General features: G+C 35.4%; 2 protein-coding genes and 2 long non-coding RNA genes across 4 annotated transcripts; 1 reads left to right on the forward strand and 3 right to left on the reverse strand.

The window, feature by feature from the left end:
• Window positions 1–32,073: 32,073 nt before the first annotated feature.
• On the reverse strand, window positions 32,074–39,658 carry LOC148211213 (uncharacterized). The gene is made up of 2 exons (XR_015790891.1): window positions 38,904–39,658; window positions 32,074–38,813 (listed from the first exon to the last, which is right to left on the reverse strand). It is a non-coding gene; the product is annotated as an uncharacterized LOC148211213 (long non-coding RNA).
• Window positions 39,659–45,525: 5,867 nt separating this feature from the next.
• Window positions 45,526–45,999, forward strand: LOC148211214 (uncharacterized). The gene has a single exon (XM_088123922.1). It carries the CDS (start codon window positions 45,526–45,528, stop codon window positions 45,997–45,999), a length of 474 nt encoding a protein of 157 aa, XP_087980048.1.
• A 6,539-nt stretch (window positions 46,000–52,538) lies between these two features.
• Window positions 52,539–53,480, reverse strand: LOC148211215 (uncharacterized). The gene is made up of 2 exons (XR_015790947.1): window positions 53,291–53,480; window positions 52,539–52,731 (listed from the first exon to the last, which is right to left on the reverse strand). It is a non-coding gene; the product is annotated as an uncharacterized LOC148211215 (long non-coding RNA).
• Window positions 53,481–57,402: 3,922 nt separating this feature from the next.
• LOC111014718 (zinc finger protein CONSTANS-LIKE 14) lies at window positions 57,403–60,654 on the reverse strand. Its single transcript, XM_022289525.2, has 4 exons — window positions 59,493–60,654; window positions 58,681–58,884; window positions 57,820–58,064; window positions 57,403–57,731 (listed from the first exon to the last, which is right to left on the reverse strand). Exons 1-4 carry the CDS (start codon window positions 60,429–60,431, stop codon window positions 57,629–57,631), a joined length of 1,491 nt encoding a protein of 496 aa, XP_022145217.1. The 5' UTR covers window positions 60,432–60,654; the 3' UTR covers window positions 57,403–57,628.
• Window positions 60,655–63,918: the final 3,264 nt, after the last annotated feature.

Genomic DNA, 63,918 nt, shown 5'->3' on the forward strand with positions numbered 1-63,918 from the left:
TCGAGGCTTCAAACATTTGTTGTGTCAAATTCTAAGTAGATTGTCTTGAAGAAAAAAAACATAAAAACACTAAAGGTGATGTTTTTAAAATGAAAAGAAAAAATGATTTTTATTTTTTAAATTTGAGATAAAATTTTAAAATCAAGGTAAACAAATATACTAAAGAAATAAAATAGCAAGGAAGGAAGTAAAAATATACTAAAGAAATAGCAAGGAAGGAAAAATAAAATTAATTATTAAAAGAGACCTAGTGTTTGACATATTTTAAGATAGAGTGTTAAATAATGGCCTAAGACTCATACAAGAGTTTAGTTTCGTAACATATAGCAGTGGTGATTTGACTTCGCCTAACTTTTAGTTGAGATTTGCGATTGAAAAAGAAAAAGAACTCAAATTTCTATATAAATATATATGTTTTAATGCGTTGATGATAAACACATGTTAGAGTAATTCAAAACATTGTTAGAGTAATTCAAAGTAAAAGTGAAGATAACTTACTTCAGATTTACAAAATAATTCAAACTTCCATAATCACATATCAATCTAGAGAGAGATTATTAATGAAGTGAAGAATAATAGTCACCAAGGGATAGTTTGGGTGGCTTGAGACATCAATGAATATTCTTCAAGTCTAAATATAATGTCTAATATGACCCACCTAAAACAATTCTTCTCGAATCCATGAGTGTTGGGGACAGATTCTTGGCCCCCGTCCTGCCCATGAACATTCCATCCATAGTCCAACCCGAAACTAGTTCTTGAACGACATGAATCAAGGATTTCATACAAATTCAGAGTTATTTTATTTTATTGGACGATTTTATAAAATTAAGTTTTCCCCAAAGTTTAAAATTTTGGGAAATATCTGGGTTTGATAAAATTTAAAAAAAAAACACGTAATTACGTAATTTGAAGGATGGATCACGTAATTACGTAATTTTAAAACCTAGTTTGAAGGATGGAATAAAGATGTAATTCAAGACAACTAGTTACTGGAAGATTGATGGATTGTTTTTTCTAATAATACTAATTTTAGAACTTGCTTTCAAAATAATATAATTATCCACTTATTTTAAAAAAATAATGTTCCAAAAATAACTTTTGCCACTACGTTGTTTCTATCTACCAAGGACCTCTGAAATTTGAGTAGTAGATATTAGGGGTGATCATGAGTCGGTCGAGATCGATTTTTTGCCACAACCGATGCTGAACCAACCATGTCGGTTTACCGACAGTTTTATCTTGATTTATTTTATTTTTATTTATAAAAGTGGAATGATGGAAGAAAATAAATAAGAAAAACAATGTTGAAAACACAAAAAAAAAACCTAAAAGATGTGAATAAATCTTAGCTAAAGAAAAAAAAAACAAACAAACCGAAGAGAGGAACACAAAGAAAATCTTACATGCATCTCAACAGAACGAAGTCGAAGAATCAAAGAGAAACATGATAGCAAAAATGAGAAGAGCCAGAATAAGAAATAAGAAAATTGAAGAAATGAGAATTGTAGAAAAATAAACGATTGAGAAAGATAAGGAAAAAAAATAAAAATCATTAAAAATATAAAAACAAAAACATTGAAAACCAACAATCATGATGATCAGTACAGCTGATTTCCAAAGCTACCATACAGACTGTAGCAGCATGCTGCCAAAATGCGTGCACTGCTGGTTTCCAAGGCTGTCATGCAGATTGCAACAGCATGGTGTGCTTACGGCATGCACGATGTTTATATATTTTTTTATTAAAAACTAATAAAAAATTTGCACACCCTTAATAGACATGAAAATGGTATTTGGTCTATCGGCTCCCATTGCATCAGAAAATTATGCTTATTAAAAAAAAAAAACTACAAAATATTCACTCATTTAATACTAAAAAATTTAAAGTTTTTTTATGCACAAAGTCCACCCTCAAATGACTTTATGAAAATTTATAAATTTAAAAGAGAACTTTTAACTTTAATTGTCATTTTTTTCTAAATTCTATCAATGTCAGATCAAATATTTTTTTTTTAATACATTTGATACATGTGAATATACTTTTTCAACCCTTTTATAATATAGGGAAAATTGTAATGAATAGGCACTTTAAAAAGCAAGTATTGATTTCTAGTCACTCTTTAAAAAATTAGGTTTTCTAGGCATTTTTTCCTTCAAAATTACTTTCCTACCCTTCCCTTCTCTCTTACTCCTCTCTTCCTTTCTCTCCTCTCTCTTACTTTTCACTTTTCTCCCTCCTTCATTATTATTTCTCTTTTTCAAAAACCTTCTTTCTCTCTCCTCTTTCTCTTTCTTCTTCTACCCACGCCCCCTTCTCTTTATCCTTCCATATTCTCCACCCCTCTACCCATCGTGATCCATGTCCTTCATCTATGCCTTCATACACGCTCCACCAAGATCGACTGCTGCAGAAGCTTGTCGCCATCAGTACCATTGTCGGATTCCAGTGCGAACAAGCCGACCGAGAGCGAGAGAGCGAGAGATCTAGAGCGAGAGAGTGAGATCTAGAGCGAGAGAGCGGGAGATCTAGAGCGAGAGAGCGGGAGATCAAGAGCAAGAGAGCAAGATCGAGAGGTTTTTCTTTGTCTGCCGACTGAGAGCGAGAGAGTGAGATCGAGAGCGAGAGCGAGAAGTTTTTCTTTGTCTTGTTTTAATTTTGAGGTCCAATAATGGAGTCACAAAGAGGAAGTTGAAGAAATAAAAAAAATCAAGAGATTTTTTTTTAATATTGTTTGAAAAAGTTAATTATTATTGATTTTAAAATTTAAATTTATATAATTATGGTATCTTTATATAAATCTAAAATTATTTATTCATCATTAAAGACTTAAAAATTGAAAAAAATATTACCTCATGACAATAATATTTAACATTTATGTAGATGAAGTAATAATTAACCTCTAAAATTTATAGCATAATAGATATGCATCCCACAAAAATCTATATCTAATGCATCCCACAAAAGAGACGTCGTTGAGTAAGAGTTGATGTTGTCAACGATAGCTCTCGGTGCCTCTAGTGTGTCTCTAGATCTCCAATAGAGTGGAGGTACCATCATATCCCATACATTTTCGTCGTCTATGACTAGCCTCATAACCATACTATAACGATGTGGAACTGATTTGAATCAAAAATCGATACCACGACCATCATCATGTATCTGTCGCCATTATGTTGGAGTTGTCTCACCCATTTGTTTTGCTTTTCCAGTTTCTCCTTTCTACCAAGGAAGGAAAAAAATACGAAGTGATTATACTAATCTATCAATATTTACAAAGAGAAATGCCAAATAATAATAATGATATAATAATCCCATGCATGCATTTAAATAAAAATATGGGTTTGAAAGTCGATCGTCCGCCGGTAATTAAGGCCGCCATTTTCAGACGCACGCAGCGGGGCACTACCAGAACCACCGCAAGAGCCACCGAGGAGGGCGGAGGGCGGTGGTGAATGGCAGTGCAGAGCGGCCGTGCGCCACAAAAGCAACGCCCTTTAATTAACTTTTCGGGCAAGTGAAAAAATGGAGCGTCTGTGAATAAATGTGTATTTTGGGAGCAAAGTCTGTGAGTCTTTATATAGAGGGAGAGGCGGCGGATCCGGCGGAGAGGGTGACGATGGAGGGGGCGGTTGTCTGGTTCATAATGACCTCAAATTACGGCCATCGTTCTCTTTTCGACGTGTGGAATTACCCATTTGGTGAGTGTCCTTCTTTGCTTTCCTGCCCACCATGCAAAATACATATATACCCATCACTTTTCTAGCCCAAAAACAAAGACAACGTTCAAAAGTTCAGATATATCTCTATATAAATTAAATTTATCGAATCCATCAACTCAAGCTTTTGGATTAAGTAGTGGTTTATTCTTCGAGCATGTGCTGTTCAAACCCCTACCTTATTATTATCCTAGCCCACAAATAAGGATAGTTGTTGAGATATCCATATGTGAAGCTTTTGGGTTAGTGATGGTTTATTTATCTTTAATGAAAGTAAAATATGAAATCGATTATATCCATAAAATGAGTGATTTTCTGAAAATGAGAAAAACTCTTGATATACCCTAGCTAGCTAGATATACTTGATGTTAAGATACAATTCATTTTAGGTATACCAGTCGTATACCTAATATGAAGTATATCATTGCTATACTTGATATATTGATGCGAGACCCTCTACAATGTTACTTAAACTAAAATCTTTAACTAATGAATATTTATGAATGATATGCCTATATTAATATGAAGTATATCATTTATATAATTTGTGTGACTATGGATATATACTTCATATTAGGTATGTCAATTATATCAGTGATATACTAATTTGCATCCGGTATATTATTTATATAACTGATATACTTGATATGGTAATAAAAAATATGTGCAATGTATTTAAACCAAAATCATCAACTCAAATAAGTAATATATGTAATATGAAGTATATCATTCATATATTTAGTGTGACTCGTATACTTCGTGATAGGTGATTGCAAGTAAATACATTTCATACTAGATACATCAATTATATTAGTGATATACTTAGTATTTTGTATAACAGTTATATAACTGATATAACCAAAATGAAGTCATTGATATATTATAAATAAGAAACGGACAATATTACTTAAACTAAAACTTTCTAACTTGAAAAATATTTTATAAGTGATATAGTTAGTGTGAGGCATATTATTCATACATTTAATATGATTAATATACTTCATATTTAGATATAATAGTAGTTCTGACATTTTTTTATATAATAAATTTTATCTTTTAAATAATAAATAATACTTCTCTTCTTATCCCCGAGTAGGAATTTTCTCCTTATCCAATTACAAGTTTGACAGCTATTTATTTTTATTTTTTTGAAAAAAAAAATCTCTATTTTTTTTTTCCATTTCTCCTATATTCGCCAAAAACATAAGGAAAGTAAGAATTATTCTTAGATAATTGTTTTAGGGCCGGTTGAGTACTTTATAATTTTTTGTTTCGTTTCTTTCTTTTATTTTCTAATTTTATATCAATATTATAAAATTAATATTTTTTTCAAAAAAAAAAGCTCATTAGCCACCTAACTAATAGAGAAAAAAAATAACCAATAAAAAAAAGTATGATTACCTTAGAAGTAGGTCCCTAATCTACACTTTAATAGATATTAAGTCTTTTAAACTTTTAAAGTTATAATTGATAGATTTTTTAGTTTTAATAAATATGTAATAAATTATCTCTACAAAATTAAAAGTTAAAAAATTTATTAGATAGTTTTTATAATTCAAAAGAGTGTGTTTGAGAGTGATGACAGAATTAAACAATTGATCTTCCAAAGTCATCATCCAAGATTCCCCTGAATTATTATTGTTTTATTTGATTAAATTTATTTTTGATTTAAATGAATTTGATTTTTATCAACTTTTTTTTTTCATATTTGGATTTCAAATCTTTTTTACCAACCTAAAAGATCCCATATTTGTCTCATATCACAACTGATCGTGGATGTCAATAATCAAGTTTGTTGCAAACCCTGCCAATACCCAATGGTGTGAATTTAGTTTTCTTTCAACAAAAAACACTTTTATTTTCGAACTGTATTTTAAGAATTTATTTTAAAAATCAAACTTGTACTATTTTGAAATTTGATATTCATTTTATCTTACAACAAAAATGTACTTTTTTAAAAAATCTTTTAATTTTCTTTATTTTAGAACAAAGTATTATTTCCTTTTAAAACCTTCCGTTACTTTTCTAAATGGAAAAATTACTTTTAAGACTTTCCTTAAAAAGATTTTTTCTTTTTTAAAACTTTACTAATTTAAAGACATTTATTTAAAATTAAAACAAAACCTTTTACCCTTTTTATTTTCTAAAACTTTATTTTAAAACAAATTCTCCTCTTTTAAAACTCAACTTTTATTTACCTTCACTATAAAAAAAATAATAACTCTTTTATTCTTTTAAAACAAATTTTATTTGCAAAATCATTTACTTTATTCTTCAAAAATTTATTTAAACCTTATTAAAAGGTTTCCTCCTTGAAAAAAAATTGGTTTTTTTTACTTTTAAAAAAGAAATACATTTCCTTTTCTTTATTAAAAGAAACTTTATTTTCTTTTCTTAAAAAGAAAAACTTCAAAAAAGCTAACTTTACTCATCAATGGCTGGAATGATGGAGGTTGCCAGAGTTTGAGTAGGACTACTCATAAAACACACCGTCGAGTTCTGCTATTGATGGAGGTCGCCATCAGGTCTTATCGCCACCAACTCGTGAGAAGGTAAGAGAGAGAGGTGAGAAGGTAAGAGAGAGAGGGGAAGACAAATGATGGTGATGGGTTGTGAGAGATGAATTTTCTTTCTCTTTCGCCCTTCACGATTGTTGTTTTTTATTTGATTATAGAAAGTGAAAGTCTATGATCAAAATTCAAGACCCATATGAAATAAGTTTTCCAATCAAAATGATAGCATAAAAAAAAGGCACGTTTTGTTTTAATGGTTTGATAAAAAATGAAAACCCGGATGGAGATTGATGGAATAAAAAAAATAATAATAAAGAAAGTGAAACGATGGAAGAAGCTTTCCTATTGAAACTATGGGGAAAAAAGTGGGTTTTGAGCATATGGCAATGGATGAAGAAGAACTAAGCACTCCCTTTGTATAGGTAAAAGAAAAGGTATTTTTAGGAGGTCCAAAACTAAATTAAGAGATAAAAAGAAGAATTAAACTACCTGTTTAACACTCGACTAAGAAGCTTTCAAAATTGCAAATATTCTGTTAATCAACTTTGACCCACTTAAAAAATAAATAAAGCTCACTTGAAAAGAAGACCTTCCAATTTAAATAAATGCTTACTTTTCTCTAAAAAAACAAAATCAATTTGTTTTTGTGTGATGCTTTTAGTTATTTTCTTTATTTTCTTTAAAAAAATAATTAAAAAACAAATAAAAACTAAAATTGACCTTCTTTTTAATAAAAATAAAAGAAAAAATAATAAAAGTTTAGTCGGACCAAATACGATGTCTACGTCTTGCCTCATTTGTATATTTTTGAACAACTAAAAGGATAGACAAAGACAAAAAGACAAAGTATTGTGAAGACAAAAATTTTATTTAAAGAGGACGAGATAGTGATGGTTTATTCATCTTTAACGAAAGTAAAATATAAAATCAATTATACCCTTAAAATGAATGATTTTCTGAAAATGAGAAAAACCCTGACATTGATATACCTAGTTAGCTAGATATACTTGATGTTAGGATAATATTAGGAATACTAGTAGTATACATAAAATGAAGTATATGTTGGGATTGGTGAAGCCAAAACGACATCGGAACGAGCTAGGAATGAGTCGGGATCAAGCCGGGACACGTCAGGGTCGAAGTGGGGATGACAAACAGAGAAGTCGGATGCTGCAGGCCACTCGGGCCAAGAAGACAGCGCCATGGCAACGTTGCAGGGCGCCACGGCGTTGCAGCGTCGCGGCGCTGTCCTAGTGGGCACGCGGGCGCGTCTTTGCGTCCGTAGCACCATGGTGCCGGGGACATTGCCATGAAGCTGTTTCGAGTTTATAAATATTGTAGTTACGAGTTTTAGGGTATTTTAGACGAACAAGGGGTTTTTAGCGGCCGTTTTTCAGAGGGTTTTGGTAGCTAATCAGTGGCAGCAGCTAGAGCATTGGCAGAGGCTTTAGGGTTGATCAAGATCGTCATACTCGGGGTAATTTATCTTGATTCTTGTGAGTTTTTCATTCATGTACCTAAGAATTAATTGTGTAAAATACTTAGAAGCTATGAGGTTTTTGTGGGACCTCTAGGGGATATTTTGGGAAGAGTTTTGTATACAATCCTTAACAATATTAGTGAATTACCCATATCTGAGTGAAAGACTGGACGTAGCCCTTAGTGGTGAACCAGTATAATTTGCTGCGACGTTTTCTTGCTCTTTATAGTTTATCTTCCTATTTGCGTATTGTGATTGTGTGTGAATATTTTCTGTGGAAGGGGAAATTATACAGGACCTTTAATTTCTCATCAAGTAGTATCAAAGCTGTAAGGTTGCAGTATCATGGGGGGACGAATATCATGCACACCATTACTATGAAGGGGTTCTGAAGTTCACTGGAGAGAATTTTCGTTTTTTGAAGATGCAGGTAAAGGAACTTCTTATGTACAAGAAGATACACAAGACTTTGGGGAAGAGACTAGTGGAGCTAACCGACAAGGATTGGAAAGAGATGGATGAGCAGGCCGTTGTGAACATCAGAATGTCGTTATCAATGAATGATGTTTGTAGTCTGGTGGCGAAAGATACTACAACGAAGGAATTGTTGAAGGCTTTGCATGACAGGTATGAAAAACCTTCTACCAATACAAAAATACTTCTATGGACGAAGTATTTTAATATCCACATGGAGGAGGGAACCTCGATGAATTCCCACATTAATGAGTTCACCGATATCTTGAATAAATTAGAAGGGATAGGTGCCAAGATTGAGGAAGAGGTGAAGGCTATGAGGTTGTTGGCATCTTTGTCTGATAGTTGGGAGACGATGAAGACCGCGGTATCGAATTCGCTAGGGGAAAATAGCTTGAAATTTTCAGCTATTTGTGATGCCGCCTTATCCGAGGAAGCCTGGAGAAAATTAGGGAAAATTTTTTCATCTTCTTCAGGGGCAGAGAACGGAGTTGAATCAGCTTTGGTAGCTCAAAACAAAAGGAAGGCAATGATTAATTACAATGGGAAGCAGTAGCAGAGATATAGCAGGGGTAGTGGGAGTTCCAGTGGGGAAGTGGAGTGTTATTACTGCCATAAGAAGGGACACGTTAAACACTTTTGCAGGAAGTTCAAAGAAGATTTTGAGAAGGGGAACAATACTGCAAATGTTGTAATAGAAGAAGAACGGATTGAAGACTTTCTGGCTTGTGTTTAGAGGAACATGTCTATAGACCAATGGGTAGTGGACACTGCAGCACTAGCCCATGTTGTTTCAGACAGATGTTGGTTATCATCTCTTACTGTAGATGATTATGGCTTAGTAAGGATGAGGGATGAGAGTATCTCCAAGGTGAGAGGAATTGAAGATGTTTGTTTGAAGACAGGCGAATGGGCTGAGTTGGTGCTACGAGGCGTAAGGTATATTCCTAACTTCATATTTAATTTGTTATCCGTAGGGAGCTAGACGACGATGGCTACAACAATGAGTTTGTTAGGGGTTGCTGGAAGCTCAAGAGAGAATCTAGGGTGGTGGCAAGCCACAAGAGATCTTCTATTTGTATGTCTGAGCTTGAGGTTGCTAGGAGATTTGAGCGACAGATGATGTACAGTGTAGCTGCAGATGGTCCAGGGCGAGACTTTAAAGAATCAGCAGCATTAACAGTTAGGACAGATCAGAAGAATCTACCATCAGTTCAAGTACTACAGTTAGGAAGTAGAAGAATGGGAAAGGGGAACAGCTCAGTGAGGTGTTCAATAGACTGTCGGGATAATACCCCGTTGTCAGACGGATGAGCAAGTTGATGAAGTCGCATAGGCGAGATAGTGCATTGAGGGGAAGACTACAATTGGTGCTGAAGTCAAAAGTAATGTCTGCAGAAAGGCAACAGACTTGGGTGGGAGTGCCAAGTCATCAAGGGAATCTTCCTTCAGGGGTCGTTGGGTTCGATCAAGAAAGGAAGCAACGAGGACCACTTAGATCGAGTGGGAGCATGTGACTGTGCCTCTAATGTCTAGAACACAAGACCACGTAGGATTGCTCAGTCTCGGGGCAATCACAAACAAAGCTTGGGTAGGGCCAAGCAATTTGGATCAGTTCGTTGATAGAGTAGTTAGAACTCTGCCTTGGCAAAGCGTGTCAAGAAGTTGATGGGACACTGTTGATGCAGTGAGGGTAGAGAATTGTCACTTTGTCTCCAAGTGGGAGATTGTCGGATTGGTGAAGCCAAAACGACGTCAGAATGAGCTAGAAATGAGTCGGAACAACCCGGGACGCGTCGAGGTCAAAGCGAGGATGAAAAACAGGGAAGCGAGACGCTGCATGATACTCAGGCCAAAAAGACAGCGCCGCGGTGGGACAGCGTCGCAGCGTTGTTCTGGTGAGGGCGCGAGCATGTCTTTGCGTCCATAACTTGACGCTGTTTCGAGTTTATAAATACTGCAGTTACGTGTTTTAGGGTTTCTTAGCCGAATAAGAGATTTTTAGCAACCGTTTTTCAGAGGGTTTTGCTAATTAGTGGTAGCGGCTCGAGCATTGGCAGAGGCTTTGGGGTTGATCAAGATCATCATTATCGGGGTAATTGTATCTTGATTCTTGTGGGGTTTTCATTCCTATACCTAAGTATTAATTATGTAAAATACTTAAAAGTTAGGGGGCTTTTGTTGGGACCTCTAGGGGATTTTTTTTTTTGGAGAGTTTTATATTCAATCCTTAACAATATTAGTGAATTACCCACATCTTGCGCAAGCAAGCAAAGTCGAAGCTTTGCTAGAAGCAAGACGAGGAAGCAGAGCTGTCGTATAAACGGTAGCTTCCCCCGCCCTACTTTGATTCAAAAGAAAGGCGAAGGAAGGGTTTTTTGGCAACAAGTAAACGACTTTCTATCATAGTTGCAAGGGTTCCAAACCTTAACTACAACATGTTGTACCAAAGGCTTCTTTCGGTTGGTTGAATAAGGGGGCTATTCAATCTAAGACAACGCTATCTTAGATTGAACGTGAAGGGATGTGATTCCCGGAGAGGAAGCGGATCTTCGTTGCTGATTTTCGGGATACAAAATCGAAATTTAAAGAAGAAAAATACAGAGGAAATTCAATACCTTTGAAGAACGTTTCTTCAACAAATTTCCGACGAACACCACCACCGAGCCTTCCTCGCTATCCTCTGGGTACGAGATCGTTCTTGTGGGAGAATTTCTTTGGAACGAGAGGGAGAGATGGAGAGAACTCTTGAGAGAATTGGTGGGAGTTTTCCTTGGTACTGTTTTGTTCTGTAACCAGATGTTCTTCTCCTTCTCCAACACTTGGAGAAGAAGAAAAAGGGTGACGTGGGGTAACTCCCCACGTCACAACACCTCCCACTCCCAGTTAATATTAATAATAATAATAATATTAATATATATATATATAATATATATATAATAATAATAATTAAAAAAATATATAATAATAATTAATATATATATAAAATTAATTAATCAAATTAATTAATATAATTAATTATTAATCCAATTAATAATTAATAAATAAATATATATATATATATATATATATATATAAATAATTAACACTTAATTATTTATTACAAAATTAGAATCATATTCTAAAACATTTATCTCGTATAACCTATAGTTTTAATGCACATCTTATGCACATTATTTTTAACATATAGTTTTAATATGAATCTCATTCATATTAATTTTATTTGAATCTCATTCAAATAATATCTCTCATAATATATAGTTTTTCCAAAAATTTGATCCTCGTTTTACCCGTTATGAGCTAGCAAGGGGACCTAACGGACCTACAGATTCGAAGCTCCAACGATGCAAGATTAATCGGTCAAACTCATTGACCGAGTTAATCTAGATTCGTTAACTACGGGTCATTCCACTAAAGACCCGCAGTTGCACTCTTCTCACTGCAGAATGTTTTCGTGTCCATAGATATACGATCATTAATGACGAGTCAATCCTTCACGAGTGTTCGTAACTCAAGTTGGGTCAAATTACCGTTTTACCCCTGAGTTACATCTTACTCCTTAAACACCACTGCTCCTCTAATGAACAACCCGGTTATGGTCCAACCAATAACCGGAAGTCCCTCTCGGCCAGTGAGAGGGTGGGGCTCCTTGTTCAAGTCCCGGAGTCAGCATTTAAGGGAACACTTACCTACTCCCCTAAAGTCGGGGAGGAGTGAATTCCATCTTGTGAAGTTATGTTCCGAGCTCCCCACTCGGTCTCGTCCCCAAAATGGTAGAAATGTTGAGTCGGCGACTCGGGCCACTCTCACCCATACAGATCAAAGGACGAGCCATCACGGGCAGGAGTCCATAACTCACTCAGGATTGAGAATGAGTTGCCTGGTCATTCTAAGAAATGGCAATCTATTAGTTAACGGTGTTACATCTAAAGATTGCCTATTTCGCGGTCCGGTCTTATACAAACTCATTGTATAGGATACCCCCACTCGCATGTCTCCACACGAACGACTTGGATCGAGTCGTCTGTAACCTTTACAGAGTGGGCCGTATCCATAGTGTTGCCAGGATAAGGTACCCAGCCTTATCCATATACTATAGACCCTTTAGGTTATTCACGGGACATTATCCATTCATATATCAGGGGTATATCAAATATATACCCCATATATCAACTATATACCCAGTATATATACTGTCCCGATTACATCATAAATAACCTTGGATGTTTAGTTTATTGGATTTTGGCAAATGCAAAGCTATGATTCAACAAAAAATTTATTGAATAAAACTTTATTAAATAGACATATGTTTTTACAAAATACAAACTATGAGACACACCCAACAGAACGGCAATAAGATAAGTCGACGTTCAATCTCTAAGGCGGGTTTCCGCTGAGAACGGAATAGTGTTCGTGTCCAAAGGTTAATAAAGCCATAGCTTCTAGAGTTCGCTGCTTTTCCCAGGCCGGAAAAGGGCTTATACTGATCGCCTTTGTTTGATATGTTCATTCAGTACCAATACAAACTACAACTACACTAAAGTGGAAGGGCTACTATAGAAGCTAGAAGTAGCCTCTCGTAAAGTAAGTAGTCGGCCTAATCAAAGCGTCACGACAACAAAAAATTATTCTGATGAATCGAATGGAATCTTAATTCAATAGGGGGCCGCCTACCAATCAAAGAGGCTGGAAGACTTTCCACTTCATTGAAAAAGGGAAGGGGAGAGGGAAGCGAAGCTTAGAGAGCTTTCTGCCGGCCGACCACTACATAAGACGCTGGTGTCGAGCTTTCTCTGCCAGCTTCCTTTCACTCGCTTCGCGGGAGCCGCACAGCACATAGCCGGAAGTCAGAGGGCCCATACTACCTGCCTAACCCCTCGCTTCGAGGGACCGTAGATCGGAAAGCGCCTTCTTAATCACCTCATTCATCCAAAAGAGAAGGGGCCTATGTATTTGCATGACCCCTGCAGATTTGACTCTATCTACACTCGGAGCCAATCCCCTATCGGTCCTGCCACCACGCCGCAGAACGGGAGCTCGTGTGGAACCTTTGCTTTCTGGCGTAACTACGGTGAAACGTAACAAAATCTTACGGTCGCGTAATAGAAGGGCCGGAGGTACGGTAAACTCGGCCAAAATATGACACCCGAAAGGCCCGACGTGCACAATCCTATCCTTTTGTGGAAGGGGAAATTAATAGGACCGTTAGTTTCCCATCAGTATATCATTGCTATACTTGATATATTGACGAGAGACCTCTACAATATTACTTAAACTAAAATCTTAAACTTAATGAATATTTATGAGTGATAGGCCTATATTAATATGAAGTATATATATCATTTATATAATTTGTGTGACTATGGATATATACTTCATTATAGGTATGTCAGATATATCTGCGATATACTAATTAGCATTTGGTATATGATTTATATAACTGGTATGTCGCAACGTCAACGCGACGCGGAGCGGCCGACGTCATCCCCTGAAGGGTCTCTTTCGAGATAAGGGTTTGGAGTCACCACCAATCATCTACGAGGTGTGATTGGTCATCTATTTTAAAAACTTGGTCTATGAAAAAGAAACAGATTTTGGTTCAGGAGTCGACTGAGCGTAGGGAAGGTGTTAGCACCCTACGACACCCGTTCGAAAACGGTACCACATTTTATCATAAATTATCCTAAAAAATTTTATTTTAAGGCACATTGAGACTTGAGTTTGTAACTTGAGTGTTGTCATTTAAACATCTCATCAATGTGCTAACACATTGGAATATAAACTATCACCCCTTTTAAAATACAATGTTTGTATTTTTGAATTTTGTTTAAAAAAAAAACTCTAAATGAAATCTTTTATTTAAAATAATTATTTATTAAAAACAACGAGGCATTCAAAGACTCGAACTTAGGTCATGTACATTAAAAATCAAATATCTTACCACTATGCCAACATCTTAAGTTGTAAATATTGTATTCTTTTACACAAACAAAAGTTTTAATTTATTTTTTTAAACTAAAAAAAAACTACGAATTTTGTTAAATTAAAGCAAATTTTTTTTTATTTTGAAATTAACAAGATTATTTAAAAGAAAGAAAAACTTTTATTTAAAAGCAAAGTCAAATTTACTTTAACAAAACTTATTTGCTAAAAAAACTGAATTTTTTTTTAAAATTCCTTTCAAACCATAACCACCAAACCATTACAAGAAATTTAAATGAGATTTTATTCTAAAATACCATGTTTTTATCCTCCTTTAAAATCCTGCAGCAGAAGATTTTTTTTTAATTAAAAAAATAAAACAAAGGTAATACAAAAAAATAAACCATGTAAAAAAAATCATTTTAAATAAAAATTATCTCTTAAACTTTGAATCCAAATTTAAAAGAATCCAAATTTTTTTAAACAAGATTTATTTTATAAAACTCCTATTTTTTTCAACGTATTTTAACCAAAATTTTAAAGTAAAATATTTTATTAAAATAAAATTAAGTTTATATTTATTTCATTTAAAAAACTCTTCTTTATTAGAAAAAGAAAACCTTTTATTTTAAAACAAATTTTAAAATATCAAAATCCTTATTTTATTTTCAAAAACTTATTTAAAATTAATTTAGAAGATTTTTTTTATCTTAAAAAAAATGTTTCTGACTAAAAATATTTTCTTTAAAAAAAAGTAAAAAAAAAAAACTCTTTCTTAAAAAAAACATTTTTTTCTAAAAAAAAAACAAAAAAAAATCTTTTGATGGAAACAAAAGAATCTGTTTCAAATTAAAAGCATGATTTCCAAAGCCTTTGTCAACTTTTGGAAAATGATAGACCATTCGTGCTAAGATTGATGTTATTTCAAAATTACCACCTCCCACAAATGTTAAAGGAATAAGAATTTTTTTAGGTCATGGGGGTTTCTATAGGCGTTTTATAAAAGATTTTGCAAAGATTTCAAAACCCCTTTGTCAACTTTTGGAAAATGATAGACCATTCGTATTTGATAATGCTTGCGTGACAGCTTTTGAAACTTTAAAAACTGCTTTGAGCTCGGCTCCAATAATTATAGAACCTAACTGGGAGTTACCCTTTGAACTTATGTGCGATTCTAGTGATTATGCTTTAGGGGTCATGTTAGGTCAAACAAGGAATAAGTTTTTACATCCAGTATATTATGCCAGTAAGACTTTAACGGGGCACAACTAAACTACACCACTACTGAAAAAGAATTGTTAGCAGTTGTGTTTGCCTTTGATAAGTTTAGGTCTTACTTGATAGGGACAAAAATAATTGTTTATACTGATCATTCTGCTCTAAAGTATTTATTTGCAAAGAAGGATGCAAACCCACGTTTGATACGATGGATTTTGCTACTTCAAGAGTTTGATATAGAAGTAAGGGACCGTAAAGGAACGGAGAACCAAGTAGCCGACCACTTGTCTAGGCTCGAGTCCCCACTTTAGGAAGGTCAAGCAGAGATTCGAGAACAATTCGTTGATGAGCAATTACTTCGCATTGAAAATGTCCCTTGGTATGCTGACATTGCAAATTACTTAGTAAGTCGTATTATTCCTCATGAATTCAGTCGGCAGCAGGTAAAAAGTTTCTTCATGATGTGAGATATTATAGGTGGGATGAGCCTTTTTTGTATAAACTTGGTCCTGACGGAATCCTTCGCAGGTGTGTAGCGGAGGAAGAGCAAAAAGCAATTTTGGAGGCTTGTCATATGTCTCCATATGGAGGGCATTTCGCTGGACAAAAGACCGCAGCGAAGGTATTACAAAGCAGGTTCTTCTGGCCCACTCTATTCCGTGATACACATAGCTTCGCTCAGGTTTGTGATAAGTGTCAGAGGACAGGTAATATTTCTAAACTTAATGAGATGCCTTTGAACCCTATTCTGGAAGTTGAAATTTTTGATGTATGGGGTATTGATTTCATGGGTCCGTTCCCTCCTTCGTATGGTAAGAATTATATTTTATTAGCTGTTGATTATGTGTCCAAGTGGATAGAAGCTGTTGCTACCTCTACGAATGATGCTAGGGTAGTTGTTCGATTTTTACAAAAGCATATTTTCACTCGTTATGGAACCTCTCGATGTTTGATAAGTGATGAGGGGACTCATTTTTTGAATAGAGCGATAAGAAGTTTGTTGCTAAGTATAATGTCCGTCACAGGATAGCCACAACTTATCATCCCCAATCCAATGGGTTAGCTGAGGTGTCTAATAGAAAAATCAAATCTATTTTTGAAAAAACTGTCAATTTAAATAGAAAAGATTGGTCTTTAAAACTGGACGATTCTCTATGGGCATATAGGACAGCATACAAGACTCCTCTCGGCATGTCCCCATATAGGTTGATTTTTGGTAAAGCTTGCCATTTACCGTTAGAGTTAGAATATAAAGCTTTTTGGGTGACAAAAAGACTAAACTTTGATTTATTTTCTGCAAGAGAATCAAGGAAGCTCCAACTGATGGAACTTGAGGAGCATAGGAATTTTCCTTACGAAAATGCAAAGATTTTTAAAGAAAAAACTAAGCAATGGCATGATACGAGGCTTAGGCCTAAAGCTTTTCAAGTAGGAGACTTAGTTTTACTTTTCAACTCTCGTTTAAAATTATTTCCGGGAAAACTAAAGTCCGGGTGGTCTGGACCATTTAAAATTTCAAAAATTTTCCCTCACGGTGCCATTGAACTCCAAGATTTTAAAGGTAACATTTTTAAAGTTAATGGCCAACGTGTTAAAAAATATTTTGGAGAAGAAATAGATAGAGGGAAGACCTCTATCCAACTTTCAGGAAGTTAAGAGTTTGAAAAAAAAAATTCCCTTCCTTGTTTAATTGAAAATTTATTTTGAAGGGTTTTGTGTAAATTAGTTAGGAGTAGTTTTCCTTATTTTCTTTTCGAATTTCACTTATTTTTAATTGTAGTTAGGTTGTTTAGGCTGAGATTAAGGTGTCGAAAAATTACTTGAGCGAAATTTTAGAAAATTCGGATTTTTTTAGGCAAGGCGCCTGGCGCCTCGGCCCGATCCAAAAATTCGAAAAATTGTGATTTTAATTTCGGGAGTAGTTTTGACTTGGAATAAAGAAGGGTGCGATCATTTTTCGTTTTTAATCAGGTCTAGGAGGTCTTAAAAGAGAATAGAGAGCTTTCTTAAAAGATTAAAAAAAAAGGTGGGATTTTGAGTTGTTTGAATCTTTGTTGGTCTGTTTTTCTAAATGGGTTTTTGTTTAATTAATCTAAAGTCTTAAACCCTAATTTTTTTCAAAAAGAAAAAAAAAGAGAGATGGGACACATCATCTACTTTGAGACGTGGCCGTTTGATCGATGAGGTTGGTTCTTCATTTGAGGGAAGTTTTATTCTTATACTTGTTATATTATTTTTGAATTAAGTTGCATGTTTAGGTTTTGGCAGAATATTATTGTGAGCTTTTCTGGTTGTTTCTGAGTTTTGTTATGAAAATATGACCATTTAGTTTCTTCTTGTTTCAATCATGGTCTCGTTCTTGGCCTTAGTGACGTATATTTCTTAAACACAACATGCTGCAAATTTAATCTGATTTAGCATATTGGTGTGCCTTTTCTTATTTTTCATGTTGATGATGATTCTTAAGGATTAGATGAACTTTGTTTTCTTTTTGTCCTAAAAAGCCATGAGCCATTTGTGACCGAGTTCTTTTCAATAACATGATTTCTTTGCTTTTCTTCTTTTTGAAACTTAAACTTTTTCAATGTTTTATGAAGTCCTTGTCCTCTTTCATTTTGATTTTTGCATTGCCTCTTCAAAAATCTTTTCCCAGTGAGGACACTGTCTCTCTTAAGTTTGGGGGATAGTCTTTTCCCAGTGAGGACACTGTCTCTCTTAAGTTTGGGGGATAGTCTTTTGCTTTTAGAAAGAAAATGTAATGTTGTTTTTTTTTATTCATGAAAGAACATGCTATTATTTTGCGAAAAAGAGTCACTAGAAAGAAAATGCATATAAAAAGAGTCTTTGCAAGAAAAAGAAAAAGAGTTGAAAAAGAGTCGGAAAAAAAAACAAGTTTGCAAATAAAAGAGTCCTCTTTGCTTGTGAGAAAATAAGAGTGGGGAAAAGATTTCAAAATTGTGAGAGAAAAAGAAGAGAGGTAAGAAAAAAGAGTTGCAAGAAAATGTCTTTATTTTTATCACTGTAGACACTCGTTGTAGCTTAGGTCGACTGGCGTAAGCAGCTTCGAGGGTAGCAATTGGGTCTAGTATAACATCGTGCAACTCACCGTAGATATGTTATGACCGGTTGTTACTTGAAAGGCCTCTACAAAGCTGTGGAGGAAATCCCCACAGAGGCTAGTAGCCATTCCTTCAGTGTTAAAATTTAAGTGAAAAAGGAAGTGTGCAAATTCTAGAGCGTTGTCAAAAAGTTTTCATGTTTTGAAAAAGGAAAGGATTTTAAGAAACTTTTTATTGTTTTGAACTTTGTTGGCTTATGGTAATTTGGCTTTTGAAGATAGGAAGACGATGAGGTTTTGATGATCTTTCCTGAGACACCATATGAAAAGCAAGTCTAGTCTATCCTTGTGTTCGATGTGGCTTATGATTGTTGCATGTGATTTAAGAGATATAAATTGTTAAGTTTGCTTGGGGACAAGCAAAGAACCAAGTTTGGGGGTGTGATTTCCCTTGTTCATAAGGGTAAAAAGAAGCTAAATGTGTGCTGTTTTCTAATGTTTTAAACTCGGAAACCGTATTTTAAGCTTATTATAGTATCCAAAACCTTTCATTTTAAGTTATCTTGGGTTATACATGCACATAAGACGTTTTTACATCATTTAGAGTTTATTTCTAATGAAAATTACACTTTTGTGCAGAAAAATTTCGAGCTAGGCGCCTGGCGCCTTCCCCAATCCCGAGATTGCCCTTAATGTAAAACGCACGTTTTGGTGTGATTTGAAGCCTTCCAAAGCTCTGCCACGTGTCTTCCATACATTAAAGGTTGCCAATTCAACAACTACCAAACCAAAAGATGTTTGCAATGGATGGCTCTCCACAAAGCTCTCAACCTCCTAACCACCTTAAAGTCCCTATAAATTCAGCATTTCATTCTCTTCATTCATCATCCCGGAGTGATCATTTCAGTTTTAGACATTTACTTCTCAGCTTGTTTTCGTTTTCCCTTTAAGTTTTTGAGTTGTTATTGTTTTAACCTTACTTATTTCAAGTTTTCCCTTTATTTTCCAGCTTATTATTCTTCAATTGTAAGTTTTAGTCTTGTTTAATTAAAATTCCAGCAAGTTCTTTGTTACTCTTATCTCTCTTATTCTCATTACGAAGTTGTAATCACACAACCTTGTGGAATTGACTGAGTATTGCTCCCCAATCTTGAAAGAGAACGGGTTAGGGTCATTCAGGTTACAACTCCATAATTTCCAGCTTGTTTTAATTGTACTCATCCTTTAATTATGTCGTCTACTTCCATGAACATTAAGTTTTGTTTTTCCTTTATCATCATGAGCTAAATTTATTTTTCCCAAGCCCAGTTATGGATAGTTAGTTAAAGTTTTTTAAAATCCAACGAGGCAAAAGGCGTTTTTCTCCTATTTTATCACTTAAAGTTGTTTCCATAATTTGGAACTTGATTTGGCCAATTAATGTTTTAACCAAGCATCAATACTAAAAAGGTTGATACGTTTTCCCAACTTTACTGATTTAACTTTAGAGAGGAATACTTTAGACATAAAGATTTCGCTCAGGTAGCCTAGACATAGGACCTCGACCTAAGGTTACGGTTGGTTCTTACTGAATTAAGTTCTTTTTTCTAATAGACATATTAGGAATGGACTTAAACCTTCAAAATCACTTAGACATAAGAAGATGGCGAAGTAAAACCGAAGAAAATTTATGAGAGCCGCCTGGCGCCTAGTTGGAAAAAGTTTGTGTATTGTTAGCTAATTTGAAGTAATTGGGCTGGGTTTATTGCATTGAGTTTTTAAATATCAAAACCAACATTATCCTTATTATTTGTCACCCCAAATTCAATTACAAAGTCTCCGATCATTAACATTTCCTATAAAAAGACTTCATTTGTCCCTGAGGATCGATACTCGGAATACTCGTTCCGTTTTTACTACTTGTGACGGGTATACACTTGCGCTCTCATTTATTTTGAATCCAAAAAACCCAAACATTCGCGTCGTTCCCTTGCGTCGTTGGAGGTCGTGGGTATGCAAGAGAAAAGTGGTGATGGTGGGATAAGAGAGATTGAGAGAAGAAGATACGGTGATGAGGTCATGGGTTTCTAACTCTCTGTATCCTAATTGTTGTGTGCTTCCTCCCCTTAAATACTAAAAAAATAACGGTGATATATGCTAAAATAAGAAAGCCAGAGAAAAGGGAGGAAGGAAGAGGAGGAGGAGATGCCACGTTAGTAGGTTTGACGAGGGAAAAGAGGAAACAAAATCAGTATTTTTATTTAAAAACAAATCAAATTTTATTTATCTATTTTTCTATTTAATAATCAAACAAAATCTAAACAAAACTATTTTTATATTCTTATTAATAAAATCAAAACATTTAAATAAATCTAACATTTTTAATGAGTTAATTTAAATTTTATATTAAAACTAATAATAAAGTAAACCTATGTTATTTTTTTAATTAAAGTAAAACTTAATAAAGTAAAATACAATAAAATTAATTAAAATTAAAAAAAAGTCGGACCAAATACGGTGTCTACATGGTATACTTGATTTAGTAATAAAAAATACGTGCAATGTATTTAAACCAAAATCTTCAACTCGAAGAAGATTTATAAATTATATACCTAATATAAAGTATATCATTCATATATTTAGTGTGACTCATATACTTCATAATAGGTGTATCAATCATACTATCTAGTGAATATACTTCATACAAGGTATATCAATTATATTAATGATATACTTAGTATTTTGTATAACAATTATAAAACTGATCTAACTAAAATGAAGTTATTGATATATATTATAAATAAGAAACTGACAATATTACTTAAACCAAAACTTTCAACTTGAAAAATATTTATGAGTGATATAGTTAGTACGAAGTATGTTATTCATATATTAAACATTTTAATATGATTAATATACTAGATATAATAGTACTTCTAAAATTTTTTTTATATAAAAAATTTTATCTTTTAGGTAATAAATAATACCTCTCTTCTAATCAATAAATAGGAATTTTCTCCGTATCACATTACAAGTTTGACAACTACTTATCTCTAAAAAAATTCCTCTGTAATTTTTTTTCCATTTCTCCTATATTTTTCAAAAACATAAGGAAAGTGAGTATTATTCCTAGATAATTGTTTTAGGTTCGGTTGAGTATTTTCTAATTTTTTGTTTTGTTTCTTTCTTTTATTTTCTAATTTTATATCAATATTATAAAATTAATTTTTTTAAAAAAAAAATGCTCATTGGCCACCTAACTAATAGAGAAAAAAGAACAAATCGAAAAAAGTAGGTGTGTTTATTAGATCTCTACATCATTAGGTGATGCCTAATCACTATTATATTTTTTAATTTTAATAAATATGTTATAAGTTAGAGATATATTAGGTACAAAATTAAAAGTTTAAGAATTTATTAAGGTGTGTTTGAGAGTGATGATGTAATTGAAGGAGTGATTTTGAAAAATGAGATTTAAGAGTAATTGATTTTCCAAAACGACCACCTAAGTGACACCTTAAAATTTCTTAAGTGATTTTATGTTTTCCTAAAATCAATCTTTTTATTTGCCAGTGATTTTGACTAGAGAAAATACAATGGGTAATTTTAGAAACTATATTTCACAAATAGCTTAAGTTTTCAAATTTTTACATATTTGGACTCTCGTATTTTAAATTTTCATTAATACCCAGATTGCCCTCAATTATTATTGTTTTATTCGATAAAATTTGTTTTTTATTTAAATTATTAGATTTGATTTTTAGGAACCTTTTTCCATATTTGGATTAAAAAAAATTTTCTCTTGACCCAACCTAAAAAATCTCATATTTTTCTCATGGATACACATTGCTAAATTTATATTCATATGTATTTGTACCCTCAAACATTAAATCCCGAATCCACTAATGCTAAATACCTCAACGATAGAGGACATGTGCACCAATTAGATTTTTTTTTTTCTTACTTTTTTTAAATGCCGAACAGACGACGTGACAATGTTCATTTGTTTTCCTTTTTTCCAAATTTGTCGTACGGACGACATACCAATGTTTTAATTTTTCTTTTTAAATAAAAATAGACGACATACTCTCGGATTTTTTTAACTTTAAATTATTCTTAATATAAGTGTATTTTGTTTTCTTTTTCAAATTCCATTATCTTTTTACGAATATATTTTAGTTAAATTATTTATTTGCTCGAAAGAGATTTTTTTAATATTGTTTGAAAAAGTTAATTAATTTAAACATTATTGATTATAAAGTCTAAATTTAATTAATTATCATGTTTTTATATAAATCTAAAATTATTTATTCATTATTAAAGACTTAATATTTAGTTAGAAGGTAATATTTGATGTAGATAAAATAATAATTAATGTCTAAAATTTATAGCATATCCGTGTAAGGCATCCAAAAAAAGAAGTCATTGACGTTGTCAACGATGAGCTCTTGATGCTTCTATTGTCTCTCAATGTCCAATAGAATTGAGGCAGGTGTCCATGCTCCCTGCATCCTCATCTATGACCTACCTCATAATCATGTTATAGTGGCATAAGTAGTATGTGAAACTGGCTTGAATTAGAAATCGGTACCATGACGATCATCATCCTACGTCTGTCTTCATTGAAAAAAATGTTAACAGTACAAAATCGACCACACAAAGGGATTATCCTAATCTATAAATATATTTTTGAAAGAAATACAAAACAATAATAATGATATAATAACATTTCAAACTCTCACATAATAATGGATAGATGTTTCAAACATCTGCTGTGTCAAATTCAAGTAGATTGTTCTGCAGTAGAAACAAAAACATAAAATCATTAAGGTTATGTTTTTAAAATAAAAAATATATATTTTAAAAAATTTAAGATAAAAATTCAAATCAAGTTTAAAAAATATACCAAAGAGATAGTGAGGGAGTATTAGTTATTAAAAGAGATTAAGTGTTTGACGTATCTTAAGATAGAGTGTAAATAATAGTCTAAGGTAGATACAATAGTTTATAGTTTCGTAACATAATATATAGTAGTAGAGATTGGGCAAAGACTGATTTTTAGTTGAAATTTACAATTGAAAGAAAAACTCAAACTTCTGTATAAATATATATGTTGTATAAATAAATATGTTTTAAATCCGTTGATGATAAATATTGTTGGAGTAAGTCAAATGTGAAAGTGAAGATAAACTTACAACATAATTCACATGATCGTCATAAATCAATCTAGAGAGTGAGAGATTATTAATGAATTGAAAAATAATAATAAGGAGAAACCACAAAAATTAGAAAAAAGAACCCCATGCATGCGTATTTAAATTAAAATAGGGGTCTTGAAAATCGGTCGTCCGCCGGTGAGGCCGCCATTTTCAGACGCACGTGGCACTACCGCAACCACCACAAGACGCCGTGGAGGGCGGAGACCCAATTCAAACAGAATAAAATCGAGTGATTTTCTGAAAATGATATAATTTATATTAGGTACATCTGACAGATACGATTCATATTAAGTATATCATTGCTATACTTAATATATTGATAAGAGACCTTACTGTATTATTTAAATTAAAATCTTAAATCTAAAGAATATATATGGGTGATATGCCTATATTAATACCTCATGCTACTGAGGTAAAAAAAAAAATCTCATACTACTGTGTATATCAATTACATAATTGATATATTAAATACCAATTCTATTAGTGTTATACTTCATTAGTATTTAGTACATCAATAAGAAATGGTAAATATTACTTAAACTAAAATTTTCAACCGAAAAAGATTTATGAATGATATAACTGGTAAGAAGTATATTATTAATATATTTAATATGATTAATATATTTCATATTAGATATAATAGTATTTTTAATTTTTTCATAATAAATTTTATGTTTTAGATTATAAATAATACTTCACTTCTTATTCTGTAGGAATTTTCTCCTTTATCACACTACAAGTTTGACACCTATTTATTTTCTTGAAAAGAGAAATGTTTCTCACTTCTCTCATATTCGTAAAAAAACATAAGGAAATTGAGTATTATTCATAGACAATTGTTTTAGGGTCGGTTGAATAGTTTCTATTTTTTTATTTTGTTTCTTTTATATATATGTGTGTGTATGTATGTACACATACATACTACTTTTTTATTTTGTTATATATATATATGTATTTTAATTTATACCAATATTATAAAATTATTTCTTTTTTAAAAGTTTGCTCATTAGCCACCTAACTAATAGAGAAAAAATAACAAATAAGAAAAGTATCGTTACACTCAAAGTATGTCCGTTCATTTTTAGGTTGTTTCTATTAAGTCTTAAAACTTCTAAAGTTATGACTAATTGATTTTTGAGTTTTAATAAATATAATAACAAATTAACGACCTATTAGATATGAAACTAAAAGTTCAAGAATTTATTATATAAATTTTGTAATTCAAAAGACACACTACTGTAAATTTAAAAATCTACTTAAATAATAAATAATAAGTTCAAAATTTTATTAAGCTCTCTAAAAGTTTAGAACTAAATAATAATATTAAATTTGTCTATTTATAAAAATTTAAAGACTAAATAGGTATAAAGTTGAAAATTATAATTTAATATACTTCATATATTATCAATAAGAAACTATCAATATTACTTAAACTAAAATTTTCAACACAGAAAAAGATTCATCAATGATATAGCTAGTAAGAAGTATATTATTCATACATTTATCAATGAAAGGTTTTTCTATTGGAATTAATTTAATAATTAATTCATATGTGGGTAACAAATTAAAGAGCAATTATATTTGGGCTATTTAATGGACATACAAATGATCTTAATTATGGGCCCATGACTTCCCATTTAGTGGTATGGCTTGCTGAGTAGAAACCAGCTCATTAATCCTAGTGGATTATGGGAAACCCTAGATTAACCTATGGTCCCCAATATATTATGCTTCTTGAGCCTCCTGTTCCCCATCAAACAGAGAGTATTGTCCATATTTGGTCTGGGTTGCATAGTTGAGAAAGACCATAAACCACAACTTTTTGCAGATCATGATCAATCTATCTAATGGTTTCAGGCAATTCTAATCTCTTTATAGATTTTGGTTTTCTTCCATGCTTAGATTCTTGGCCTTGATTGTTCTAGAATTTTATGGCTTTTATTTTAGAATAATCATGAATTAGGATTTGTTTAAAATTTCCAACAAGTGGTATCAGAGCAAGTTTTGCATGATGATTACTGTATCTTTAAGAGTTAAGTTCATTGTTCTTTTAATAACTTATTTATTTAAACAAAAAGTTATTAAAATTATTTGGATTGATCAGATGTTTGGACAATTTTCACATGATTAAAATTCTTAATTGATTAAAAATTGTTCGAATTTATCCCTGACTAATTTGATAAAGTTTAATTCTTTTTTATTAATAAATTAGTTGTGACGGTGAATCTTTAGTTTTCATTAAAAGAAAAATTAAAGAAATTGCGGCACTCCAATAAGGTGTCGTTTGAAGATAAAGGTTGATGCATAGAGATAATGCCCTAGCACCAACTAATTTTAAATGTTGCAGTGCGCAAACTTACAAGTGTTTTTTTTTGTGGCTATTTATTTAATTTTTAATAATTATTTATTTAGTTATCAATTTATATTCTGTTTTGAATATTCTGGGCGAATTTAAATGTGGAGGTCGATTTAATTTTCGTTTTATGTTGTACTAATTAAAGATTGTTGATTATGATGAATAAATTAACAATTTAATCAATACTCATGCACAATTTTTAAATTTCTATGAATGTTTTGATTTAGAAATATTATTGTTAATTGTTGAAAATAACTTATGTATTTTATTTTCATATGGAAACAATTAATAATAATTAAGTAATAATTTTGTGAGATTTGAGATTGTTGTTTATGCGAATTGTGATCGGCCCAAAGGAAGGTCACAAATTGGCCAAATAACAAATACACTCCCAATTATGGAATTAATTATTGATATTAGATTATTGTGCTGCAATTAGTGCTCCATAGCCCATGTTGAATTGTTGATGAGTTATAATATCAATAATATTCCTTTTGGGAAAATCCAGTTTTTATTTTTTTATTTCTAGATTTAATAAATTGTTTAGAGGACTTTTCCCATTATTAAATTATGCATATAAAGATATTATTATTAATTTTGAAAATAATTTTGGTAGTTTTATTTTCATAAAGATAAAATTAATAATAATTAAAGTTATATATGTTGCATAATTGTCTGATCCTTTTGGTTCGTGTTAATTTGATGAATCATGCTACCAAAGTAGCCTCTGATTTCTGATATTGATATCTTTCAAAATTATCAGATGTTTTTGGATCTGTGTATTTATGCACTCTGTAGTCGGCCCAAAGGAAGACTTCGGTTTGGCCAAATAACAGGTCCACATATAGTTAGATGGTGATAAACATGGATAATATAAAGTTATGTCATGTGAGTGATTGTCGGCCCAAAGGAAGGCTTTCACTTGACATGATTGATTATCAATGTTTGATTACCACATGGAGAGTACCACTTGCAAGTTGATATTGTCGGCCCAAAGGAAGGCTATCAATTTTGTGTTAGGTATCTTGTTGTCTTCATTGAGTTTAATTATAAAGTATTTTTATAAATACTTAAGGTTAATTTCGAGCATGTTTTATTATTGAATTAATTATTGTTAAATATTATTTAATTGCCTTACTGTGTATTTAAGAATAATTTCTATTCAAGTTTACATGAATTTTTGATAAAGAAAGGAAACACTTCAACTTTTGCAAATCAATATCCCTCTAAGGTTTAATTGGGATCTTGAAAAGTCGGATAACCTTAATTACATAAGTATTATGACGGTGTTTTGCAACATTTAAGGGGATTATGTTTAATGAGTAAATAATTAGGAAAGTTCCTTAAGGATTGTTTTGAAAAGTACAAAAGGAATAGACTTTAAATCTTTGTTCACTATTTCTTAATAAAGAATAAAGGAACACTAGTGAGTACACTAAAGGATCTAATGCACAAAATTTAAAATATTCAAGGATTTACTTGTGCATTTGATACCATTTGAGACATTATACATATGTAGTAGGTTATGATACTTATAACTGATGTTTCAAGGAAAATGGGTTAAGTAAGAAAAGATAAAGTTGTACTCATTAATTGTTTATTTCCTCAAAGAAAGAAATTAAAGTTGGTACTAAGGTTTATTTGGAACATATGTTCGCCTAAACCACAAAAGAATCAAGCTTAGGACTTCTCTTGATATTTTTAGGAAATTTGAACATATATAAGAAAAAACAAAAAAAATGTTCCAAATACATTGCCACATGAGGTATAAAGAAAATTTGGCTTCTCACTTAAGGTATTTAACAAGCTAGACTTGCATATGAAAACTTATATTATGTGTTGAATAGACTTTGGTATTTCTATTCGTTGCTTGTTGGTTCTTAAGATTAAATAGACATTCAAGTTTGTATTAGGAATGATCAAAGGGACATAATTGGAATTGTCAAATTAGGTGCTATTGAGAGTTTTAGTATTTTAGAAGATCAATTTATAGCCTATTCAATATGGCTTCTTTAAATGTTTAACAACATTGGTTATAAGAAATTAAATTTACTCTCGTTAAGGGCACCGATATTTGATATAGGAGAGGTCTTTATTCCTGGATATCTTAAAAGTCATCATTTATTAATTCGTAGTGAATGAAATCGTTAGGAAATATGATGGATTGAAAAGATAAGGTCTAAGCCATTTGCTAACTCCTTTAAGGATTTATAGAACTAATAAGTAATATATATTTTCAGGCAAACCTGAGATATATGTTGCTTATAAAATGATTCAAAGCTCAAAAAGGTGTGGTAGGAAATATGACAAATCATTTTTCCTTACCCTCAGTCTATTTGGAGAAAGCACTCAAGTTTGTTATAAAAAAGTTTAAGTGGTGTACCAAATAAAGAAACAACTAAAATCACTTGCAATTCAAGGTTTTACGAGACTTTGACTTAAGGTTTTTAGTTGTCACTCTAGATACACTAGTCTTTCAATATATATATAATTTCTAAAGTTAGTTTCCACTTAAAGTTAATATGGATGAGATCTTAAAGTTTCTTAAGGATGTTGAGTTTGGGGGGAAGATAAAGTAAAGAATGTTGTATTTAAGAGAAATTTAGTTATTTTCTCTTTATAACAATATTAGCAAACAATAAAGATTCTCCTCGTTTTAGTAAAACAAGCTCAACATCGTTAAAAATGTGATTAAAGTAAGTAGAAGAGATACGAGAAATATGATTATAAAGATTAAAGTTTGATAAAAAGAGTATATTCTCTTCAGTTAAACAAAGTCTTATCTTTTAAAAGGAAAAATGAATGTCATAAAGAATGTGTTGAAACAACAAACAACGAATATATTTTACATTTTGTTATATTGCTTTTAAAAGTCAATGTTAACAAATATAAGACTCATCTAGTTGTTATGGTTTCAAATCTTAAGGATGACATTAACTTTTTAGAGATCTTTTCTATGGCTTCTCGAAAACTTATTTCAAGTAAATGACAATACTTATAACTTTTTCAGTTTTGTCAGATGAATATAAAGATTGGTTTCTTAATTGTATAATTTATGAAATCAATAAATTTGTATATTTTTGGAAACTTTTGATCTAGTAACACAAAGTTTCAAAAGGTTTATATTCATCTGTGATCTCAATGAATAATTTTTTATCTGCAATTTCATAATTTTCATTACATATTGATATTATCATATGTAATATCGGAAGGTAATAGGAGTAATAATTATGAATTACAGGTTTAGTGGGAGTAAATTTATTTACCTAGTGTAATATGTCTGCGACATAATAAAGGTCTTGTTAGAGGATGAAAACTTGCATGAACATATCTCTTTTATATTGTGAAATGATATTGTAAGATCAATCTCAAGGAACATTGAGAATTCACAAAAGAACTATGTTGAAAGGTATTGCAAGTTCTCTAGCATAAAGAGTTATAAGGTGTTAAAAAAAAAAGTTGCATGTTCACTCATCATAATCATATTAATTAGAGATCATAAGGCTATTTGATTTTGATAATTTGGGTTGTCATCTAGATCCACCTTTGAGGTTATATTCACTAATATGTTAAAGGATACTACTATCTCATGGTGGAGAGTCACTTTAGTCCGTTTCACCACTAAAGTTTGTGTTTATAGCATTTTGTATGTGGCAACGAACTTAAGAATATGGTTATCAAATTTTGTCATTAGGTTATTTTCACAAAGATTTGTTTTTTTTTTCCATATTACAGCAACAAAAGCTTTTGTATGAATATTTAAGCTTTAGTTGATAAAGAAAATTCAGAGTATTTTTTGTTTAAAGAAATGCAACTCCATCATTGCGGATCCGCTCATTAAGAATTTTCACAAAAGTTTTACGAGCATAATGCTCATATAGATGTGAAAATTATGGTATGTCAGTTGAGTGGGAGTTTGTATTTTCTTAAATTAGACATGTAGTTTTTCTTTTCTGCAGAATAAAGAAGATGATTTATTTTGTTACTCTGAATGATTTTCTTTCTAAATGTAGTTTAACATAAAGCTAGAAAGCATAAATTTGGATCTCTTTAAAGAATAAAGTTGGACCAGTTTAGAATAGACATGTTTAGATCACATTACATGTAATTCTCATGCTGCTCTTCCACACTTGATCCATGTCATTGAGTATATTTGGTGTGGTGATCATTATGAAGGTTGAGTCGTGATTATACATGTGACAACAACCGCTTTGGTTCTTCATCGATATACGAGATGGACCGGATTGTTATTAAAAGGAAGTTTATTTTAATAGCATTGAGATGTGCACTAAAGAACTAAATTAATATAATTGCTAATAAAGAAAATTGTTACCCAAGTGGGAGATTGTTGGAATTAATTTAATAATTAATTCCAACATTTTCGTGCTATACATCACGTTGAGAAAGATCAGCCTCCTATGTACCATACCATTTTTGTACCTCGAAAGGGGGTCCTCCTTGTGATGCTACGGACGGCTGTCCGAAGTGCAAGGGTAAACTCGGACTCAGATAGGATAGGATTGTGCACGCCGGACCCTTCGGGTATTATATTTTGGCCGAGTTTACCGTACCTCCGGCCCTTCTATTACGCGACCGTTAATATTAAATTTCTTTACTTATGAAAATTTAAAGATTCATTTGTTTACTTATGAAAATTTAAAGATTGAATAGGAGTAGAGCTGAAAATTATAATTTAAAAGATAATTTACTTTACAAATTAGGAAGTACTTAAAAAAAAAGATAAAATATTATGTTATATTTTAATCTTGGATATTTATTACGCATTTTTTTATTCAGAAAATAATGCCTATATTTGGATTTCTAATAAACCAAATACATAAAGAAGAAGAATGATAATAATAATATTCCGCACTTAATTACAAATATTTAAATTACATCAACTAAACTATGTTGTCATTTTTCAAAAAAAAAAAAAATGGAAGAAGTAGTAATAATAATAGTATTATAGGTGAATTGAAACATATATCTTATTTTTTCTAAGATTGAAATTAAATCCTCTAAAATCCACGTTTTTTATTAATGTAATTTTAATATAATTTAATAAACCATATATAATTTGAAATGATTATTTAAAAAAAATCGGAAGGAAATTGTGTTTAAATTCAAAATTAACGAAATAAAATAAAATCAGAAAGACAAAAAAAAATTGTTAAAAAAAAGTAAAGATAAAGAAAGCAAACAATATATTTTTCTTAAAAAATAAATTGTATTCCATTTAAGACTTTTAAAATATATTTAAGTGCCAAGTATTAAGTGGATAAGTGCTTGGGAATGAAAGCCACGTGGAAGTGAAACTTATTGAACAAGTAGCTTCTCAACTACATTTGGGCTCTTCAAGAAAATGCGACGTGTAACTGCAATGGGCTCCACCTGGATAGAAAAATTTCTAGTCCTCCCCTAACCTTCATTTAAAATATATCATTTACAAAGTTCTTTTATTATTATATAAATAAAAGGGATTTGCAGACCATTTGGAGATATTAATTACACCTTTAAAAATTATACATTTGTCAACAAATACACCCGTTTAGGATGGAACACATTAGCATTTTACTATTATATCCTCTTTGTTATATATGTGTAATTAATATTAAATTATAAAAAATTTGAATGAAAAAATTGTGGGATTATGTTTTAAATTCCACGATTATAGCTCAACAAAAGGGAGGATATTAACTTCCCTAATCTGAAATGTCTTCATAGTCAACATAACTTTGGGATTATCTTCGAAATTAATTGGTGAATCTTCATTATTGCCTTTTCGCTCCAGGCAGCTGAATAGCTGTTTCGTCTTCTTCATTTCTTTCATCCAACCGAGGGTATTAGCCCTTTCCATTTGACGGCAGCCGGACCGGTAGTCGGTAGCACGAAATTTGGCATATATTTTCTTCCAAATTTGGTATTTCTAACCGTCAGAAGTAAGTATTTTCCTAACATTGGGTATCGTTTATATCTTATATTGGAGTTTTGGGTTAGACATCATGGGTCTCTTCAGAGTTTTTTCCAAAATGGTTTTTGCCATGAGATTAATGAACCATTCGAAGTTGAAGACTGTAGTGATAACCAAAAACAAATACTAACAAATTGAAGAAAGAACAAGCTCGGAGAGAGAATGAAGGAGAAGAAGAAACTCAGAATTATAGTGGTTCGACCGAAGTCTACATCCACTTTCGAATCAGAGAGAGAAGTTCTATTATCAGCTTGAAAGTTTTGAAAAACCCCAAAAAATTACAGAGATTTCACATACCCTTCTCCCTTAAAAGTCCCGTGGGACAAGACAGTAAAGTACCCAAAAATTGCAACTGTTAATCTCAACTAATAACAAATTTTAACAGCTAAACAACTGAGCCTTGGGTCATGAGGGAAGTACTGGCGGCACGTGAGTCATTAACAAAAAGTCAACAAAGACATATATAGATTATACCTTGCTTGTTATCCGCAGGGGACTCGTTTGGGATAAAGCACGATATTAACATCAGATTGAATCAATCTTTTCGAATTTACCGAACATTAGTATCATTCTCTTCAAATGTTGGTACTTATGTATAATATCAGATTGAAATATTTTGGTTTATCAAATTTGGATTAAAACAAAATTCTTCTATTTTTTCTGAAGGTTGTTTGATTTGAATTATTTAATATATAGGTATATAATCGTATATAGTATATATGAGAATTCTTGTGCTGCCTAGCAAATAAAGATTAAAAGAGAGAACTTTTAAAGTTGAATATAGAAGCATAGAGTTTATACTCACATATAAGTTCTAATGAGAATGGATGTTTGTTGAAGTGTTGCCTACTTGACTTGTGCAACATGTTTAATTGAAAGGTTTCTTTTTCTTTGTCCCCTATATTCACCAAGTTGATGTAAATGTTTGACAATTATATTTACTTTGTTGTTTATTTTATTGGGATATAGCCGTATATGTTTTATAATTTCACTTATGAGTTAATATGAGAATGATTGTGGTAAATTCAAATGTTTATATCTTATGTTGGGTTGTGGTAAGATTAATACTTGGCTTAGGTTGAGCATATTATTGACCATCTTATGTGGAGTTATTTCCTTATTGAGTATGTACATGAGCTTTGTTTGTTAATTATGGAAGGATATCATCGTATATACTTTATAATTTATATATAAATTTAAGTAAACTTGATTCTAATTAATCGATTCTTCATAATTAATCGATTCTTCATATTGCACTCAACCGTTATAGTTATAGTTTATAGTCGGATATAGTTTATATCTACATATAAGTGTATGTTATAATGGTGGCTGCTATAATCCTCACTCCAAGAATTATCATACCCAAAATGTTGTACATATTCATATAACAAATTATAATATATAAGTTTTAATAATATATAGTATAAAAGTTATAGCTCATGATAAATAGGTATATACAGTATATTCATTAGATACCTAATAATAATTGATTTTACAAGTACACACAGTACATATGCTATAATAAATTTAGATACCTAATAATAATTGATTTTACAAGTACACACAGTGCATATGCTATAATAATTATTTGTATATAGCATTAACATAAAATGAAGTGTGCATATGCTATAATAATTATTTGTATGTAGCATTAACATAAAATGAAATTAATGAAAAGAATTGATAGACATGCTAAGAAACACACATATATACATATATATACATATAGATATGTAGATAAACTAAAATTAAAATATTGAACATATTAATATAACTAATTATTGTATGTATTCTATAATAATACATGACGAACAAACATGAACATAATTGAATGCATAATAAGAAGAAAAAACACGAACATAATTGAATGCATAATAAGAAAACCTACTAACGTGGTAGGTTTTTTTTCACTCCCTCCTAGGGTGAGTGTACCGTCAGACTTGGTCTGCTCGTTCAGAAACCTAGGTTTCTGCTTATGGTAGGTTTTTTTATTCAGTTTACGGTTTAGATACAATGGAGGCTGATACTTTGGTGGAGGAATGGAGGAAACTGTCTTTAACTAAGGATGAAGAGGAGACTACAGTAGATATGGATGGGCTGGTTGCGTTGGACGTTGAAAAGCGTTTGCAAGTTAGTTTGGTTGGGAAAATTCTTCTAAAACGGAATATTTCCTGCGAGGTTTTAAGGAAGGTTTTAATAAATGTATGGCGTGTTGAGGGAGCATTAGGGATTGATTTGTTGGGCCATAACATTTTTCTATTTTGCTTTGAAAGTGTGGCAGTGCGAAATAGAGTGTACAGAGGGGGTCCATGGTTCTTTGATAAGGCACTAATTGTGCTGGAGATGCCTGTTTCATCGTTCAAATTGTCAGCTTTTAAGTTTAACAGTGCATCGTTTTGGGTCCACTTTTGTGATCTACCTCTAGCTTGTTTAAACGTATCCATGGCTAAACGTTTAGGTAATGCTATTGGTAGATTCGAATATGCTGATAGTTCTGAGGATAGCTTCTGTTGGGGAAGTAGTTTGCGAGTTCGGGTTTCTATTCTTTTAGATAAACCTTTGAGGCGAGGCATCAAAGTTAATATTGAGGGACCTATGGGTGGATGTTGGGTACCAATCAAGTATGAAAGATTACCAGATTTCTGCTATTGTTGTGGTAAGATCGGGCATACTATGGTGGAGTGTGATGAGGCTTATGGGGAAAGTTCATTGATGAAAGGAAACACTCAGTATGGATCTTGGCTTCGTTTTCAGGGTGGCGGTAGAGGTGGGACTTTAGGGAGAAGGTCACAGCTCTTTAAAGACGGACAAGTATAGCAAAAAGAGGGGACGAAGGAGGTTGAGCAATCGGGTGAGAACATCCCAGGACTGATCGAGGCCTCCTTATTAGAGAATCAGGCCTTGGTGCAAATGAGTCGAAAGGGCGGAGAGCCCAGAAAAGAGGGGGCAACTAATAGTGGGGAAGGAAGAGTGGGTTTAGTTCCGACTTTGTTGAAAGCTAGTAGCAATCTGACTAAATGCATCTCACCTATTATTGAGAATATTCTGGAGGAAGTGGGAAAGGTGGATATGTGTATGAATGGTCAGATTAATCTTTCTAATCATAGTACGGAAATAAGTGGGAACGCAGATATGGGAAAATTCAGCAGATGACAAAAAACAATATTAGGGAGAAAACTGTATCGCCTGCAAAGGAGGATGGAGGGAGAGAATCTACAAATGTTCGTGGATGGAAAAGATTGGCTCGGATGGAGAGGAAAGCTTCAGCTGGTGTAGAGAAAATGTGTGGTAAAAGGAAGTTGGAAATTGATCAAAAGGAAAAGGGGGCAGCAGACAAACGAAAGGGAGTTTTGGGACTTGATGATGATGATGGTGTGTCCATCAATAGAAACTTAGTATTGGCAGAGGCTGTTGAACAGCCCTGCCGAAAGCAATGAAAACATTATGTTGGAACGTCCAAGGGTTGGGGAATCCTAGGGCGTTCCGGGCAAAGTGTGACTTTTTGAGTCACAAAAATCCCCAAGTCCTCTTTCTTTCTGAAACAAAGTGTGGTGAAGTTACTACAAGCAAGCTTAAGCGACGTCTGAATTTGGAGGGCTGTTTCACGGTGAGTAGTCGGGGTTTGAGTGGTGGTATTTGTCTGTTGTGGAGCTCAGAAGTGGAAGTATCCATTCGTTCTTATTCTACAAATCATATAGATGCTGGTATTTTATGGAAAGATCGAAGATGGCAGTTTACGAGTTTTTATGGACATCCTAATGCATCTAAACGATGGGAAACATGGAATCTCCTTAAAAGGATCTATAATGAGGATGATTCGGCTTGGATGGTGGGTGGGGACCTGAATGAAATTTTGTGGGAGTTTGAGAAAATGGGAGGAGGGCGGAGGCGTGGATCTCAAATTGCTGAGTTCAGAGAAGTCATGGACACTTGCAAACTCATGGAGATGGATTTCGTGGGGGACCAATTCACTTGGAACAATAGAAGGAAGAAGAATGAGCAGATACAAGGAAGACTTGATCGATTCTTGTGTAATAATGCTTTTGTGGAGTTGTTTTCTGATTATCAAACCAGACATTTAGAATGGTCGAGATCTGATCACAGAGCTATTGAATGTTGTCTCAGCGAGAGGAATGGGTGTCGTGCTAGTATTAGGAAAAGGAGGCAATTTAAATATGAAGAGTTGTGGACAGGATATGAGGAGTGCGGAGAATTGATAGCGGAAGGAGGAAGGTGGGAAGAGGAAGAGATGACTGGTGCGCCATTAAGAGTACATCTTAATGGCACAAAGAGGGCTCTCAGTCACTGGGGTAGTAATCTAAATAAGGAAGTTTTTAAACAAATCAACAAACTGAAATTAGCTCTTGATGAGAAATATAAACGTTCTTTCCCTTTCGATTTTTCCAGAATAAATGCTTTAGAGGCAGAGTTAGATAAGCTTTTGGAAGATGAAGAAATTTTTGGGAAACAACGTTCGAGGGAGAACTGGCTCAGGTGGGGGGATAAGAATACTAAATGGTTCCATAACCAAGCTTCAGAGAGGAAGAAGAGGAATTTTATCCATGGAATCACTACACCTGAGGGAGGCTGGACAGAGGATGAGGGGGAAATTGGTCATTCCTTTATTTCCTATTTCGAGTCGATTTTTAAGTCCGATAATCCGTGTCCTGCTCATATTGACAAAGTGTTGGAAGCTATCACACCTAAGATAACTCCAGCCATGAATACAAGACTGCTGGCCCCGTTTGTTGCTGAGGAAGTAGTACGGGCGGTAAAAGATATGTTTCCAACTAAGGCTCCGGGCCCAGATGGTTTTCCAGCCTTGTTCTATCAAAGGTACTGGTCAATTGTGGGACCGAAGACAGTGGCTTGCTGCTTAGCAATTCTAAATGATAGAAATAGTATTGAAGAGTGGAATGAGACAACTATTGTGCTTATCCCTAAGTGCAAAAATCCTTCCCAGGTAACAGATTTTAGGCCTATAAGTTTGTGTAATGTTTCATATAAAATAGTGACGAAAGTTCTGGCCAATCGTTTAAAAAGTGTGTTAGATGTGGTGATATCTGAATCACAATCAGCATTTATTCCTGAGAGATCTATCACAGATAATATTATAATCGGTCATGAATGTTTACATACTCTGAAGAACTATAAGAACGGGAGGGTTGGTTATGCAGCACTGAAGCTAGACATGAGCAAAGCATATGATCGGGTAGAATGGGTTTTTGTGGAGAAAATAATGATAAAAATGGGATTTGCAAATGAATGGGTTGATCGTATAATGCAGTGTATCTCAACAGTGACTTTTGCAATCAATATTAATGGAGTGTCTGTGGGGCAGATTCATCCATCCAGAGGCCTCAGACAGGGGGACCCTATATCACCCTACTTATTTCTTCTATGTGCGGAAGGGTTATCTGCCTTGATAAAGGAAGCAATGTTAAACTCAAAGATTTCGGGTTTGCCGATTACAGAAACAGGGCCAATCATATCTCATCTTCTTTTTGCTGATGATAGCCTTGTATTTATTCGCGCAGACGCGGTAGAATGTTGTGCTTTTAAAAGAATCCTTCAGCTTTATGAATGCACTTCTGGCCAGGTGATTAATTATGATAAGTCTGTAGTTTGTTTCTCTCCAAATATAGTGAAAGATAGGAAATGTTATCTTCAATCTCTTTTAGAAGTTCGAGTGGTGGATAATTTTGGTCCCTATCTTGGACTGCCATCAGCTTTCTCGAGAAGAAGATCAGAGGATTGGAAATTTTTGAAGGATAGGGTTTGGAGAACTTTACAAGGGTGGCAAAGGCAATTTTTTTCGATGGCTGGGAAGGAAACCCTTATTAAAAGTGTGGGCCAAGCTATTCCTACTTATGCGATGAGTGTTTTTAGAATTCCCAAAGGATGTTGCGATGATCTGTCCAAAATGTTTGCTAAGTTCTGGTGGGGTTCTTCAGAAGTGAAGAGGAAAATACACTGGAGAAGTTGGGATAAGCTATGCTTCCCAAAGGAACTGGGCGGCTTGAATTTTAGGGATTTAGAAGGCTTTAATCAAGCTCTACTTGAGAAACAAGTATGGCGTATGTTATCCTTTCCAGGTCTACTGATGACCAGGGTGATGAAAGCTCGATATTTTGCTGAATCCTCCATCCTGGATGCTGAAATTGGGAAGCACCCATCGTACGTATGGAGGAGCTGTATTTGAGGTCGGGAGCTATTAAACCATGGTCTGAGGAAGAGAGTGGGGAACGGAGAGTCTATTTTTGTTTTCAAGGATAGATGGTTGCCACGGGAAACCACCTTTCAGCCTATTTCTCAGCCTGGCTCTAACAACCATGCAAGGGTGGCAGATTTCATTAATCCAAATGGGGAATGGAATGTTAGTTTGCTTCGTGAGGTTTTTTGCACGGCAGATGTCCAATGCATTTTGAAAATCCCTATTAGCCTATCAGATGTTCAGGATAACTGGGTATGGCATTATGACAAGAAGGGGATATATTCAGTGAAGAGTGGTTACAAGGCATTTGTGAATGCTAAAATTTCTTCATCAGCTTCTAATTCAAACAGCAGGCAGAAGATATGGAAGAAACTATGGAATCTTCAGATTCCACCAAAAATAAAACACTTCATATGGAGGGCTATACATGATATTCTGCCTACTAGATGTAATCTAATTAAGAAGGGAATGGATGTTACCCCATGTTGCCCAGTGTATTTAGGCAAAACTGAGACTGCATCACACATTTTCTTTGAGTGTTCGAGATCCTGTGAAATCTGGAATAAATGTGTACCATCCCTAGATTTCAAATGGGTCGTTTTGCCTCATTTTGAAGACTCATGGTGGCGTTGCTGTGAACTACTATCTAAGGATGATCTAGGAATGGCTGCCACAGTATGTTGGTCTATCTGGAATGATAGAAATAAAAGAATTAAGAATGAGGTATGTGGGAGCTTAATGCTAGATGTGTATGGATCCAAAATTCCATGGAAGCTTACCGGAGAATGCAGAGTCGTCGTTCTGTCCAACAAGCTGTGACATCGCCGATAAATTTGGCCATTCCAAGAGAGGAGCAAGATTGGGTTTGGGTTTTTACGGATGCTGCATGTTCAAAAGAGGCTTCATTGACGGGTCTAGAGGCGATTTATCGATCCAATTTGGGATCGATTACCCAGGCCATGGCGAAATGTTTGGCGGTGGGGCTCTCTTCTCTGCAAGCAGAGCTGTGTGCGATTAGAGAGGCAGTTTCTCAGGCATTAAAGATGAATATCAGGAAATTGAAGGTGTTGTCAGATTGTCTGGAAGCGGTGCAGTTGTTAAGAAGTGGGGAAGACTTACGAAATGATCTTGAAGTTTGGACAAGGGACATATTGAACCTTAGTAGAAATTTTGAAGGTATTCAATTTCACCATGTTGGACGAGTGGAGAACAAGCAAGCAGATGCTATGGCAAGATATGCACTGTCAATGCGTCCTTCTGGGATTTGGGATAGGGCTTTTCCTGTATGGTTGATAAATGGGGAAGATTCATATCCTCAGCAATTGTTACCCATCGTGGTTTTATGATTTATTAAAGATTTCTGGCTTAAAAAAAAAATTGAATGCATAATAAGAAGAAAAAACATGAACATAATTGAATGGATAATAAGAAATATATATTGGTAAACTGTAATTTAAAAACAATAACATTCAAAATTTTATTTGTGAGCAGTAGCCATATGAGCAGCAGCACACTGAAAGAATGGGGAAGGAAGATTTTGGGAACAAATGAAACGTGTAGAAAATCGTGGATAATAAAACTTGCAGAGAATGATGGGTATATTTTCAATTTGAAATCATGGGAAAATGTATGCATTAATTAATTTCGAATTTGAAATCATGATAATCTTTTTGTAATTAATATATGAATGAATAAATTAAGGAATTATGAAAATAATTGGTTTGGGCCCACAATAATTAAAGGTTTAAAAACCAGGGATTTAAATCTTTTACCTTTAAAAAAAACTATAAATACAATAAATAAGTGTAAAATCGATATTATTAAAAAATCTTATAGACATAAATCTAAAAATGTAAAATTGAAAAATTTTAGACATTCGTGAAAATAAATTTTTAAAATAACCTAGAGATATTAACTCTAAATAAAAATATATCTATTTTCTTTGTCGGGTCACACATGGGTGGATCTACCAAGGGATCGGGAGGCGATGCCCCTTGGATTTTGATTAAATATTATTTACTATGTAATTTCAACCGGAAAAATCTTCGTGGTCTGTTGGCTCTCTATCCGTGACACCCTCCCTTCCTAGCTCGACTCCCACTCTATTTTTTCCTTTTTCTTTTTTAGTTTCAGACAAAAAAATTTTTTATTTTGTTTCCTTTTTTTTTATTTCCTGACAAAATGCATTTTAATCCTATCTCAGATAAATCTTACTCTATGCATATTTTGCTTGTTAATTTTTTTTAACTAAAATATGTCTAATTCTTTTAAATAAGTCTTTTTACCAAATATGTCAAATTCTTTTCATTTTTTCCTTTTTCTTTTTTAGTTTCAGACAAAAAAAATTTTTATTTTGTTTCCTTTTTTTTTATTTCCTGACAAAATGCATTTTAATCCTATCTCAGATAAATCTTACTCTATGCATATTTTGCTTGTTAATTTTTTTTAACTAAAATATGTCTAATTCTTTTAAATAAGTCTTTTTACCAAATATGTCAAATTCTTTTCATTTAAAAAAGTAATGTTAAATTCTTTTTACTAAATATATCTAATTAAATTTATATCACGGAAGGTATTTCTTTTAATAAAGGCTAAATTTAGATAAATGTTATAATTTTTATCTCTATTAAGTTTATTCTAATTTGACTCATTAATTTGAAAAATAAACAAAAACTGATCTGAAATTAAGTTTGATTTATGCACAACATCTACGATTTTACCAAAACTTACAAATTTAGAAAAACTATAATGTCTATTTTGTCTAAATTCTATCAATTATTTTCATACCAAAACATGTGTTTTTTTATTCATTTGACACATGAGATTAGTTTTTTCAACAAATTTTCAAATAAAAATCTATCAAATGGTAATTTGTATGACACATTTTAAAATTAAAGTTGAAAATTACAACATTGTCTAATTGTAAGGTGCAAATTCATATCACCAAATTCTAGTATAAAATTGATATTTTTCCATTATGTTTATGTGCAGTTGTAAATCACTCCACGGTATAGGACTTTCTCTCCTATTAATTACTATTATATATAATTATTTATGTTGGAGGTAGATTTCAGTGTACACGTGGCAGGTGACGAGTGGATGCAAAATGTGACACGTGGCTCATAGATGCCGCAGAAAAAACCACCTAAGTATACGCATCTTGGCTCATCCGTGTGACTGAGCCGAATCCCTTCGGTGGCTGAGCCGAACAAGCTTGTTCATGATCGCGTTCTCATGTTTTGGTCGAGCCGATTGGCTTACCTCAGCTTGAACACGCCTCCAACATGCTCACAGTTGCCCCACACTCCTAACCCTACTGAGAGACTAGAGGGAGAGCGTCGGACCTACACTCGAAGGACCTATTCTTATGTGGCAGGGACCTCCAACGACCCCGTTTCGACTCACCAGGCCAGCAAACAACATGCCAACACCGAGCATCCCGCTGCTGGCGGCAGACCGAACGACCCACCTGCTCCTGAAAATCGGGGAGAGTTCTTCTTCTTCCTCCGCGCCCGCCGACCCTCCCGTGGTGGGGGCAAGTTCGAGCTCGTTCAGGCCAGAGCGTGGACCCATCCATTGTCGCCAACACAATTGTTGAGACTGCAGAAGTGAAGGCCTGCCTCTCTTCCATGGAGCGAGCCAAAGGCGAGCCAACGCCTTCGATTGTCCGTGACCCGAGCAAGGGGAAGCGACTAGCTGACCTGAGCCTCATAGACAAGGGGCGAAAATTGGCTGACCATGCCAACAAGGACCAGTCGGCCGACCCCCTCGTTGTCCTGGGGGCATCCGCATCGGCACTCTACTAGTTAGGGCTCGTCGAGGCGGGAAAAGTCTCGCTTACAGGGACAGATCCCATTATCGGACTGACCGCACCGTCCAACTCGGCGTCCAAGGGTTCGGCTCCCTAGGGTCCAACCCGAAGATTCCACAGGTAGCCATGATCTTCGTGGCGTACTCAACTCTGATTGCGAGGCCTTGCACCACAAGAAGAAGGCTCCAGGTGACTTAAGGTACCGCATGGAGCGAAGGACTCGAAGTAGGGAGGTCAACGATCATCGAGGTCAGTCCCTAACGGATTTAAGCATCAGGTCCGAGATGGACCAGATCAGGAAGATGATGCAGAAGGAGATCGAGAACCTCAAGAACAACTATAAGGCTCCGTGCCAAATTGATTTCTCAAAGCGGGAGGAGCCCCCGTTCACTTAGGACATCCTGGACCAGCCGATCCCCCACAAGTTCAAGGCCTCTACGATGAGCCCGTATGATGGGACGAGAGACCCTATCTGGTACGTGGAAATATTCGAAAGGAAGATGAAGTTCTTTGCAGCAAGCGACGCCATCAAGTGCCGAGCCTTCCAGATCGCTCTAGAAGGCTCGGCTCGGTTGTGGTATCGATAGTTGAAGCCGAAGTCCATCAGTAGCTATCAACAGCTGCGCAAGATGTTCATCAACCAGTTCTCAGCGAGGCAATTGATGAAGCTTCCAGAATCTCATCTTGGGACAGTTAAACAACGAGACTGCAAGTCCTTGACCGACTATATCACAAGATTCATGGACGAGCACGTCAAAGTGGTGAACTGCACCGACGAGATGGCAATAATATACTTCACCACCGGGCTAAATGATAGGAACCTGGTGATGAAGCTCGGTAGCAAACCAGCCACCTCCTTGAATGAGCTACTCGTTCGTGCAAGGAGGTACATTGACGACCTTGAGCTCTAGGAGGCCAATGGTGACAAGCAGCCGAGATGATAAATCCTAGAAAAAACGGGACGACGACCGCACTTCTAGTTGCCGATCCGATGACAAGTCTTCCGAGCAGCGCAGTGATGCTCGAACCGAATCAAAGAACAGGCCTCGGTTCGACAAGTACACGCCGACTAACAAACCTATAGCTGAAATTCTTGCAGCTGTGGAAGAAGGTGGATTTGAGAATCCACTCTCACCACCAGGGAAGACGCGTAAGTTGAGCGGCAAGAAAGGCAAGACAAAGTACTGTCGGTTCGATAAGGATCACGACCATGACACCTCGACCTACTATGTACTGAAAGACTAGATTGAGGATCTCATTTGACGTGGTTACCTAAATAAGTACGTCGGCTCTAGCGATAAGGACGAGCCGACCACATCCACCAAAGACAACAGGGAAAGGTCCCGGACGCCACCTCGACGTACGGGTGACTGACCCCCAATTATCAACACCATCGTTGGAGGGCCCAACAGTGGGCAGTCGGGGCAGAAGCGCAAGGCGCTGATCCGAGAGGCAACTCATGAGGTCTGCACCTCACACTCAAAGGAGCCGACCTTACCGATTCTATTCGATGAGTAAGACACCGAGGGTGTGCATCTGTCGCATAACGACGTCCTCATCATTGCCCCATTGATTGATCATGTGATGGTCAAACGGGTCCTCATTGACGAAGGAGCTTATACTAATGTTCTCTCTTGGTCAGTCTACTAGCCCTCGGATGGGAGCAAGCCCAACTGAAGCCGAGCCCTACACCGCTGGTAGGTTTTGCTGGAGAGTCAGTAACTGCTGAGGGATGCATCTCGTTTCCTATCACCCTCAGTGAAGGGGAGCATCAGGTCACTTCGATTGCAGAGTTCGGTGATCAACAGAACTTTAGTCTATAATGCAATCCTAGGCCGACCCTTCATACACAGCTAAAAAGGCTATTCCCTCCACTTACCACTAAATGCTGAAATACCCGACAGCTTCAGGGATAGCCACCATCTGAGGCGAGTAGAAGGCATCAAGAGAATGCTACGCTACAGCGCTAAAGGGCTCCACCACTTGTACCGGAATCACGACCGAAGTCCTGCTACCAAACGATCTGATCTGGACTCTACCAAACCACTCCTGAGTCCAGATAAACAGGTCAACATTGGGACAAAGCTGGGGGCAGATACTAAGTAGGAACTCATCATCTTTTTGCGAGCGAATGCCGACGTCTTTGCATCGACCCAAGCATCATGGTTCATAGGCTTAATGTAGATCCCTTTTTTAGACCTATAAAACAAAAGCGTCAGGCTGTCAACGCCGAGTGTAGCCTTGTAATAGCTAGGGAAGTTAATAAGCTCCTACGAGCTGACTTTATAAAAGAAGTTCACTACCCCGTGTAGCTTTCTAACGTAGTATTATTTAAAAAAGCTAATGGTAAATGGCACGTCTGCATCAACTTCACGAGCCTGAACAAAGCCTGCCCGAAGAACAATTTTCCTCTACCTCAGATAGATCAGCTCGTTGACGCTACTACTGGTCAAAAAATACTTACATTTATGGACGCTTACTCAAGCTACAACCAAATTAAAATGCATGTACCTAACCAGGAGCACACATCGTTCGTAACCGACCTGAGGCTCTACTGCTACAAAGTCATGTCGTTCGACCTGAAGAATGCTGGGACCACGTATCAACGAATGGTGAAAATGATGTTCGCAAAACAGATCAGTAATAACATGGAAGTATATGTAGATGACATGCTGGTCAAAAGTAAGCGGGTCAGCTCACATATAGCCAACCTGACCGAAGCCTTCGACGTCCTCGGTCGCTACAACATGAAGTTGAAACCGGAGAAGTGTGTCTTTGGCATCGCTTCAGGTAAGTTCCTCGACTTCATGGTCAACCAGCGAGGTATCGAAGCCAATCCAGACAAAATCCAGGCAGTACTTGAGATGGAGCCCCCCAAGAATCTGAAGCAACCCCAGCTCCTCAATAGCTGTGTGGCTGCGCTCAACAGATTCATCTCAAGATCTACCGATAAGTGTCTCCCGTTCTTCAAAGTGTTGAGGAGGAGGGAGAAGTTCGACTGGACAGTAGAGTGCCAATTGGCCTTCGACCAACTTAAAGAGTACCTCGGCTCGGCACCCCTACTAGCCAAACCACTCCCTAACGACAAACTGATAATGTACCTAACGGTTTCCAAGAAAGTCGTTAGCTCAGTACTTCTCAAAGAAGAACAAGGTCAGCAACACCCTGTGTACTACACCAGCAAGTCGCTAGCTTTAGCACTCGTTACCTCAGCTCATCGACTGCGCCCCTACATTCAGGCACACCATGTTACAGTGCTGACTAACTTCCCCCTGAGGCAAGTCTTCCACAAGTCTGAGACCTCAGGGCGGCTCATAAAGTGGGCCCTGGAACTCAGCGAATATGACATTAGTTTTGAACCTAGGATGACGATAAAAGGACAAGCGGCAACAGACTTTATCGCCAAGCTGTCCTCATATAGGCCCGAGGCCAACGATCGAGCCCAGTGGACTCTCTACGTCGACGAATCCTCCAACGACAAAGGTTGTGGAGCTAGCATGCTTCTACTCGACCCGGGCGACATGAGGTTCTAGTATGCGCTCCGGTTCAACTTCAGAGCCTCAAATAATGAAGCAGAGTATGAAGCCCTGATGGCTGGACTAAAAGTTGCGAGAGGAATGGGAGTGAACCCTCCCCCCATTCTCAGTGATTCGCAGCTTATAGTTAATCAAATTAATGATGAGTACCAAACGAAGGACAGCCGCATGAAGCACTACCTGAGCAAGACGAAGGAACTACTCAGCCAATTCAAAGAATGCATAGTTCGTCAGGTCCCCAGGTGGAAAAATTCGAATGCTTACGCACTAGCTCGCTTAGTCTCGGCATACGAAACCGATCTTCATCGCTCAGTCCCAGTGGAAATGCTTAGTGAGCCATCCATCGACCAAGCCGAACTGATGGACGTCCGACGAACCACTCCCACGTGGATGGATTCAATTAAGGACTACTTGAGTGGGAAAATTCCTGAAGATCGAGCCGAAGCGAGGAAGTTGGCCGAAGGGCCGCCCACTATGTTGTCCAGTAGGGTAAGCTTTATAGCGAAGCTTCTCTCTCCCTCTCCTTAGGTGCCTCAACTCAGACGAAGCTGACTATGTTATGAGAGAAGTTCACGAAGGGGTGTGTGGAAACTATTCGAGCGCACGGTTCATGGCATTCAAAATAATTAGGCAAGGCTACTACTGGCCGAGCCTAGATCGCAACGTGAAGCAATTCATCAAAAAGTGCGACAAGTGTCAAAGCTTCACCACCATACTGCACCAACCTCCAGAACTTCTTACCCCCATATCTAGCCCATGGCCCTTTGCCCAGTGGGACCTGGACCTAATTGAACCCTTCCCCATCAGTAAAGGTCAGGTTAGTTATGCAATCGTGGCAATGAATTACTTCACCAAATGGGTCGAAGTCAAGCCCCTGGCGAAGATAACCGAGCAGAACATTACAAACTTTGTATGGAAGAACATAGTTCATCGGTTCGGCATACCATATGCCCTGATCATCGACAACGGCAAATAGTTTGACAACACTCACTTTAACAAATTCTGCGACGACCTCAACATCAAGAACTTCAGCTCGTCCCCCGCTCATCCCCAGGCTAACGGGCAGGTTGAGGCCATCAACAAGATCATAAAGCGAGGATTGAAGACGAAGCTTAAGGCGCTAAAGGGTCGTTGGGCCGAAGAGCTTCCAGAAGTCCTTTAGTCGTACCGAACCACGGCCCGAAGTTCAATTGGAGAAACTCCATTTAGTCTTGTGTTCTGCTCAGAGGCAGTCGTACCAGTGGAAGTCGGCCTACCCACGTTAAGGGTGGATAATTTTGACCAAATGGCAAACGACGAGGCTCTCCGCTCAACCTAGACCTCCTAGAGGAGAAACTCACTCAGGTGCAACTTCGCCGAGCAGAATACCAAAATTGAATGGCTCGATACTACAATGCTAGAGTCAAGCCAGACTCATTCAAGCCAGGAGACCTCGTCCTCAAGAAAGTTCTGAACCATGTAGGAGCACTGAAGCCGATTTGAGCAGCCTATACAAGGTTCGCGAGGCGGTTCGCTCCGGCATCTACATCATTGCCGTCCTAAATAACATTAAGCTACCACACCCTTGGAATGCTCAGCATTTGCATGTCTATTATCAATGAATGCAAAACAATCTAAGTGTAACTAGGTTGTACGCATTATTAATAAACACCGACCTGTTTTAATCTAAGTCTACCTCGTTTTGCCGAGCTAAACTAAAATGGGATGGGGTGGTGGTATCAGAATTGGAAGTGAGATCGATTAATTGATCGGCTCAGATCACACTCCCCTCATTAATTAGTTGCACCATAAGAAAAGAAAAAAAAAACTTTTTTACACGCGCTAAGAATTCAACAGGTCGGTTCGTGGAAGCAATGATGAGCATAAGTATACAACCGTGAGTCAAAGATTCGATTAAAACCTAAAATAGATCGAGGAGTATATATCTCGGCCATCACAACAATGAGCTGAAGCACAATCGTTCCGACTCGACAAACTTTGCAACAAAAGAAAGAAGAAAATAGAAGCATCATCGAAGGATCAGAAGCATGCAGCTGAAATACTTCAAGCTTATGGGTTCAGGTCAGTCTGGCCTTCCACTGGCTCGACTTATTTGTCATCCTCTACCTCCAACTCAGCCTCGTAATCCTGGTAGACCTGTACAGTTCAGGCGCCAGCTTCTTCACAGCGTCAGTAGCAAAGTCAAAGCCCTTGTTGGCTAGTCTCTTCACCACCTTGTTAAACTCGAGCATCACCTTGATGGCGTCTTCCAGGTCGGCGTAGGTCAACCATTTCTTCTGGTGTTCTTTCGCTGCTAGATCAGTCTCAGCTTTCAACCAAAGATCCATCTCGTTATTGGCTTGAGCCTCAGCATCCTTCACAGTTAGACGAGCCCGGCTCAGGTGATTCTCCAGCGCAGTACACTCCTTCTCTTCCACATCATTCTTCGCCTTGAGCTTAGCCACCTCAACTGTCAAAGCCTCTATGGTCTTAACGGCTTCGCGCCTCGAGAAAGGCTGATCTTCCTTGCGGTGAGCTCCTTGCTTATCAAGGAGTCGGTATAGTAAGCTGTGAAGTGGAGGTCGGCCAGTTGGTCTATCAGAGCTTGCACGTAGTCATTAGGCTTCTTCACGAAGGATCCCTCAATCCGCTTCAGCGACCGAGTTGTGCTGTTGTGAACGGCCGCGACAGCACTCTCTCGAAGTTCACTTGCTGAGAAGCTGAACTTGAAAGGGTAGTCGAAGTCCCGTTTCAGAGTAGAAAGAGGAACCTCCTCCTCTGATGTGATGTGGATAGGAGTAGGAGGAGACCGAGATGAAGCTTCATCTGACCTACGCATTCGCTGACCCGAATGCTGCCCCTTTTGATTAGACCCTGAAGAAGCTGAAGCCAGTGTCTGCAAGGGCTCAACTCGGAGAGGCAGCAAAGATCAAGCCGAGGCCCGTGCCCCCTATGCCGAAGTTCCTTCACCCCTAGGCCTCTTCTCATCCTGGCTGGCAACAGGGGTATCTCCAATGTGCTTCTTGCTCGGGGAATTGAAAAACTTGGACACCATTCTGTCGAGTTTGGCTGCTCGGTTCAACTCAAGAGAAGACAGGCCACACTGGTGCATATTGATTTTGTCCAAGATCCCTTCGTACCAGACTTTTTCGAAGCACTCTATGTTTCCTTAATCTCCGCCGAAGTCTGACTGATTTGAGGAGCTAGACGAGACACAGCTACACGAGATAAATTAAGTCAATACAAGATAGAAAGAAATAAAGACAACTCCCTACCCTAAGTTCGACCCGAGGCGAACATACCTAGTTCACCGAACTCGTTAGGGACTTGGCAGTAAGGTTCTCCTTCTCTAGTGACGAGCCATTGGCCTGAGACGAAGAACCATTTGTCTCGCCAGTGTTTATTGGCTTAGGGGGAATCAACGATCTTACAGAAGGAATTCCGAGCCGATATATAGTACCAACCCGGATGCTCCTTATAGGGTTTTATTATATGGGTGGCGAAAACTGACCTACACTTAGGAAGAGATCCTCGTCACCCAAGCTGAAGCTCTACCAAGTGAACCACAATTCGAGGAGAGTAGCCACCCATTGGGTGCCAGCTGAGCCGGGGCCAGGTTAGTGGCAGAAAGAAATCTTTGAATGAATGTGTGAAGAGGCAACCTAACCCCGCGATTGAACATTTGGGGGTAAAAGTCGACCCATCCAGGAGGAGGGTTATCTAGACTCTCATTGACCTGAGGCAATCTCATTTGGATATTATGAGGTATCCTATATTCTTCTCTAAGTTTGGCTAGGTCAGACTCCCTACAGATGGAAAGAGGAGGCTTGGAAATGAAACTAGGTCTACCCCAAGTAGTGGCCTTACCTGAGTTTGACTTAGCAGTGTTAAGGGCGGTTTGATCTAAGGTCGGCTCGTCTCTATAAAGATCAAAATCTATACTAGAGATTGACGTACTATCCTCACGACTTATGCAAGCACGGATAATAGCCCCCCCCCCCCCAGACTTAGGGGACGAACCCATTCTACAGAATTAAAAATACAAGACACTAGACAACTGACCTAAAGCAAATTCCGAGTCGAAGTGATCTTGAAAGCGGAAGAAATTTTGAGAGAATTTCAAAGTCAAAGTGGAGAAAATGAAAGAAATGAAGCTGCATATTTATAGAAAGCGACAACTTCATCTCAGCCATTCATGCAATTTGAATCTGACGGTCACAATTTGATCTCGCCAAAAAGACGGTTAGCGATGACGTCATCCTGCATCAGCCCTACCTGCAAACTCGTCACAAATTAAGATAACGAATCAGGTCAGCATTCTACTTCACACAGCACTGAGTTGAGCTGACGTTGCGCCACAGCACAGTGCCGGCCAATGTTGGAGATAGATTTCAGTGTACACGTGACAGGTGACAAGTGGATGCAAAATGTGACATGTGGCTCATAGATGTCGCAGAAAAAACCACCTAAGTATATGCATCTTGGCTCATCCGTCTGACGGAGCCGAATCCCTTCGGTGACCGAGTTGAACAAGCTTGTTCATGATCGTGTTCTCATGCTATTGGTCGAGCCAATTGGCTTACCTCAGCAAATACACGCCTCTGACACACTCCACGACAACACGCTGCATTTCACGGTAACCTTAAAGAGCCGTTGAGGCCTTGTCAGGAACACTGTCGGAGTCTTCGCCTATAAATAGAACCATTCCATTCATTTTTAAGGTACGCGAACATTTTGATTCTCTCGGTTTAGTTCGAAGTTTCACTTATTTTAGCATCAGAGTGCTCACTCTGTTTTGCAGGTCTTCTTCGTGACATTCGAAGCTCACTAACGTTCGCGGAGTTGAACGATTTCTTAATTCAACAATTTATTTCTTTTTTAAATTTAATTCCCCTTACATTAGTTTTTTATCTTCACTTACCTCTCTCATTCTTCATTTTTATTTTCTCAATTTTTCTCCTTTCAAACTAAATTTCTTCTTTTTTTTTTCCTTTTTTTTCTCTTTTTTCATTGTTATTTTAACGATAAGAAAAAATTTTGTTTATTTTATTTTGATATCTTCATTTTGTTTGTAATTTTATTTTCAAATAATTAACTAAATATTTTGTATCATTTAATCTAAATTAGACTTTATTTGTTACCCAATGTTATTTTTTAGTTGTAACTTTATTTTTAAATAAAAACAAAACTTAAATATAGATACTTAACCAAACTTAAGTAAAACAAAGATGACTAGGTCTCTAAGTATGTTGTGTTAATTAAACATAACATTTGTTAAAACAAAGATGACTAGGTCTCTAAGTATGTTGTGTTAATTAAACATAACATACTTACTTCCGAGATGAATAGATCCAAATATTTTTCTGCATTAAAAAAAATGAGAAATATATAAAATAGTTAGAAATGAATAGAAAAACAAAGGAAAAAAAAGTAAAAATATATAGATTGATCATACACGGTAAAATAATGAATAGATTTTGTTTGAATGGAATAAAATCTACTAATAAACCGAAGAAGTAGAGAGAAAAGTGGAGTTGTAAAAAGATTCAAATGAAAAAATATAAGATGAAGAAATGAAAGGAAAAGAAAAACCGAATAATCAAATTGGTTCATGGGTTGGAACGTTTTTTATTGGCTCAACCTGACTCAGCCCAGGCAACGAACTCCAATTATAGGGATCCACAACGTAAGCCACATGACATCGATTCCAAGAAATCAAAAAAAAAATAATTAAAAATATATCTTTTAGGGGTTCTCTTATCCCCTTGCATTTTCGACCAACATACATATCAATATTCATGGGACTTCATCTCAAAATCAATTAGTACTGGGAGGAGCGGTCCACTTATATTATAAACTCTCCTTTACTTTTAAATGTGGGATCCTTAACAATATCTACACTACCCATCATTCTCTTTCTCGTTCTCACATCATATCTTACCTTTCTGATCTCTCTTTCTTGTTCTCAAGTCATAACTTGGTTTCATTTTCGCTCTCTATCATTCTAACGCCACAACCAATTATAGCAGTTATCTCCATTGTAGCAATTGTATCAGTCGTCTTCACGCATTCATCTACAAGGTAGGGTCTGTTTTTAAATATTGAGGATGTAAAAATAAAAAAGTGCAGAAAAACAAATCAAAAAAGAGGAGATGAAGAAGAAAGAACACAATAGTTTATAGTGGTTCCACCAAGTTGGTGTACATCCACTCTTCAATCAATATCTCAAGCTTCTATTAAGAAATTGTGTGAAAAATACACCCTCCAGCACACATAGGAAGAACATCCTCCCCTTCTCTCTAAGGTTCAAAAACCTTGTAATTTTTCTTTCACTATCTCCCTATACAGTTACCACGCACGACCAAGTGAAAAACAAATCTCATGCCCTAAAACATAAAACTAATAAATGGGCTAAAGCGATAATGGGCCAAGAAAAAATGTAAACACATAACTTGAAGTTGACCTTTTATCAAGATCTGCAGCAAAATCAGCATCTACAAAACCTTTTAAAATGTTTGGACTATCCTTAGTTTTTGAATATATCAAACCATGTCATTGACTGAATTTTATATATCTCAAAATCCATTTAACAGCCTTCCAATGAGGTTTACCGGACATACTCATGAAGCGACTAACAACACTTACAGCATATGCAATATCAGGACGAGTACAAATCATTCTGTACATTAAGCTCCCTATTGCATTCTAATATGGGATATGAAACAATACCTTGTATCTTAGTTTCAATTTTTGGGCACTGCTCTTTTGACAACTTAAAATGCTGAGCAAGAGGAATTTTAACACCTTTTGTTTCATCCATGTTGAAGTGTTTCACTACTTTATCAAGATAATCACGCTAGTTTAAAAAACAACAAATTAATGGCACGATTTCTTCGAATTTGCATCCCCATAATCTTATCAGCAGAGCCAAGATCCTTCATTTTAAATTCCTGATTAAGCAAAAGTTTTAAACTAGCAATTTGAGAAGACTGTTGATAAGCTATGATCATGTCGTCTGCATAAAGTAAGAGATACACACATATACAACATTGGATATTGTTTTTATGTAAACACAGCTATCAAATCACTTCTACGAAAATTGCTTCTTATCATAAAGCTATCAAAACACTTATTCCATTGTCGAGCCGATTGTTTTAAACCATACAAAGAGCATTTAAGATAACAAACCTAATGCTCTTTACCTGGTATTACATAACCTGAGGGTTGGTGCATATAAATCTTTTCTTCCAAGTCCCCGTGAAGAAAAGTAGTAACATCCATCTGTTCCAATTCAAGATTAAACTGGTTAACTAAAGGAATAAGAACTCAAATTGATGTATGTCTTACCACTGGAGAAAATATCTCATTCTAATCAACACCATATTGTTGTATATAACCTTTAGCCACAAGTCTAGCTTTATATCTAGGTTTCTCCCCCTTAACAGTAGGTTTAATTTTGAAAAGCCATCGACAATCAACCAATTTCTAATCTACCGGTTTATCAACCAATACCCAAGTTTCATTCTTGTATAGTGAAGACATCTCTTTATCTATAGCTTCCAACCATAAATCTTGTTCCTTACCATTAATAGCTTCTTTATAAGAATTGGGTTCTACATCAGTCAAATTTTCTTCACAATTTAAAGCATACATGGCAATATCAGCTTCATATCTCAAAGGAGGTCTAATTACCTATTTTCCTCTATCTTTGGTTAACTGATAATCAGCAACTGAACCACGTTGACCATCATCTTATTGCTCTTGAGTAATATCAGTTTTTGTATGTTCAAAATCAATCAAAATAGGATTAGGATCAGAAGAAGGAAAAATTTCAACATACTCAATAGTTTGACCACCACACCCTGAAGTTCCTGCATCACCTGAAGTTTCAGACGTTCTTAAAGTATGTAGAGTTTGAATAGAAGTTTCAGTTCCAGTACACATAGGAAGAACACCCTCCCCTTTTCTCAAAGGCTCAAAAAACCCTATAATTTTTGTTTCACTCTCTCCCTGTAAGTTACCACTCACAACCAAGAGACTAAACTGATTAACAAATCTCACGCCCTAGAACATAAAACTAATAAATGGGCTAAAGGGATAATGGGCCCAAGCAAAAACATAAAGGGCTAAGAGTAATTCTTAGACAAATTTGCTGGAGTGTCATTTGCATCGGAGAGGAAAATTGAGAATTTACCGTAGGTGTCCTATTTATCACTTGGTTTTGAAAAACGGCCAGATATATTTTATTAATAAAAAATGTCTCTTCCGATTTTTCTAACTGTTTTACAAATTTGATTTTGACCATCCTACCTTTCCTATTTAGTTATTATTTTCAAAATCAAAATAATACCCTCCCTCGGATTCTCAAATTATATTATCTCTCTTCCCTATATTTTCTCTCTTAGAATTTAGAAATCATCTATCTCACTTTTAAATATATATTTGAATATAACATATCATAACTCAAAGAGGACGGCACACAAAGTGAGACAGATCAACCGGTATCGCAAGGGAGACAACAAGAATGGATGGGAATTGAGGGGGGAATAGACAGTAATTAAGCAAGGAGACAACTGTGAAGGTGACATAGCTTTAAGTGGTACGGGGGAGTGGATGGAATTGAGCAAGGGAGCAAGGAATACAATAGTGGAACAACAAGGTGGTTGACAACGCTTGTAAGTGTGGTGGGGAGTGGCGGAGGGTAAAGAAGAGAGACATCAACTGTATGAGTTTCTACTCGGGTAGAATTTTTTTTTTTTTTTTTGTATGAGTTGTGTCACAAAAATAAACATTATGTATTCACCTTATTTTTCATAGTAAAATGTTCAGATATTTGTTCATCTATTTATCTTATTTGTTCATTTGTTCACCGTATTTGTTCATCGTGCTTATGCTTATTACTGTATTTGTTCATTTGTTTACCGTATTATTTGTTGATCATGTTTGTTACTATATTTGTTTCCATCTTCAGTATTGGTATTTTTACTTCATTTCTAAAATGATTTTCTTAGTTTAAATTTTGGTATTTCTATTTCTAAAATGATTTTTTTGTTTAAATTTTGTTTTAGATTTTAATTCAATTAATATTTTTTGTTTTTAGGTTTGTTTAGTAAAATTCTCATGTGTGAATTCAAGAATACAGGTAAGATTCTCAAAATATTTGAATGATTCATTAGAAAGAAAATATAGGTATGATTCTCCATAAAAAAGTACAAATAATATATTCATTTAAAAATCATGGAAGGGTAATTTCGTACCTATAAAATTAGAAGAGATTTTCCTATTTTAACATTCGTCATTCTTTAAAACCAAAAGTTGTTTTGTCATTTTTTGAAATGACTTATTTTAAATAGATACATCTGTTCTTATCCCATAAAAATTTCTAACATTTTAACAATTCAAAGACACAACTCAACTCGAAAATCTCAAAATATATAAAAGTGGTCTCTTGGACAGTACAATTGAAAACCCCAAAATTTTTGGATTTGTCTAACAAATTCTTCTAACCCGACTTAACTAAACCCATGTACACCTCTATTGCAGCGGCTCATGTTGGCGAAAATATATATATATATAGTTTGTAAAATGGTCACGGAGCATAATGATCATATAATCCTTCCAAGCTGATTTTTTTTTTCTTTTTGAGAAATGCTGGATACACACAGGATTCGTGATGTTTTGATAACCAACAAATATAATTATATACTTGGATAATATAAATTAGGACTCAAAAAATCATCGGCAAAAGCATAAAAAAAATGCTGAGAAAACGATTTCTCGTCGCAAAAAATTCATCAACTTCATCACTAAAGAGCTTTCAAAAGAGACCTTTGCCAGCAAAATTGTCCATTCTTGGCAAAGAACATCTTTGTCGATGCAATCTACAATGATCGACAAAGAGGATTTTTGACAACGCATCATGTGTCATCAACAAAAATGATCTCTACCAAAGCAGACGATTGCATTGACAATGATACTTTTGCCAACGATCTATCTTATTTCGTTCAAAAAAGTTTGTGTTTAGATAAAATATTTAGGGTATGTTTGGGAGTGATTTTGGCAACGCAAAATTATTTTTGTCATCGCCAAAATCACTCCTATTTCCATTTATCGTTTTTGTCAAATTAAAAAATTGATTTTAGAAAAACATAAAATTACTTTCATTTGATTTTTAAAGTTTCATTTGATTTTGAAAAATCAATTCTTCTTAAATCGCTTTTACCAAAATCACTTCTTCCCCCGTCACTCCAAAACATATCCTTACTATTTATCTTAATTGAACTATGACTTGAAAATTTGTTGGAACTTAAAAAGAGACAATTTTGCATATATTCAAAATATCACATAATTTAATATTTATATTAAATACCCAATATAAACATAGGTAAGCGGGAATTGACATGTACCCTCCCTCTTGAGGTTGAGTTAAAAAAAAAAAAGAAGAAGAAGAAGTAGTTTTTTAAAATAGATTTCTGTTTTTAAAAAATCTCGTTTTTTCTTTCTAATACTCAATTTTTTTATTTGACATTTTTATATTTTAACAAATTTCTTTCTACTCTAAATTTTTTTTCATAAATCTCTCTAAAAAATTTATTTTTCTTTCTTTAAAATTTTAATATTTTAAATATTTATTATTATTTCTCCATCTCTCCAAATTTTTCATCTCTACGTTTTTTTATTTTCTTTTATTTTTTTCCAAAAAATTACTCTCATTCACTCTCTAAAAATTTAATATTTTCTCAAACTTTTATTTCTCTAAAATTTCGTCTTTTACAACTTTTCTCTCTCTCCCTAATTTGTTTTTTCCTCTAAATTTTATCTTCTTTGATCGTTCAATTTTCTTTTACAATAACTTTTATTTTTATTTGTATTTATTTATTTTCTCTAAAAATATATTTCACATTTTGTTTTCTCTCCAAATTTATTTCTCACTATAATTTATCTTTCTTTTTCTTTTAGACATATATTTTTCTCTCAACTTTACTCTCTAAAATTTTTCTCATCTTGTCTTTAATTTTTTTTTCCTGTATTTTCATATCTCAACATTATATGTCTCGACCCCGTCCCTGATTTCATTTTTTAAATAATTAATATATATTTTATTGACATATTTACTGAATTGTGAATAAAATATTAAATGTTTTTAAAACTAATTATTTATACTAGTAAATAGTAATTCTAAAAATAATGAATATATATTTATTAGATTTTTTTTATTTTATGAATAATTAAAATTAATTAATAAAATCGATAACTTTTCCCATAAACATCCATATCCCTAAATAAAGATTCTTTTAACTTGGTTCCCGATTCCGAGACCAGCAAACGAGATAGAGATGGAAGACTAAAAGTTTTCACGAGCACGAGAATGGAAGATGGCATCCTCACTCCTACCCCCACACCATTGTCATCTCTACCTACATAGAATATCCTCTCTAATATATATTTTCAATTTTCTAACTTTTTAGAAATAGAAAACTAAAAATAATTACCAAACATATATGTTTTTTTAAATAGAAAACTTAAAACTTAAAAATAATAATAATAAAAGAAAATAAAAGCACAAGTGGTCTAAGTGGATTAGACTTTCCGTTTTTCCTCTCAAAAGGCTTCTTTTCGTCTCTTAACTTTTCTTACCCTCCCCTCCCTATATTTCTCATCTCTAAATTTTCTCTTTTCCTCAACTCTTCAAAAAAAATAATAATTTTGAAATGTAATCGACTAAAAACAAAAGTAGAAAACCACTAGATTTGTCTTGCAAAAGTAGCATAAAAAAGTTCATAGAAACTTGTAAAAGCAGCAACTACTCTACAATTTTCTCATGGTATTAACAACAAAACCTATATAAACCCACCATACTTTGAGTTCACAACATGATTAGAAAAAATTTAATTATTTAGAGACTAAACAAACTCAATCTTCACTGTTTAAAAACTAAATTTATAACTTAACTTAAATAACTTCCTCGACTTAATTACGTTATTTATATATAATGCATAAGCATAACATAAATTCTCTCTCTCTCTAAGAAAAAGAGAAGATAATTAAATCACGTGCTTTGCACCTGTTAAAAACGCTGCTACAAAATATAAGTGGAATGAAAGGAATGGCAAAATATATACACACAGAACTACAGCAAGAGAAACAAAAACCTACTTTCAACCCTGGAACCTCACCATCAAGAAACAGGGGCCTCGCTAGCCTTCACAAACCGACCGTTGACTCGCTTCCTCGTATCCGCTCTCGCCTTCCTTGACTCATAGCGGATGTACTTGTCATACCTGTTCCAAGTTAGGTTAAGGGGGTCCGGGATTGAAATGCAGAAGGAAAAATATCGTTCACTATGCAAGCAAATAGTGAAATATACACCTTCGAGTTTTTCGTTTCTCCTTGTAACGCTGCATTGCGTTCCCTCTGTTCTGCGCCAGAAGCTCCAAATTGGCCTTGGTTGTCGATGCTGACCTTATACCGTCTCCTCTTATGAGAACAGATTGTTCCATTGGCTGTGCGTTTTTAGAACCACCTTTCAACTTGCTGTAGGCGGTACCATTAGGCAGGTTGTCACTCTCACATGTCGCTGCTCCCTGACTTAGTGTTGCGTTATTGACATTACTCTGCATTTTCAAAGTAAATATGTTATATTCAACCCCACTGATTCACACTGGAAAAGAGCAGAGGGCTATACAATAAGCTCATGGAATTGCAGTAATAAGTAGACAGTGAGGAATCAGGGTTTGTTTGATTTGATCAAACCGACATAGTCTCTGCATTCTAACAGCCTTTTAGACAACTTAACGGAATTAGATATGAAAACAAGCCATCGCCTTGAAGTACCGAACAGACCTTCCTTTCAATCTGTACTGGATAGCACACTTCACTGCCCAACAAAGTTTACTAGACTAAACAAACACGCCGATTGGACCTCATCACCTCAAAACATAAGTTATGATCCTACATCTATCATCGGGAGCGAATGTATTCTACAACAAATGGTTTAGTTTAGGTGATTTTCACATACTCTTCACACATTATTCACAAGTGTCTTTAATTTCATCAACAGATGTATCTCATTGTTTTTTAAACTCCCCAAATATAATGATGAAAGATAGCAAACATGGTCAAGTAGGAAAACAATTAGATGGATATACAAACCAATCAAGTTACAAAATTTTCTTCAAGGTGACAAGAAACTCGGAACGCACTTAAAGTGAAAAACAGAGCAGGACTTACATTGAATGATGGCATGTCTTCATGTGTACTAGAGCAATTGATCTGATAGGTTTCTCCTCCCAACTTCGGGCTTGATGGAGACGTTTCTTTCAAAAATTCACCAAAATTTTTAATTGTAAATCCCATGTTCTCCGTGCCATAGGCATCTTCAAATGAATTCGAATCCTTGTGTCCCCTTAACCGTCCTAAATGAAAGTCCCAAATCTGGAAAAGTGCACATATAAACGAAGGTAAATGAGAATGGTAAGTTGTCAGAAGGCCAGTATCAAAGTTTCTTTTCATCAAATGATTAACCAGAGACCTAAAGCATTGGGCACCGTGAAGAGTACACACTAATAACATTAGAACGAGTTCCAAATAACAGGAGAAAACAGAATCACCAGGTATTTTCGATTAACTTCAGGCAAGTACTGTCCCAGATAAAGAAAAGACAATACACCAAACTTTGTGTCAGTAAAAAGGGTAAAGGGGAATTTGGGTTGCAAACAACAAGCATTAGCAATAGAGAATGACTCAAACAATCCAATTTACACCAGAAATCAAATGATAAGGTGAAAGGAGGCTCCAGAAATGGGCAAGAAAAAGGTCAAAGTTGCTTAGCCAATGGCCTTTCATATCCTCAGAAAAAGACCTAACTACTTTTGAAAGCAAAAACCAACTGACTGAGAAAGCAGCATCCACAGATGTACGAACTTAATTCCTCGGAATTGGGAAACAAAAAAGCTTTATTCATTCTTTCAGGCAAAGAGATGGAGAAAAAATAACATGTGAATGTCCAGGAATCTCAAGCAGAGCAGCAGTTGAAATATTACTTGAATGTTTTGACGATTTGGATTAGTATCCCATCCACCAGTTCCGTCAACAACGCGCTCACTATCTTTCAAGCCCATGTGGGGCGGCATCGTTAGCAGAGACGTAAATGACGTTTGTTGCGGCAGTGGTTGCTGAGGAGCAGCATCAACAAAAACCCCATCATCCCCTTTCTCAATTCGACGAGCTTCCAAATTTTCCTGCCAATAACAAACCCCATTCCCTGTTTCAGGCACCAGATTCTCCATTCCAACATCTTCCCCACCTGCATCTCCATCGCCATTGTTATCTTCATGGTTATCACCTTCCTCACCGCCCTCAAAATCCCGCTTAAGCAGCTCAACCAACTGCTTGTATATCACTTGCTTGTGCTTCCCACAGCTCGGACTCTGCCTCTTCACCATCGGAGCAGCATCCGTACAGCTGAGATTCGCAAAAAGAAAGGCGTTCTCATTCGGAACAATGAGGTCGTGAAACGCAGTCGCAGTCGCCCTACACGCCCAAGAATCCACCGGCATCACCAAATCCTGCGAACAGCCCCAATTCTGCACCAACATCTCGGATTCCTCCAGCTTCTTATCCCCAAGATCGAAGCCCCACAACGAAACCAGCTCGAGCGCCGACGGGCATCCGGAGAAGCCCTCAATCGGGGCTCGATCGTGCGCGACGGAGACCGAACAACTCCCATGGGCATCCCAATCACACTCCTGACAGAGCACCAGATTATCCGTCGAACACCGAACCGAAACCGGCTCAGAGCTGCAATTATCACAGATCTGAGATCGAACATGCTTCCGAGAGAGCAAATTCGCGGAGTGAACATGCTTGTCGCAGAACAAACAGAGCTTGGCGGAATCAGCTCTACAGTAAAGAATTGCGACCTGCTCGTTACAGAAATCGCAGGGGACGCTCTCCCCAGTTCTGGACTTCGAACAGACCATTTCTCGTCGCCGGCGGAGATCCCAGAAGAAACCCTAAATCTGAGAAGATTGATTAATCGGCGGCTGTGAAGTGAAAATTGATTGATTGAAGCTTTTTTTCTTCTTCAGGAAGAGAACTCAAATTGGCGTTTGGCCGGTAGCGCCAGAATATCCTGAAGGGGAAGAGAGCGGCAGATCTGCGGCTCGTCTCATGCCCTTTTCCGTCATTTCACAATGCTTATTTCGTCGACCAAAAAATCGGAAATTGAAAAATAATATATTATCTTGTGACAAATCTTAATGACAGTGACATAATTCTACTCTTGTTTTCGATAAATCAGAATTATTCGAAAGAAAATTTTAACAAAATTACGAACATGCCTCGTGTAATTTGGTATTTATTATTTGGTCCCCTCATTGATTTCCATTCAATGTTGTTGTTTTCTGCCCCACTCTTTTTCTTTGGCGAGGTGACTCGTAAAATGTCGGTGGGTGGAACATTCAAGAACATGTTTTTTTCCTACGAAACATATATCTCCGATCAAGAGGTTGCGAATTCGATCCCTCATTCCCACATGTTGTACTATAAAAAGAAAAAACATACTTTTTTAATTTAAAATATTTACAAATGAGGGTAAATTATAAATATAGCATAATTAAAGTCTAAGTTGTTGTGAAAATAATTATCGATATAGGATGGTGATCAGTTTCTTTAGTGTGAACCATGGTACAATTATGGCCGAAAGGTTTAGCACTATTACATAAATAACACATAATTAGGAAAATATATATATAATTTATATTAGTTATAGTTATGTCGTTCACCAATATGTACTTAGCTAAGAGATTAAGGATGTTGGCAAAGGCACTTTGCTCTTTTCTTGGAAGTCACCGAATCATCTTATTGTCTTGAATTTATTGTACTAAAAAACTGCTATTGTTGTGCACAAGAAGCACAACTCACATTTGAGACCAAAATAAAAACTCATACGTGAAGGCAAATCTCAAGCATATCCTATTAATGGTTAGAAACTATAACAAAAGTTAGAGAAACTATAATGAAATTTATATCTCCGAGAAGTAGAATGGATGTACACATCATTTTGAACAAGATTTAAAATAATTATTCCCCTTGGACCATAATAACTTTCTCACCCTAGTAGACCAGCAACAAAGCGAGAGAGTAGAAGCCTAGGTTGTTCCTGTTCCAAAAGGAACTATAAGCGGACTTAGCTGCTAATCAAGTAAGAATCCTACCAAGACCTTCGAGATTCAAAGCGCCAGAGCTAAGATTCCGGAAAGGAAGCTTTATGGGAAAAAGGAAGGTAAGGCGAAATGGGGCCACCCTAGCCCATGTAGCACTAGTATATTATTTTATTTCACTTAGCCGGGTTAACCATCCAGAATGCCAGATTTAGCCGATTCCATGTAGCCTGGCTTCTTTCATCGGTGGAATCGGCCCCCCAGCCTTTCCCGGTCGATTTCAATATCATCCTTCGAGAATCTTTAATCCTCCTGCGCCATCTTTACTCCGACTTCCTCTGTGTTGTCAAGGCTTCCTATGAGCCGTTTGGACATCACTTCTTCATTTCTCGGCTTTTTGGATGGGGGGCTCTGAATTGACTAGTCTAGTCATCTCTTCTCCCTCTTCGCCAAGAAGAAGAACTAAGAGAAAGCTTATCCCTCACTCGCATTCGCCTAATCGAGCATTAAGTTCGAAGATGATCTCAATCTATAATGAAGAAATGATAGTAGCCGATCGAAGTTCCATTTTAGTGCCCCCCTAACATAAAGGCGAGCTATTGCGCCGAAGATGAACGGGGCTAAGCGATCTGCCTATCTCCGAGAAGTAGAGTGGATGTACACATCATTTTGAACAAGATTTAAAATAATTATGGGTAGACAATTAGCACTATTATAGATCGTGGAATTACATCCTCTCCAAGTGTAAGAAATAGAGGTGACCTAAGCAATCTTTCATACTTTACATATGGGCGAACGACCTTCACTAATTTGACAGATCCGCAAATAGTAACTTTGTATCTCACAGACAAATACAGTATGAGAAACTCATTCACTCAATATAAGAAACTCATTCACTCAATCATACCATTTTATACAGATATGTTAAACATACACTAAAAGAAAATGTCGTCCCGTGTATCAATCTCATTAGAGCAATGAACATGCAAGAGATAGAATTGGAAGGAAACCAAAATCGAATACAATCATGAGTCAAAAATGATCACGAATAGCCAACTAACTAAAAAATGCTTAAAAATAGTACAAAAAAACTAAATACAAGACACGCTAGAGTCCCAAGGATATTAATACTCTAAAATGTCTATTTGACGAGAAATTCAAAGAAGAAATTACTCAAATTTAGTATATGAACTTGTATTGTATTTATGTTGTAATGCACAATCTCTGATGTATGCTCATCTGATGCTTTCTCTTTGATATAAACTTTAATTCAATGGCTTGTGAATTTGTTCTTGAATCAAGAAGGTTGGTGCCTTCAAATTCTAGCTTGTAGAAAGGTTTTTGGAGTCTTCAGCTTTAGGCTTATTGATGAAATTCTTAGGCTTGTTGAAGTTTTTCAGCTATGGAATTTGATGAAGTTCTTCGATTTGTTGAAGTTCTTCAGTTATACAGCTTGTTGAATTTCTTCAACTCATGAGGTTTTCAAGTCTACTTGAGAGGAGTTAATTGCGTAGTCTTCAACTCTCAATGTTGTGATGGTTTAGAATCTCTCTCAATCCTTCTTCTCTCCGAATTTTAATGGATATAAGTTCAATCTCATTATGGGTTAATCCAATTAGTCGATGTCGTCAGACGACCATACAAAAAACATGTGACGTAATTTGACTTGTTGATTTTAAAAATAATTTAAGACAAAGTATTAAATCTGTAATTTGTGCTAAATATAATTTTAAAATTTCGACGTATCATTTATTAATGGGCCGAAAGTTCTCCTTCAACAATGTCCTCTTATCCCATACTACAAATTAATTGGAGGAAAGTAAAACCGAAATATTAATATTGCTGATACTCCCATTGGGGCCAAAAATGTAAATACCCCAAACAATAATGAGGAGGGGCCCACGTTGGGAAATTTAAAATGAAAAATATCTTCAACATTTCCATTGTTGTTGAGTTGGCACATGATTTGGTGGTGGGGCCAGGCTTTTTAAATTATAAATATCTCCACCGTAATAAAGCGCTAAAGCCGTACAACTCGGGCCGCAATCCTATGCGGTGCCGGAGTATGAGTAGCTTAAATCTGGACCGTTGAGAGTCGTGAGATGCGACGTTGATGTGATCTCATCAGATAATGTCTGTGGATGGATGTGGTCAAGAGGAGGCAGGATTTGCTGCCATTTCATGATTCATGAGTGGTGGTGGGTCAGGGGGGCAAAAAGGTCACCTCATTAAAACAAAAAGAAATTATTCAACTACATATTGAAATGCCAAAATGTGAAAATTAGGGTTTGAAAATGGAGAAATT

Source organism: Momordica charantia (genome assembly GCF_013281855.1).
Source record: "Momordica charantia cultivar OHB3-1 chromosome 5 unlocalized genomic scaffold, Mcharantia_2.0 BLBB01000005.1, whole genome shotgun sequence".
Taxonomy (NCBI): domain Eukaryota; kingdom Viridiplantae; phylum Streptophyta; class Magnoliopsida; order Cucurbitales; family Cucurbitaceae; genus Momordica; species Momordica charantia.

Bases quoted from the DNA above. Each gene is read 5' to 3' on its own strand.
- LOC148211214 (XM_088123922.1), top strand. From the start codon at position 45,526: ATGGCTGGACTAAAAGTTGCGAGAGGAATGGGAGTGAACCCTCCCCCC.
- LOC111014718 (XM_022289525.2), bottom strand. From the start codon at position 60,431: ATGGTCTGTTCGAAGTCCAGAACTGGGGAGAGCGTCCCCTGCGATTTC. The intron at 58,885-59,492 runs GTAATATTTCAA...GCACTTTTCCAG, and splicing joins CAAATCGTCAAAACATTCAA to ATTTGGGACTTTCATTTAGG. The intron at 58,065-58,680 runs GTAAGTCCTGCT...TTGAAAATGCAG, and splicing joins AAGACATGCCATCATTCAAT to AGTAATGTCAATAACGCAAC.